This window comes from Nerophis ophidion, linkage group LG22 (genome assembly GCF_033978795.1).
Source record: "Nerophis ophidion isolate RoL-2023_Sa linkage group LG22, RoL_Noph_v1.0, whole genome shotgun sequence".
NCBI classification, from domain to species: Eukaryota; Metazoa; Chordata; class Actinopteri; order Syngnathiformes; family Syngnathidae; genus Nerophis; species Nerophis ophidion.
The window spans coordinates 2,762,960-2,835,048 of NC_084632.1; the positions used below are offsets into that span (position 1 = coordinate 2,762,960).

At 40.9% G+C, this 72,089-nt stretch overlaps 3 protein-coding genes across 6 annotated transcripts in view; 2 read left to right on the top strand and 1 right to left on the bottom strand.

The window, feature by feature from the left end:
- Nucleotides 1-5,238: 5,238 nt before the first annotated feature.
- Nucleotides 5,239-24,267, bottom strand: LOC133540409 (serine/threonine-protein kinase NIM1). The gene is made up of 4 exons (XM_061882988.1): nucleotides 24,185-24,267; nucleotides 15,206-15,520; nucleotides 10,683-10,951; nucleotides 5,239-6,860 (listed from the first exon to the last, which is right to left on the bottom strand). The coding sequence occupies exons 1-4, from the start codon at nucleotides 24,216-24,218 to the stop codon at nucleotides 6,126-6,128; spliced, it is 1,353 nt and encodes a 450-aa protein (XP_061738972.1). The 5' UTR covers nucleotides 24,219-24,267; the 3' UTR covers nucleotides 5,239-6,125.
- Nucleotides 24,268-26,233: 1,966 nt separating this feature from the next.
- On the top strand, nucleotides 26,234-34,960 carry pole4 (polymerase (DNA-directed), epsilon 4, accessory subunit). Of its 2 annotated transcripts, XM_061882989.1 has the most exons (5): nucleotides 26,234-26,606; nucleotides 29,964-30,048; nucleotides 30,297-30,338; nucleotides 33,486-33,563; nucleotides 34,748-34,960. In XM_061882989.1, exons 1-5 carry the CDS (start codon nucleotides 26,370-26,372, stop codon nucleotides 34,759-34,761), a joined length of 456 nt encoding a protein of 151 aa, XP_061738973.1. In that variant the 5' UTR covers nucleotides 26,234-26,369; the 3' UTR covers nucleotides 34,762-34,960. The 2 variants fall into 2 exon arrangements, with proteins under 2 accessions (XP_061738973.1, XP_061738975.1); XM_061882991.1 differs by lacking the exon at nucleotides 33,486-33,563 and having other exon boundaries at nucleotides 26,237-26,606.
- Nucleotides 34,961-42,899: 7,939 nt separating this feature from the next.
- Nucleotides 42,900-72,089, top strand: part of LOC133540923 (C-C motif chemokine 17-like) — a 37,927-nt gene continuing 8,737 nt past the window's right edge. For 2 of the 3 annotated variants that reach the window (XM_061884012.1, XM_061884011.1), the window contains exons 1-3: nucleotides 54,800-54,952; nucleotides 64,133-64,262; nucleotides 67,510-67,657. In XM_061884012.1, coding sequence (XP_061739996.1) covers nucleotides 54,889-54,952; nucleotides 64,133-64,262; nucleotides 67,510-67,657 — 342 coding nt within the window. In that variant the 5' untranslated portion in view covers nucleotides 54,800-54,888. Of the gene's footprint in view, nucleotides 43,136-54,799; nucleotides 54,953-64,132; nucleotides 64,263-67,509; nucleotides 67,658-72,089 lie in introns of those variants that run through there. The other variant, XM_061884013.1, reaches the window with a different exon arrangement.

The following is a 72,089-nucleotide window of genomic DNA, read 5'->3' on the forward strand; positions in this document are numbered from 1 at the left end:
TGGCCCTGTGTACCCCACCTTCCGCCCGATTGTAGCTGAGATAGATTCCAGCGACCCGAAAGGGAATAAGCGGTAGAAAAATGGATGGATATTAATTCTTACAGTACCTACTAAACGCCACTAGGTGACAGTGCCTTGCTGTCGGCGAGGGAGTAGCTGGACTTGATTTAGCACTTGCGGTAAAATGTACACGTTGCTGCTTTTCCGGCTGAGTCCCTCGACACCCACGAAATGTCCAAGCCCGGATAAATGGAGGCTAGGTCAAAAAAGGGCATCCGGCGAATAAAAAACGACGCCCGACAAATCATACCGACTTGACTCGCTGTGGGGACCCCTGACGGGAAAAACCGAAAGACGTCAGAAACAGCCTAAAACATTGCTTAAGTGTTTTTACGGGGGTTAGAGTTTGGCCCTGGAACAGATCAAGTTCTTTTTAGATGACTTCCTGTGTCAAGTTCAGCAACGTCACAGATGAACGTTTGTTGATAAAGTGGACTTTACTGCAGTAAAAACACTAGTGAACATTCCAACAAAAGCCTCAACAATATCAATAGCAATCAATCTATTTAACTATTTCTTTAATGGGGAACTGCACTTTCTTTTAGGGGATCATACATGGACTGGACTCTCACTATTATGTTAGATCCACTATGGACTGGACTCTTACTATTATGTTAGATCCACTATGGACTGGACTCTCACTATTATGTTGGATCCACTATGGACTGGACTCTTACTATTATGTTAGATCCACTATGGACTGGACTCTCACTATTATGTTAGATCCACTATGGACTGGACTCTCACTATTATGTTAGATCCACTATGGACTGGACTCTCACTATGTTGTTAGATCCACTATGGACTGGACTCTCACTATTATGTTAGATCCACTATGGACTGGACTCTCACTACTATGTTAGATCCACTATGGACTGGACTGACTATTATGTTAGATCCACTATGGACTGGACTCTTACTATTATGTTAGATCCACTATGGACTGGACTCTCACTATTATGTTAGATCCACTATGGACTGGACTCTCACTATTATGTTAGATCCACTATGGACTGGACTGACTATTATGTTAGATCCACTATGGACTGGACTCTTACTATTATGTTAGATCCACTATGGACTGGACTCTCACTATTATGTTAGATCCACTATGGACTGGACTCTCACTATTATGTTAGATCCACTATGGACTGGACTCTCACTATTATGTTAGATCCACTATGGACTGGACTCTCACTATGTTGTTAGATCCACTATGGACTGGACTCTCACTATTATGTTAGATCCACTATGGACTGGACTCTCACTATTATGTTAGATCCACTATGGACTGGACTCTCACTATTATGTTAGATCCACTATGGACTGGACTCTCACTATTATGTTAGATCCACTATGGACTGGACTCTCACTATTATGTTAGATCCACTATGGACTGGACTCTCACTATTATGTTAGATCCACTATGGACTGGACTCTCACTATTATGTTAGATCCACTATGGACTGGACTCTCACTATGTTGTTAGATCCACTATGGACTGGACTCTCACTATTATGTTAGATCCACTATGGACTGGACTCTCACTACTATGTTAGATCCACTATGGACTGGACTGACTATTATGTTAGATCCACTATGGACTGGACTCTCACTATTATGTTAGATCCACTATGGACTGGACTCTCACTATTATGTTAGATCCACTATGGACTGGACTCACACTATTATGTTAGATCCACTATGGACTGGACTGACTATTATGTTAGATCCACTATGGACTGGACTCTTACTATTATGTTAGATCCACTATGGACTGGACTCTCACTATTATGTTAGATCCACTATGGACTGGACTGACTATTATGTTAGATCCACTATGGACTGGACTCTTACTATTATGTTAGATCCACTATGGACTGGACTCTTACTATTATGTTAGATCCACTATGGACTGGACTCTCACACTATTATGTTAGATCCACTATGGACTGGACTCTTACTATTATGTTAGATCCACTATGGACTGGACTCTCACTATTATGTTAGATCCACTATGGACTGGACTCTCACTATTATGTTAGATCCACTATGGACTGGACTCTCACTATTATGTTAGATCCACTATGGACTGGACTCTTACTATTATGTTAGATCCACTATGGACTGGACTCTCACACTATTATGTTAGATCCACTATGGACTGGACTCTTACTATTATGTTAGATCCAATATGGACTGGACTCTTACTATTATGTTAGATCCACTATGGACTGGACTCTCACTATTATGTTAGATCCACTATGGACTGGACTCTTACTATTATGTTAGATCCACTATGGACTGGACTCTCACTATTATGTTGGATCCACTATGGACTGGACTCTCACTATTATGTTAGATCCACTATGGACTGGACTCTCACTATTATGTTAGATCCACTATGGACTGGACTCTCACTATTATGTTAGATCCACTATGGACTGGACTCTCACTATTATGTTAGATCCACTATGGACTGGACTCTTACTATTATGTTAGATCCAATATGGACTGGACTCTTACTATTATGTTAGATCCACTATGGACTGGACTCTCACTATTATGTTAGATCCACTATGGACTGGACTCTTACTATTATGTTAGATCCACTATGGACTGGACTCTCACTATTATGTTGGATCCACTATGGACTGGACTCTCACTATTATGTTAGATCCACTATGGACTGGACTCTCACTATTATGTTAGATCCACTATGGACTGGACTCTCACTATTATGTTAGATCCACTATGGACTGGACTCTCACTATTATGTTAGATCCACTATGGACTGGACTCTTACTATTATGTTAGATCCAATATGGACTGGACTCTTACTATTATGTTAGATCCACTATGGACTGGACTCTCACTATTATGTTGGATCCACTATGGACTGGACTCTTACTATTATGTTAGATCCACTATGGACTGGACTCTCACTATTATGTTAGATCCACTATGGACTGGACTCTCACTATTATGTTAGATCCACTATGGACTGGACTCTCACTATTATGTTAGATCCACTATGGACTGGACTCTCACTATTATGTTGGATCCACTATGGACTGGACTCTCACTATTATGTTAGATCCACTATGGACTGGACTCTCACTATTATGTTAGAGCTCTGCCGCCCCAATAAATAAAATAAATAAATGCATTTATTTTTTTACTTTGCTTCTTATAACTTTCAGAAAGATATTTTTAGAGAAAAATACAACCTTAAAAATGATTTTAGGATTTTTAAACACATACACCTTTTTACCTTTTAAATTGCTTCCTCTTCTTTCCTGAGAATTTAAATCAATGTTCAAGTAAAAAAAAATTTTCTATTGTAAAGAATAATAAATACATTTTGATTTAATTCTTCATTTTAGCTTCTGTTTTTTCGACAAAGAATATTTGTGAAATATTTCTTCAAACTTATGATTAAAATTCCAAAAAATTATACTGGCAAATCTAAAAATTCTGTAGAATCAAATTTAAATCTTATTTTAAAGTCTTTTGAATTTCTTTCAAAATTTTTGTTCTGGAAAATCTAGAAGAAATGATTTGTCTGTTAGAAATATAGCTTGGTCCCATTTGTTATATATTCTAACAAAGTGCAGATTGGATTTCAACCTATTTAAAACATGTCATCAAAGTTCTAAAATTAATCTTAATCAGGAAAAATGACTAATGATGTTCCATAAATTTAAATTTTTTATTTTTGAAAAAATATCCGAATTAGCGAGTTTTTCTCTTCTTTTTTTCGGTTGAATTTAGACATTTAAAGAGGCGAAATTGAAGATAAACTATGTTTCAAAATTTAATTTTCATTTTTTTCCTGTTTTCTCCTCTTTTAAACCATTCAATTAAATGTTTTTTTCATCATTTATTCCTTACAGAAAACCTTCTGTAGAAGGAAAAAAAATGTAATGACGGACAGAAATACCCTTTAAAAAAATATATATATTTATCTAGTGTGTGAATGTTGTCTGTCTATCTGTGTTGGCCCTGCGATGAGGTGGCGACTTGTCCAGGGTGTACCCCGCCTTCCGCCCGATTGTAGCTGAGATAGGCGCCAGCACCCCCCGCGACCCCGAAAGGGAATAAGCGGTAGAAAATGGATGGATGGATGGATGTTTCTATATATATTTATTGTGAGAAATCATTAAGATGATCCACAAAGATAAATATCATTAATTATTAATAATAACATAGAGTTAAAGGTAAATTGAGCAGATTGGCTATTTATTTAAGTGTGTATCAAACTGGTAGCCCAGGGGTAGGGAACCTATGGCTTTTGATGACTGCATCTGGCTCTCAGATAAATCTTAGCTGACATTGCTTAACACAAAAAGTAATGAATAATTCCGCTGGTAATCACAGTGTTAAAAATAACATTCAAAATATAAAAAATTCTCATGCATTTTTATCCGTCCATCCATTTTCTACATAACCTGTTCAAGAAGTCAAGAATGGTAAGAAGTATAATGAGTTTCTTATTCTTTTTGATAACATTGCTATTCTGAAACTAACCAATAATAAAAAGATACTTCTTAATGCGACTGCTTGAACTGGTGGGGTAGAAAACGGATGGACGGTGGCAGAGGGGTTAGTGCGTCTGCCTCACAATACGAAGGTCCTGCAGTCCTGGGTTCAAATCTGTGTGGAGTTTGCATGTTCTCCCCGTGACTGCGTGGGTTCCCTCCGGGTACTCCGGCTTCCTCCCACCTCCAAAGACATGCACCTGGGGATAGGCCCCTCCCACCTCCAAAGACATGCACCTGGGGATAGGCCCCTCCCACCTCCAAAGACATGCACCAGGGGATAGGCCCCTCCCACCTCCAAAGACATGCACCTGGGGATAGGCCCCTCCCACTTCCAAAGACATGCACCTGGGGATAGGCCCCTCCCACCTCCAAAGACATGCACCTGGGGATAGGCCCCTCCCACTTCCAAAGACATGCACCTGGGGATAGGCCCCTCCCACCTCCAAAGACATGCACCTGGGGATAGGCCCCTCCCACCTCCAAAGACATGCACCTGGGGATAGGCCCCTCCCACCTCCAAAGACATGCACCTGGGGATAGGCCCCTCCCACCTCCAAAGACATGCACCTGGGGATAGGCCCCTCCCACCTCCAAAGACATGCACCTGGGGATAGGCCCCTCCCACCTTCCAAAGACATGCACCTGGGGATAGGCCCCTCCCACCTCCAAAGACATGCACCTGGGGATAGGTTGATTGGCAACACTAAATGGTCCCTAGTGTGTGAATGTTGTCTGTCTATCTGTGTTGGCCCTGCCATGAGGTGGCGACTTGTCCAGGGTGTACCCCGCCTTCCGCCCGATTGTAGCTGAGATAGGCGCCAGCGCCCCCCGCGACCCCACAAGGGAATAAGCGGTAGAAAATGGATGGATGGATAGTTAGCTTCAGAATAAAAATGTTATTGAAAAGAATAACAGACGTGTTATACCCTAATGTTGGTTTTACTTAAAAATGCACACATTTAGTTGTGTTCAGTGTTAAAAAAAATATTATTTGGCTCTCACGGAAATACATTTTGAAATATTTGGCTTCCATGGCTCTCTCAGCCAAAAAGGTTCCCGACCCCTGTGGTAGCCCTTGGCATTAATCAGTACCTAAAAAGTAGCTCTCTCTTCCAAAAAGGCTGGCGCCCCCTGCTTTAGATTGTGCGTATCACAGTCTGTTGTTGTCTGTACAATTTTTGTGTGGTCCTGCTTGGACTCCGTCGACACTTTCATCTCATTTCCAAGCCAGACGTGTTTTTCCAGTCTCGGCTTTCATTGCTGTCGGAGCGGCCATGTTCTCAGGACCCCCTGCTGGGATTACCTGTGGCCTCGGCTTAGCCGTGCGGATTTACAGGCCGCGTCTGCGAGGGGATTTCAGCGCGGCGACTGATGAATCCGGAGCATTGCTGGCGACGGAGCGAGTCACGGCTCATTAATTGGGAGAAACGTCTTTAAAGCGTGAGATAAAGGACGCCCCTCCCCTTCCTGGCCCGTCTTCTCCACTCGAGTGTTGCGCAACTTGCGAGTGCGCTCGTCTTGTCAGAGTATAAGACAGACGGCGGAAGGGTCGTGTTTGTGCACGGACGCACTCTTACAGCCCTCGGGACGCAGCGCCTGGTAGCCGACGGCCTCTGCCAACCTCCTTTTCTGCACCCGGTGCAGGAGGATCCGGTAGGTGCCGGTCAGAGGGCTCTTAGAGTCCGAACAGGGGTTGTTCTGCAGGAGAAGCGCCGTAATTCCCAGATCGGACAATAGCGTTTTCACCTCTTCCTCTTCCTGGCTTAGAGTCGGCGCGGCCTGAGCGAAGTGGGCCGGCGACAAAGGCAGGGACTCAAAAGGACGAGGAGCCTCGGTCCCCCTGAGCCAAGGACTGTCTGCTATTTGGGTTAGGGAGGAGCGGTCCAGCGGTACCGGACGCAGCATACCTTTGATGAGCGTCTGGCACTGGTCGGGCACGTACGCCGGGATGCTGTAGGCCCCTTGGAGGACGCAACGCTTCAGCCGCCCCAAATTGTCCCCGAAAAAAGGCAAAGTGGCGGTCACGGTGAAGTAGAGGAGAACACCTAAAGCCCAGACGTCCGAGCAGCGTCCCACGTAGCCTTTGTCTCGGAAAAGTTCGGGCGCGGCGTACGGCGGGGAGCCGCAGAAACTGCTGAGCAACTGGTGGGCCGCGATCTCGGTGCTGAAGCCGAAGTCACCCACCTTGATGCAGCAGCTGCTGGTGTAGAAGATGTTCTCCGCTTTCAGGTCTCTGTGGACGATGTTGTTGTCGTGCTGCAACAGAAAAAAACAGAATCAACATCCATCCATCATCTTCCGCTTATCCGAGGTCGGGTCGCGGGGGCAGCAGCCTAAGCAGGGAAGCCCAGACTTCCCTCTCCCCAGCCACTTCGTCCAGTTCCTTCCGGGGGATCCCGAGGCGTTCCCAGGCCAGCCGAGAGACATAGTCTTCCCAACGTGTCCTGGGTCTTCCCCGTGGCCTCCTACCGGTTGGACGTGCCCTAAACACCTCCCTAGGGAGGCGTTCGGGTGGCATCCTGACCAGATGCCCGAACCACCTCATCTGGCTCCTCTCGATGTGGAGGAGCAGCGGCTTTACTTTGAGTTCCTCCCGGATGGCAGAGCTTCTCACCCTATCTCTAAGGGAGAGACCCAACTCATTTGGGCCGCTTGTACCCGTGATCTTGTCCTTTCGGTCATGACCCAAAGCTCATGACCATAGGTGAGGATGGGAACGTAGATCGACCGGTAAATTGAGAGCTTTGCCTTCCGGCTCAGCTCCTTCTTCACCACAACGGATCGATACAACGTTCGCATTACTGAAGACGCCGCACCGATCCACCTGTCGATCTCACCATCCACTCTTCCCTCACTCGTGAACAAGACTCCTAGGTACTTGAACTCCTCCACTTGGGGCAGGGTCTCCAATTAATTGGCAGCAGCCGGCCACAAAACATTTAGATTAGATTAGATAGATTAGACTTTTGACAAGAACAAGAAAGTTTGATCATATTACGCCTGTACTGTATATACCTTTATATACATATATACATACATATATACCTATACTGTATATACCTTTATATACATATATACATACATATATACCTATACTGTATATACCTTTATATACATATATACATACATATATACCTATACTGGCTCACCTGCACTGGCTTCCTGTGCACTTAAGATGTGACTTTAAGGTTTTACTAATTACGTATAAAATACTACACGGTCTAGCTCCATCCTATCTTGCCGATTGTATTGTACCATATGTCCCGGCAAGAAATCTGCCTTCAAAAGACTCCGGCTTATTAGTGATTCCTAGAGCCCAAAAAAAGTCTGCGGGCTATAGAGCGTTTTCCGTTCGGGCTCCAGTACTCTGGAATGCCCTCCCGGTAACAGTTCGAGATGCTACCTCAGTAGAAGCATTTAAGTCTCACCTTAAAACTCATCTGTATACTCTAGCCTTTAAATAGACCTCCTTTTTAGACCAGTTGATCTGCCGCTTCTTTTCTTTCTCCTATATCCCCCCCCTCCCTTGTGGAGGGGGTCCGGTCCGATGACCATGGATGAAGTACTGGCTGTCCAGAGTCGAGACCCAGGATGGACCGCTCGCCTGTGTATCGGTTGGGGACATCTCTACGCTGCTGATCCGCCTCCGCTTGAGATGGTTTCCTGTGGACGGGACTCTCGCTGCTGTCTTGGATCCGCTTTGAACTGAACTCTCGCGGCTGTGTTGGAGCCACTATGGATTGAACTTTCACAGTATCATGTTAGACCCGCTCCACATCCATTGCTTTCGGTCCCCTAGAGGGGGGGGGGGGGTTGCCCACATCTGAGGTCCTCTCCAAGGTTTCTCATAGTCAGCATTGTCACTGGCGTCCCACTGGATGTGAATTCTCCCTGCCCACTGGGTGTGAGTTTTCCTTGCCCTTTTGTGGGTTCTTCTGAGGATGTTGTAGTCGTAATGATTTGTGCAGTCCTTTGAGACATTTGTGATTTGGGGCTATATAAATAAACATTGATTGATTGATTGATAGTACTTTAGTTATTCCGTCAGGAAAATTACAATTTTCAGCACAATCCCATTCAAGATCAGACAAACATTACTTATAAACGCATGCTTACCTTAGCTAACGCTAAATATTACTCAAATCTCATCCACCGTAATAAAAACGATCCTAAATTTTTGTTTAGTACGGTAGCATCGCTAACCCAACAAGGGACCCCTTCCAGTAGCTCCACCCACTCAGCTGATAATAATAATAATAATAATAATAATAATAATAATAATATATTTTATTTGTAAAAAGCACTTTACGTTGAGCAAACAACCTCAAAGTGCCAAAGTGTAAAAAAATAGTAATAATAAAAAATAAATAAAATATAAAACTAGAAACAGCCCAAAGGCTACAACCAGCATGCATGTCTATAGAAAGGCTTTTTTAAAAAGATGGGTTTTTAAGCCTTTTTTAAAAGCATTCACAGTCTGAGGTGCCCTCAGGTTGTCAGGGAGAGCGTTCCACAGACTGGGAGCGGCGGAGCAGAAAGCCCGGTCTCCCATTGTTCGAAGCTTTGTGCGTGGAGGTTGGAGGAGGTTAGCCTGTATGGAGCAGAGGTGTCGTGTGGAGGATTTGGGGGTGAGCAGTTCTTTGAGGTATAGGGGGGCATTTCCATGGAGGCACTGGTGGGTTAGTAGGGAGATTTTGAATTCAATCCTGAATGGATGACTTTATGCAATTCTTTAATAAGAAAATTGAAGTCATCAGAAAGGAGATTAAAGACAATGCGTCCCAGCTACAACGGGGTTCTATTAACACTGATACGATGGTATATACCGCGGATACTGCCCTCCAAAATAGTTTCTCTCGTTTTGAGGAAATAACATTAGAGGAATTGTTACAACGTGTAAATGGAATAAAACAGACAACATGTTTACTTGACCCACTTCCTGGGAAACTGATCAAGGAGCTCTTTGTATTATTAGGTCCATCAGTGCTAAATATTATAAACTTATCACTTTCCTCGGGCACTGTTCCCCTAGCATTCAAAAAAGCGGTTATTCATCCTCTCCTTAAAAGACCTAACCTCGATCCTGACCTCATGGTAAACTACCGACCGGTGTCTCACCTTCCCTTTATTTCGAAAATCCTCGAAAATATTGTTGCAGAGCAGCTAAATGAACACTTAGCGTCTAACATTCTATGTGAAACCTTTCAATCCGGTTTCAGGGCAAATCACTCCACGGAGACAGCCCTCGCAAAAATGACTAATGATCTATTGCTAACGATGGATTCTGACGCGTCATCTATGTTGCTGCTCCTCGATCTTAGCGCTGCTTTCGATACCGTCGATCAGAATATTTTATTAGAACGTATCAAAACACGAATTGGTAAGTCAGACTTAGCCCAGTCTTGGTTTAACTCTTGTCTTACTGATAGGATGCAGTGCGTCTCCCATAACAGTGTGACCTTGGACTATGTTAAGGTAACGTGTGGAGTTCCCCAGGGTTCGGCCCTTGGCCCTGCACTCTTCAGCATCTACATGCTGCCGCTAGGTGACATCATACGCAAATACGGTGTTAGCTTTCACTGTTATGCTGATGACACCCAACTCTACATGCCCCTAAAGCTGACCAACACGCCGGATTGTAGTCAGCTGGAGGCGTGTCTTAATGAAATTAAACAATGGATGTCCGCTAACTTTTTGCAACTCAACGCCAAAAAAACGGAAATGCTGATTATCGGTCCTGCTAGACACCGACCTCTATTTAATAATACAACTTTAACATTTGACAACCAAATAATAAAACAAGGTGACTCGGTAAAGAATCTGGGTATTATCTTCCACCCAACTCTCTCCTTTGAGTCACACATTAAAAGCGTTACTAAAACGGCCTTCTTTCATCTCCGTAATATCGCTAAAATTCGCTCCATTTTGTCCACTAAAGACGCCGAGATCATTATCCATGTCTAATATCGCCCATCACTAATATCGATGAAATACGGAGATGATCATGATCTATCTTTTAGGCGTGGTCTTTTCCAGCACACCACAAGTAAAGAGATGTGTAAAACAAAAGGTGCTCACCATGTGTTTCACGGCAGAGACCACTTGAGCAAAGACCAGTTTGGCCTCCAAGTCGCTCAGCTTGCCCCTGGTGGTGATACGAGAGAACAGGTCGCCGCCGCTGCCGTACTCCATCGCCAGGTACAACTTCCTGCCGGTCTCCACCACCTCGTACAGACGCACCACGTTGGGGTGGCACAGCTTTTCCATGCAGCGGATCTCGGAGGAGGTGACCGGCTGGCCTCCCTTATCCAGACGCTGCTTGTCCACCATCTTCACTGCCACCCTTTCTGCCGGAAAAAACACGAGGGAGGCGATTTTGAAACAAGGGTCGAAACATCAGTCAGGTGTGATTGGTCAGCTAAAGCAGATGTGTCCAAAGTGCGGCCCGGAGGCCCTTTTCTGTCCGCAGCTAATGTTCTAAAGGCCCGTGGTACGTTTTTAAATCACGTACAAACCCCGTTTCCATATGAGTTGGGAAATTGTGTTAGATGTAAATATAAACAGAATACAATGATTTGCAAATCCTTTTCAACCCATATTCAGTTGAATATGCTACAAAGACAACATATTTGATGTTCAAACTCATAAACTTTATTTTTTTTTGCAAATAATAATTAACTTAGAATTTCATGGCTGCAACACGTGCCAAAGTAGTTGGGAAAGGGCATGTTCACCACTGTGTTACATCACCTTTTCTTTTAACAACACTCAATAAACGTTTGAGAACTGAGGAAACTAATTGTTGAAGCTTTGAAAGTGGAATTCTTTCCCATTCTTGTTTTATGTAGAGCTTCAGTCCTTCAACAGTCCGGGGTCTCCGCTGTCTTATTTTAGGCTTCATAATGCACCACACATTTTCCATGGGAGACATTACTGGACTGCAGACGGGCCAGGAAAGTACCCGCACTCTTTTACTACAAAACCACGCCGTTGTAACACGTGGCTTGGTATTGTTTTGCTGAAATAAGCAGGGGCGTCCATGATAACGTTGCTTGGATGAAAACATATGTTGCTCCAAAACCTGTATGGACCATTCAGCATTAATGGTGCCTTCACAGATGTGTAAGTTACCCATGCCTTGGGCACTAATACACCCCCATACCATCACAGATGCTGGCTTTTACACTTTGCACCTATAACAATCCGGATGGTTATTTTCCTCTTTGTTCCGGAGGACACCAGGTCCTCTGTTTCCAAATATAATTTGAAATGTGGACTCGTCAGACCACAGAACACTTTTCCACTTTGCATCAGTCCATCTTAGATGAGCTCGGGCCCAGCCAAGCCAGCGGCATTCCTGGGTGTTGTTGATAAATGGGTTTTGCTTTGCATAGTAGAGTTTTAACTTGCACTTACAGATGTAGCGACCAACTGTAGTTACTGACAGTGGTTTTATGAAGTGTTCCTGAGCCCATGTCGTGATATCCTTTACACACTGATGTCGGTTTTTGACGCAGTACCGTCTGAGGGATCAAAGGTCTGTAATATCATGGCTTACGTGCAGTGATTTCTCCAGATTCTCTGAACATTTTGATGATTTTACGGACCGTAGATGGTAAAATCCCTAAATTCCTTGCAATAGCTCGTTGAGAAATGTTGTTCTAAAACTGTTTGACAATTTGCTTACAAAGTGGTGACCCTCACCCCATCCTTGTTTGTGAATGACTGAGTATTTTTTGGGAAGCTGTTTTTATAGCCAATCATGGCACCCACCTGTTCCCAATTAGCCTGCACACCTGTGGGATGTTCCAAATAAGTATTTGATGAGCATTTCTCAACTTTATCAGTATTTATTGCCACCTTTCCCAACTTCTTTGTCACGTGTTGCTGGCATCAAACTCTAAACTTAATGATTATTTGCACAAAACTAAAATGTTTATGAGTTTGAACATCAAATATGTTGTCTTTGTAGCATATTCAACTGAATATGGCTTGAAAAGGATTTGCAAATCATTGTATTCTGTTTATATTTACATCTAACACAATTTCCCAACTCATATGAAAACGGAGTTTGTATTTTGGGGGGGAAATATTGCATATTTTGTGTATTTGTCACAAAAAGAAACAAAGTTTTCTATGACAAAAAGGGCAGGAAACAATACAAAAAATAATAACATATAATCAACGGATAGATCTAAAGTTGATTTAGACTTCTAGAGGGTTGAAAGTAAAAAAAAAAGAAGACTTTTATTATTTTTTTAACACTTTTATAAAAGGGGCTCTTATGATCCCCAGGAACTATAGTGAGATTTGTTTAAACTCTCATTGTTAAAAAAATAATAATGACTCAAAATGAATGTTGTTATGACCTCCCGCTCCAATTATGTCACATCAAATATTTCACTTTAAACATTTTTGAGGGGAAAATATTGCATATTTTGTGTATTTGTCACAAAAAGAAACAAAGTTTTCTATGACAAAAAGGGCAGGAAACAATACAAAAAATAAAAACATATAATCAACGGATAGATCTAAAGTTGATTTAGACTTCTAGAGGGTTGAAAGTAAAAAAAAAAGAAGACTTTTATTATTTTTTTAACACTTTTATAAAAGGGGCTCTTATGATCCCCAGGAACTATAGTGAGATTTGTTTAAACTCTCATTGTTAAAAAAATAATAATGACTCAAAATGAATGTTGTTATGACCTCCCGCTCCAATTATGTCACATCAAATATTTCACTTTAAACATTTTTGAGGGGAAAATATTGCATATTTTCTGTCTTGAGAGACAGCAGATTGTTCAGATGGACCAACATCAATCTACACTGATGAACATAACCTGTGGAGTTCCTCAGGGCTCGATACTAGGACCCACACTATTTATAATATATATTAATGAAGTATGTAAAGTATCAAAGCTGCTGAAATTCGTCCTTTTTGCTGATGATACAACAATTACATGTGCAGGTGACCACGTGAAGCAACTTCTGACTTCTGTAACTGAGGAGATGATCAAGTTAAAAACTTGGTTTAATGCGAACAAATTGTCTTTGAATTTAAAGAACACCAAAATAATGCTCTTTAGCAATCGCAAAAGTAATATACCGATCAGGATTGTTATTGACGATACACCAATAGAATATGTTCATCAAAATTCTTTCTTAGGAGTAGTAATAGATGAAAATATCTCATGGAAGGCTCATATAAGTTACCTGAGGACAAAAGTTGCTAAATGTGTTGGAATGATGAGGAGATCATGTCATTTATTGAACACCAATGCTCTAATGTTATTATATCATTCATTTATCATGTCATATTTAAACTATTGTGTTGAAGTCTGGGGGAATTGTTATAAATCACATCTACAACCTTTAGTCACTCTGCAGAAAAAGGCCATCAGGATTGTGTCCAATGTTCACTACAGACATCATTCAAATCCACTATTTATGAACTTAAAGCAACTTAAACTGAACGATGTGATCAATTTTAAAACTGCTCAAATGATGTTTAGGGCATCCCAAAACTCTCTACCATCCAATATACAGAACCTATTCCATGACAGAGATGATCACCATAGTTACGGTTTAAGAGGAAACAACAAATTATATTTGCCTAAATTTAGAACCACTTTCAAATCAACGTGCATTTCAGTGCGTGGAGTCAGTCTGTGGAACAACTTAGGCGACGAGTTAAAAACGTGTTCTAGCATGATTCAATTTAAAACACTGTTTCAAAAAGAAGTACTGAAGAAGTACGAGGAGGAAAGAGAGTGATGCCCTCAGCACAGAGCAATGGAAGAGAGGTGTGTGTGTGTGTGTGTGTGTGTTTGTTTTGTCTCGTCTTGTCTCATGGTATTGTTAGTGTACAGTTTTTCTTGTTTTGTTTATAGAGTATTGTTTTTGTATTATATTGTTTATGTTAAATGTGGAATGAGTAAGAGGGGTTGGGTTATTATAAGCAGCTGCTTCATCCAACCCCTTTTCAAGGGGCGGCATAGCTCGGTTGGCAGAGCGGCCGTGCCAGCAACTTGAGGGTTCCAGGTTCGATTCCGCTTCCGCCATCCTAGTCACTGCCGTTGTGTCCTTGGGCAAGACACTTTACCCACCTGCTCCCAGTGCCACCCACACTGCTTTAAATGTAACTTAGATATTGGGTTTCACTATGTAAAGCGCTTTGAGTCACTAGAGAAAAGCGCTATATAAATATAATTCACTTCACTTCAAGCCTTGCATAAATATCTTTGCCAACATGTAAAAAAAAACAAAAACTGTGTTTAGTTGTACTGTGTAGGTTTGAAATAAATATTTCAATTCAATTCTTTGCTATAGAAACCTTTTAAAAAAAAACTTTATATCGACGGATCTGAAGGTGATCTTGTGATTTAAGTGTGCAAAAATATACATATTATATGACACACCTGTCTATTATATGACTGAGAGTCCAAACTTAAGGGGAGCCCTAAAGGTTAAAACAATCTATATATTGTGTTGGTTTTGGAAATGAAAAATATGAAAACGGCCCTAGAATGCTTGGATTTTTCGGTGTGCGGCCCTCAGTTGAAAAAGTTAGGACACCCCCGAGCTAAAGGTTGAGGTGATACCTTTGGTCAAAGCATGGATGCCCAGTCTGACCGAGGAGAAGTTCCCCTGCCCGATCTCCCCGCGCAGCTCGTAGAATCCAACCCTGCGCCCCAGAATGAGCTCGTTGACCATCCTCGGGTTGTGTGCCAGGTCGTAGACCACCTTGTCGAAGGCCGTCTGCCGCACCCGCTCGGCCTCGCTCACCTGCGGGACGGCTCTTCTGGCGGCGGACGCAAAAGTGGACATCGGCGGCTTGGGGGTCTTTTCCGCCTTCTGGGACTCATCTTTGGCTTTTTTATTGACTTTCTGCTTGGGCCACAGCTTTGTCTTGATGGCTTTTCAATAGAGAAGACACAAAGGGAACACAACTTTGACATAATTGTAGCCTTTTTCAGACAACTGAACTTGGAAGTCAATGAAAAAGGTCTTGATAACAAAATTAAAGACCAGGACTGGCTGACGGAAGCGGTTTACTTTGTTCGGAGGTATGAAGAAAATGGCTGATAAAGTATTTTAGTTAATTGACATAGTTTATCTGGTCTTATTGTTGGGCCGCGAACGTCCCAAAAAATAGAATTTTCTCAGCTGTGGCCGTATAGGTTTTAATGGTAATACACTTTTCCACCACTTGTGGCAGTAAACACAAAGTCTACAACTAAAGTCATGCAGAAGTTTCTTAAGCGCAAGAATTATGACTGAAGTGGTGAGACTATTTTTATTTTCACTTACATTTTATTGACTGTTTAAGAAATGTATTACTATTTAGTTTATTCCTTTTGGCAGTAAATAATTGCACATAAATGCATTTTTTTGTGATTCATGCAGTTTATGAGATTAGTATAGTTTTTCTAAGCAGCCTGATTCCAACCTAAGGTTTATTATGTGTTAAATAAATAATCTTTGTGATTAACACAATGTTTCATATCATTTGACAAGGTTGTTAACCTATTAAACTGTATGTAGTTCAGATATAATTAATGAATATCGTTAAAATCAAGATTAGGATCACTGCGTTAGATATTTTTTATTTTGGAGCAGCCTATTGAGCAACACTGTTCGTAAATGAATATTTCCAAATGAAGAATTTGTCTTTGTAGTTTCTATTGTAAGTTAGCACATGCTTAAAGGTATTTCAAAAGCTAAATTTAAAAGCAGATGGCTAAATGAGGGCTACTGAATAATACGATTTGTCGACTAATCGTTTGGATAGTTGATGATTAGTCAAGTAATTTTTAGAATAGTTGATAATTAGTGTACCAATTGTTGAGTTAGTCGAGGATTAGTTGACCAATAGCTGAGATAATTGTTGATTAGACCAAACCTTTAGATCGCCAGTGATTACTCGAGCAATCGGTTGGATTGTCACTGATTAGTGGATCAATTGTTGATATCGCCAATGATTAGTCGACCCTTTGTTAAAATAGTAGATGGTTAGTCGACCAATTGCTGAGATAGTCGAGGATTAGTCGACCAATTGTTGACATGGTCGAGGATTATTCGACCAATGGCTGAGATAGTCGAGGATTAGTCGACCAATTGCTGAGATAGTCGAGGATTAGTCGACCAATTGTTGACATGGTCGAGGATTAGTCGACCAATGGTTGATATGGTCGAGGATTAGTCGACCAATGGTTGAGATGGTCGAGGATTAGTCGACCAATGGTTGATATGGTCGAGGATTTGTCGACCAATGGCTGAGATAGTCGAGGATTAGTCGACCAATTGTTGACATGGTCGAGGATTAGTCGACCAATGGTTGATATGGTCGAGGATTAGTCGACCAATGGTTGAGATGGTCGAGGATTAGTCGACCAATGGTTGATATGGTCGAGGATTTGTCGACCAATGGCTGAGATGGTCGAGGATTTGTCGACCAATGGCTGAGATGGTCGAGGATTTGTCGACCAATGGCTGAGATGGTCGAGGATTTGTCGACCAATGGTTGAGATGGTCGAGGATTAGTCGACCAATCGTTGAGATAGTCGAGGATTAGTCGACCAATCGTTGAGATGACCGAGGATTAATCGACCGATGTTTGAGATGGTCGAAAATTTGTCGACCAATCGTTGAGATAGTCGAGGATTAGTCAACCAATCGTTGAGATGGTCGACGATTAGTTGACCAATCATTGAGCTGGTCGATGATTAGTCGAAAAAACCCTGAGATAGTCGATGATTAGTCGACCAATCGTTGAGATAGTCGAGGATTAGTCGTCCAATCATTGAGATGACCGAGGATTAGTCAACCAATCGCTGAGATAACCGAAGATTAGTCGACCAATTTCTTAGATGGTCGATGATTAGTTGACCAATCGCTGAGGTAGTCAATGATTAGTCGACCAAATTGCTGAGCTAGTCGATGATTAGTTAAATAAATAAATGATAAATGGGTTGTACTTGTATAGCGCTTTTCTACCTTCAAGGTACTCAAAGCGCTTTGATACTACTTCCACATTTACCCATTCACACACACATTCACACACTGATGGAGGGAGCTGCCATGCAAGGCGCCAACCAGCACCCATCAGCAGCAAGGGTGAAGTGTCTTGCTCAGGACACAACGGACGTGACGAGGTTGGTACTAGGTGGGAATTGAACCAGGGACACTCGGGTTGCGCACGGCCACTCTCCCCACTGCGCCACGCCGCCCCAAATTGCTGAGCTAGTCCATGATTAGTTGACCAAATTGCTGAGCTAGTCGATGATTAGTTGACCAAATTGCTGAGCTAGTCGATGATTAGTTGACCAATCGCTGAGATAGTCAATGATTAGTTGACCAAATTGCTGAGCTAGTCGATGATTAGTTGACCAATCGCTGAGGTAGTCAATGATTAGTCGACCAAATTGCTGAGCTAGTCGATGATTAGTTGACCAAATTGCTGAGCTAGTCGATGATTAGTTGACCAACCGCTGAGGTAGTCAATGATTAGTTGACCAAATTGCTGAGCTAGTCGATGATTAGTTGACCAATCGCTGATGTAGTCGATTAGTCGACCAATAGCTGAGATTGTCGATGATTTGTCGACCAATTGCTGAGATAGTCGATGATTAATCGAGCATCAAGATGTTTTATTTATCAAAATAGTTGTTACTGTGTTAAGATAACACAATCTTTCCATCACATTTACATGTCATTTACACTACCATAACATCTCCTTAGAAACCTAGTAATCATCATTGTTTTCATGCATTAACAAATGTTTCAGAACAAAAGCAGAGACCTTTTATAATCACATTTTTAACTTAATTAAAATTAATTACTGTAATTATGAAGTCCTCAGCCACACTACCAGTGTCGTCACATTATTGTCTTTTACAAAAGGTGCCATCATTTTGACATCTGGGTATATTATTTTCATCAAAACATTTGACAAAGAACCACAGCTCTGCAAAGAAGCAAAAATTGCTGCTACAGTACATTTTTGTTCAAAAAATACATCCACAAGGATGACAAGCTTTGGTCTGACACTAAGCTTGAACAGCAGGTTACGAGGACCTCTCTGATACTCGGTGGTTGTGGGACAGATTTAGTCAGAGGCAGCTTTAGTCCTCAAAATGGAAAGGATTAACCTTTTTTTTGTTTGGGTACAGTAGAGTATTACTATGTGGCGTCTAATTGGGGAAGGCTGTTGATGTTAGCGGTTTAAAGTCAGGTCATTATAGAGGACCGCCATGACAAAGCTAAAGACTAACTTCCACATTTGTTCCTTTTATTCTAAGTTGCTACATATTGCATGTTAATACAAATGTGTGGCACATGTACAAAAAATGATGTGCTTGGAATAAACACACAGGCTACGTTTCTAAGAAATGTGTTCCAGAAAGTAAAAGTGGGGAAAATCCGAAAGTGAAAACAAATATTGACATTTTTCTGCACAGTGTTTATATAGCTGCAATAAATGCTATTAGTTAAGTTGAAGCAATTACTTTCACCAATAAAAACAGGAACAAAAACATTAGAGGTGTCCAATGTTACCATTAATGCAAATTACTAGTGCTTTTTAATCCGAATATAAGATCTTTATCATTATACAGCAAAATATAGAGACAACATTTGTGATGATTATTTACACAGATATTTAAATATTATTGCAATGTTGCAGTTATTAGTTTTATTTAAATTAATGTGTTTACTGTGTATCGAGAAAACTACAACAGTATACAAAAAAGACGATTAGGGATGCACCGATTAATCGGTAACCGAATATATTCGGCCGAATATTGCGAAAAAAGCCACGTTCGGCCTTCGGTGGAATGAGTTAAAAACAAGGCCGAATAGTGGCGTGTGACGCAATTTTTTGACGCGGTGACGCAATCAACCAACGTGCAGTGACGTTGGGATATGTTGTGTACCTGTATAAGTGTATGAGGTTACATGCACACACTTATTGAGATTTAGTGGGGCCTCTGTTTACATTATTAGCCTGTTGTGTAGGCTACCTGTATAAGTGTATGAGGTTACAAGCACACACTTATTGAGATTTAGTGGGGCCTCTGTTTACATTATTAGCCTGTTGTGTAGGCTACCTGTATAAGTGTATGAGGTTACAAGCACACACTTATTGAGATTTAGTGGGGCCTCTGTTTACATTATTAGCCTGTTGTGTAGGCTACCTGTATAAGTGTATGAGGTTACAAGCACACACTTATTGAGATTTACTTGAGCCTTCTGTTTACATTATTAGCATATCTACTGTGGCTCAGCAGACTTTTGCCAAAAGGACAATAATTCATTTGTTGTGGGTTTATCCACTTTAATGCACTTTATTTTTTTTGGAATGCATGTTTTGTTTGAAGGCCTAATATGAATGAAAAACTTTGTGCTTTTTTTTGAAAAGCAAAGGCTACTGGAATATTAAAAAAAATGTCAATATTCAATAAAAAAATACTTTATTTGAAAAACTTGTGAAAAACTGCATTCATTATTCGGTATTCGGTATTCGGCCAAGCGTTTAAGTTTTATTCGGCTTCGGCCACAAATTTTCATTTCGGTGCATCCTTAAAGACGATACATTGCAAAATGCGTAAAAATACATTGTGTATGACACAATATTTCATATTTTTAAAAATATTACCTCAAAGAAGGAAAATAAATCATATTTTACATAACACAATGTGCTTTTGAACATATAAAGCAGCCGTCTCCAAAGTGCCATTTGTAGCCTCCAGCTAATTTGTTAATTCTAAAAAATACTATAATAAAAATGTAAAACATAAAAGAGTGTAATAAAAGAGTAAACAGTGACATGTAACAAGAAAAAGTTGCAATGTTGACACTAATAAGACAAAGCTGCCATGCGGACTGTTGGTAGCTCGGTTGGTAGAGTGGCCGTGCCAGCAACTTGAGAGTTGCAGGTTCGATTCCCGCTTGTGCCATCCTAGTCACTGCCGTTGTGTCCTTGGGCAAGACACTTTACCCACCTGCTCCCAGTGCCACCCACACTGCTTTAAATGTAACTTAGATATTGGGTTTCACTATGTAAAGTGCTTTGAGTCACTTGAGATAAGCGCTATATAAATATTTTAAAAAAAAATTAAGAATATATAATTCACACTGTTATTGACCTGATGAAGGCTCCAATTACTTCACTGGAACTATTTCACTTTCAAATATTATGGGGGGATAATATTGCATATCTTGAGCGAAACAAAGTTTTCTTTCACAAAAGGGGCATCAAACAAACAAAAAAGTCTAAAAAAAATTATAAAATCTTATAACCAGGAGATCTTTATTTGTACCATGAACTGATTAACGTGGACCCCGACTTAAAACAAGTTGAAAAACTTATTGGGGTGTTACCATTTAGTGGTCAATTGTACGGAATATGTACTGTACTGTGCAATCTACTAATACAAGTATTAGTCAATCAATCATACAGACTTAAGCGTTAAAAGTAAAAAAATATAAATATACATTTGGCTTATTTTCAACACTTATTTTTTTATTGTTATGAATTATTGACCTATTTAGGGTTCCAATTACTTCATGTCAAATATTCCACTTTGAAATGTTTTGGGGGAAAATGTTGTGTGTTTGCCATATAAATAAGGCTTTTGACATAAAGGCCATAAACATAATGTGAAGTGAAGTGAATTATATTTATATAGCGCTTTTCTCAAGTGACTCAAAGCGCTTTACATAGTGACACCAAATATCTAAGTTACATTTAAACTAGAGATGCACCGAAATGAAAATTTGTGGCCGAAGCCGAATCCAAATAAAATTCAAACGCTTGGCCGAATACCGAATAATGAATGCAGTTTTTCAAAAAAAATTTAATATTGCATAGTGTGCAGGTGAGCCAGTACAGGCGTAATGTGATCAAACTTTCTTGTTCTTGTCAAAAGTCTAGCAGCCGCATTTTGTACCAACTGTAATCTTTTAATGCTAGACATGGGGAGACCCCAAAATAATACGTTACAGTAATCGAGACGAGACGTAACAAACGCAAGGATAATGATCTCAGCGTCTTTAGTGGACAAAATGGAGCGAATTTTAGCGATGTTACGGAGATGAAAGAAGGCCGTTTTAGTAACGCTTTTAATGTGTGCCTCAAAGGAGAGAGTTGGGTGGAAGATAATACCCAGATTCTTTACCGAGTCGCCTTGTTTAATTGTTTGGTTGTCAAATGTTAGAGTTGTATTATTAAATAGAGGTCGGTGTCTAGCAGGACCGATAATCAGCATTTCCGTTTTTTGGGCGTTGAGTTGCAAAAAGTTAGCGGACATCCATTGTTTAATTTCATTAAGACACGCCTCCAACTGACTACAATTCGGCGTGTTGGTCAGCTTTAGGGGCATGTAGAGTTGGGTGTCATCAGCATAACAGTGAAAGCTAACACTGTATTTGCGTATGATGATATCTCTGCGCTGCTGATCCGCCTCCGCTTGGGATGGTTTCCTGCTGGTTCCGCTGTGAACGGGACTCTCGCTTCTGTGTTGGATCCGCTTTGGACTGGACTCTTGCGACTGTGTTGGATCCATTATGGATTGAACTTTCACAGTATCATGTTAGACCCGCTCGACATCCATTGCTTTCCTCCTCTCCAAGGTTCTCATAGTCATCATTGTCACCGACGTCCCACTGGGTGTGAGTTTTCCTTGCCCTTATGTGGGCCTACCGAGGATGTCGTAGTGGTTTGTGCAGCCCTTTGAGACACTAGTGATTTAGGGCTATATAAGTAAACATTGATTGATTGATGAAATAGCCTAGAAAAAATATTTAGACATGTTTTTCAAATAAAGTAATTTTTTATTGAATATTGACATTTTTTTAATATTCCAGTAGTCTTTGCTTTTCAAAAAAAAAGCACAAAGTTTTTCATTTATATTAGGCCTTCAAACAAAACATGCATTCCAAAAAAAATAAAGTGCATTAAAGTGGATAAACCCACAACAAATGAATTATTGTCCTTTTGGCAAAAGTCTGCTTAGCCACAGTAGATATGCTAATAATGTAAACAGAGGCCCCACTAAATCTCAATAAGTGTGTGCTTGTAACCTCATACACTTATACAGGTAGCCTACACAACAGGCTAATAATGTAAACAGAGGCCCCACTAAATCTCAATAAGTGTGTGCTTGTAACCTCATACACTTATACAGGTACACAACATTGTAACCTCATACACTTATACAGGTACACAACATTGTAACCTCATACACTTATACAGGTACACAACATATCCCAACGTCACTGCACGTTGGTTGATTGCGTCACCGCGTCCAAAAATTGCGTCACACGCCACTATTCGGCCTTGTTTTTAACTCATTCCACCGAAGGCCGAATGTGGCTTTTTTTGCCATATTCGGCCGAATATATTCGGTTACCGATTAATCGGTGCATCCCTGGTTTAAACCAGTGTGGGTGGCACTGGGAGCAGGTGGGTAAAGTGTCTTGCCCAAGGACACAACGGCAGTAACTAGGATGGCACAAGCGGGAATCGAACCTGCAACCCTCAAGTTGCTGGCACAGCCACTCTACCAACCGAGCTGCAAAATTTAAAAAAAAAAAAAGGTTATAACGACAGACAGACCTGAAGTTGATCTTGAGATTCAAGCGTTAAATGAAAAAAATAATAATTTATGACTTATTTCTAACATTTTTATGACTGAGACCGGGGACCAAACTTGAGGAAAGCCAACAAGGTAAAAAAAAGCAACTATTGTATTGCTTTTAAAAAAGAAACATATCAAAATGGCCCCTGCATACTTTGATTTTTCAGTAGAAAAAGTTTGGACACCCCTGATATAAAGTCTGTTTTTCCAAACGTACGTAAAGAGCGCCATCCAGTGGATTTATCAAGTATTTCACCAAAACGAAATTCAAGGCATTGGAAATATTTCTGAGGAAAGTCATCAGAAACACTGATTTTTGACTCTCGTTTATTGATAATGTATCTCAAAAATGTTTCATATTGCTTTATTTTTTGTCTTTAATTTAGTTTCACCAGTTAAAAAGCTAAAAAACTGTGAAAACCATGACACTATGTTCCCTAAAAAGCAGAGTTTTGATTGATTGATTGAAACTTTTATTAGTAGATTGCACAGTTCAGTACATATTGGGCGGCATAGCTCGGTTGGTAGAGTGGCCGTGCCAGCAACTTGAGGGTTGCAGGTTCGATTCCCGCTTGTGCCATCCTAGTCACTGCCGTTGTGTCCTTGGGGAAGACACTTTACCCACCTGCTCCCACACTGGTTTAAATGTAACTTAGATATTGGGTGTCACTATGTAAAGCGCTTTGAGTCACTTGAGAAAAGCGCTACATAAATATAATTCACTTCACAATTCACATATTCCGTACAATTGACCACTAAATGCTAACACCCCAATAAGTTTTTCAACTTGTTTAAGTCCACGTCAATCAATACAAATATATACTATCAGCATAATACAGTCATCACACAAGTTAATCATCATAGTATATACATTGAATTATTGACATTATTAACAACCAGAGACATAGGGTATCACCACAAAATAAAAAGTAAGACATGTACCTGCATGCTGGGAGTCCTTCATACTGCCCCTCATCCTGTAACACCTGGCTGTGACTGAACATGTCAGCAGAGCTTCATTGGACAATCCTATTAAAGGCAGAGTATTAGTGGACTTGCTCAATGGCTCCCACGCAAGCTCCAATCATGGAAATGCTGCATAAACAATATGTACAGAGAACACCAATCATGTATTTCAATAAATGTATTGCTTATGGTTAATAACAGGTGTGGGCAGAGGTGTTTTTTCAACTGATTATAAAAGGTTTTAAGTAAAAACTGCTATTTTGTAGCTTTAGTTAGTATTTAAGTCTACTAGATGCTGTTTTTAATTGATGCTGCAGTGTTATTCAGTGTGTGTGAATTTATGTAGCAGATTTTTTTTAATTTAATTTACATCAAATTATGCTTGACAATTTTATTAAACGTTCATTTGATTGAATTATATTCAAATTGTCAGAACTTTATGGAGATTCATTTGTGTTTTTATTACAAACGCCTTTTTGAAACGGAATATATGTAACTGATTGTTTGCATTTCAATTTTGGGGACTGTTTTTTTGTTTGTTTGCTTTTTTTTTACATCAAATCATCCTGTTAATTTCATTAAAGGGGAACATTATCACAATTTCAAAAGGGTTAAAAACAATAAAAAAATCAGTTCCCAGTGGCTTGTTGTATTTTTTGCAGTTTTTTTCAAAATTTTACCGGTCTCGGAATATCCCTAAATAAAGCTTTAAAGTGGCTTATTTTCGGCTCTCTGCGAAGACACTGGCCATTTCCCTGTGACGTCACACAGTGCTGCCAATGTAAACAAACAATGGGAATACCACAGCAAGATATAGCGACATTAGCTCGGATTCAAACTCGGATTTCAGCGACTTAAGCGACTCAACAGATTACGCATGTATTGAAACAGATGGTTGGAGTATGAAAATATTGAAGAAGAAACTGAAGCTATTGACGCTATTCATAGCCATAGCATGGCCGAATAGCTGCGTTAGCATCGCCGGTAAAATGTGCGGACCAAATGATCAGGACTTTCGCATCTTTTGACACTGGAGCAACTTCAATCCGTCGATTGGTAAGTGTTTGTTTCGCAATAAATGTGGGTGGAAGGAAACGTAATATAGTTGCAGGTTATCCATACATCTCTGTACCATGTCTGCTTTAGCACCGCCGGTAAATAGCATGTTAGCATCGATTAGCATAGCATGTTAGCATCGATTAGCTGGCAGTCAACATCAACAAAACTCACCTTTGTGATTTCGTTGACTATCGTAGCAAATGCATCTGCAGGTTATCCATACATCTCTGTGCCATGTCTGTCTTAGCATCGCCGGTGAAATGTGGAGACACTCTGGCACATTCAATGGAGGTCTGGCGGCAGACACTTTGGCATCTTGGGGCCAGTGGTGCAACTTGAATCCCTCCCTGTTAGTGTTGTTACACCCTCCGACAACACACCCACGAGGCATGATGTCTCCAAGGTTCCAAAAAATAGTCAAAAAAACGGAAAATAACAGAGCTGAGACCCGGTGTTTGTAATGTGTTGAAAATGAAAATGGTGGGTGTGTTACCTCGGGAAAAATATAATAAAAAAAAAATAATATTTAAATAAATGAACAATTTTATGAAATTGTCAGCATAATTTGATGTCAAAAATCATTTCACGAAATTCAAACGCAAAAAAATCAGTTTCATTAATTCAGCATCCCGAAAAAAAGATTTTGTAATAGACACAAATTACCCTCTCTATACTGTGACATATTATAATAAAATAGAGAACACAATGAACATCACATTCAGATTCGTATTTTTCACTTTAAAACTAATTAAAATAATTAAACAAAGATGAATAACATTTGTATCAAAAATCAAAAAATATTCAGCATGTATGAAACTATTTTTAGTTTTCAGCCCTCGAAGCGACAAAACTTGCTTTGACGGACATGTGATCCCAGCCAATAGAAAAGTCCTGCTTTCCGACTAAGCCAATCAGCGACGACAATGGAGTTGGCGGGAGAGGAAAAGGCGGGGCATTAGTGAGGCGTTCTAACCAATGAGCGCACTGTAAGCTCAAAGAAAGCGGAAGCACATGCCCCCGGTGTTCATCCCTGATATGTCGCCACAACAAAAGCAGACTTTCGTTTGTTTTTTTGTCGACTTTTAGCCGCAGAGAAGACAAGATGGCGGCGATAGTGTCTTCACCTGTGACCCACACGGAGCTGGAGGCTGACCGCTGTGGGAGCGAGGAGGAGAGCCGAGGGGCCGCCGAGGCTGAGGAGGTCGGCCAGCAGCAGGCCGCCGGGACTCACGGCCGCTTGTCCAAACTCCCGCTGGCCCGCATCAAGGCGTTGATGAAGTCCGACCCAGACGTGTCTCTCGCCAGCCAGGAGTCAGTCTTCATCATCGCTAAAGCTACGGTAATCAAAGTCTCGCTGCGGCCCCGTGGCGCGTAGCAGGCCGTTTAGTCTCGCGATATTTAGCTGCAGCGTGATTTGGCATGCGGAAGTGAGACTTCTCATAAGCGTAACAAGACCTGTTAATGATTTTATTTGTGCAATAATTACAGTTATTGTACGATTAATAATTTAAGAAAAGACTATGATTTGACTTGTTCAATACTTGGCTGTTAGCAAACAAACACGATGTCTCTCATGCCTTTTTACAGCCATGTGGGGGCGCTGTTCTACCTCTGGCCTCTTTAAACAGTGCTGTTACTGTATTTAAACTGTGCTGTTACTGTATTTAAAGGTAAACTTGTATTATAAGATGTTCTGCTACTAATACACGATCTTTGTTAATGTTTTTTTTTTTTTAGGGAGGTTCTTTTTTAATTTTATAATTGAAACATTTACAAACAATTGAGAAATAATAATAATACAAATAAGTACAAAAACAGTACAAAACAGCTCCAGGGGGTTTTAAACTCAATAAAGTAACTAGAGATGCACCAAAATGAAAATTTGTGGCCGAAGCCGAATAAAATTTAAACGCTTGGCCGAAGGCCGAATACCGAATAATGAATGCAGTTTTTCACAATTGTTTTTATATAGCATAAATAGCCTAGAATAAATATTTAGACATGTTTTTCAAATAAAGTAATTTTTTATTGAATATTGACATGTTTTTAATAATCCAGTAGCCTTTGCTTTTCAAAAAAAGCAAAGTTTTTCATTTATATTAGGCCTTCAAACAAAACATCCATCCATCCATCTTCTTCCGCTTATCCGAGGTCGGGTCGCGGGGGCAGCAGCCTAAGCAGGGAAGCCCAGACTTCCCTCTCCCCAGCCACTTCGTCTAGTTCTTCCCGGGGGATCCCGAGGCGTTCCCAGGCCAGCCGAGAGACATAGTCTTCCCAACGTGTCCTGGGTCTTCCCCGTGGCCTCCTACCGGTTGGACGTGCCCTAAACACCTCCCTCGGGAGGCGTTCGGGTGGCATCCTGACCAGATGCCCGAACCACCTCATCTGGCTCCTCTCCATGTGGAGGAGCAGCGGCTTTACTTTGAGTTCCTCCCGGATGACAGAGCTTCTCACCCTATCTCTAAGGGAGAGACCCAAACTCATTTGGGCCGCTTGTACCCGTGATCTTATCCTTTCGGTCATGACCCAAAGCTCATGACCATAGGTGAGGATGGGAACGTAGATCGACCGGTAAATTGAGAGCTTTGCCTTCCGGCTCAGCTCCTTCTTCACCACAACGGATCGGTACAACGTCCGCAATACTGAAGACGCCGCACCGATCCGCCTGTCGATCTCACGATCCACTCTTCCCCCACTCGTGAACAAGACTCCTAGGTACTTGAACTCCTCCACTTGGAGGAGTTCAAGTGGAGGAAACAAAACAAAACATGCATTCCAAAAAAAAATAAAGTGCATTAAAGTGGATAAACCCACAAAAAATGAATTATTGTCCTTTTGGCAAAAGTCTGCTTAGCCACAGTAGATATGCTAATAATGTAAACAGAAGGCTCAAGTAAATCTCAATTAAGTGTGTGCTTGTAACCTCATACACTTATACAGGTAGCCTACACAACAGGCTAATAATGTAAACAGAGGCCCCACTAAATCTCAATAAGTGTGTGCTTGTAACCTCATACACTTATACAGGTAGCCTACACAACAGGCTAATAATGTAAACAGAGGCCCCACTAAATCTCAATAAGTGTGTGCTTGTAACCTCATACACTTATACAGGTACACAAAATATCCCAACGTCACCGCGTCAAAAAATTGCGTCACACGCCACTATTCGGCCTTGTTTTTAACTCATTCCACCGAAGGCCGAATGTGGCTTTTTTTGCCATATTCGGCCGAATATATTCGGTTACCGATTAATCGGTGCATCCCTAAAAGTAACCAAAATTATATATATATATATATATATATATATATATTGACTTAGTTGTGATTTCCCTCTCTGCATGAAAGTTTAAAAGTAGCATATATGAATGCAATATGCAGAATAATGTTTGAATGTAGACACATGGAATCATCATACTGCTGTGATTATATGCATCAAGTCTTCATTCAAGGCCAAGGCAAAATATCGTGATATGGTCTAAAAATATCGCCATATTAAAAAAAGGCAATATCGCCCAGCCTTTATTCAACGCCTTATAAGCCAATGGTACCACTCGTAGTCGGTTGATTCATGTGAATGTTGCGGGCAAACCATTTCACCACCGAGCTAGCTCCCGGTGTCGGCCGACTTTGTCTCACAAGATGTAGTTTCTCTTAAATGTCCTTCTTGAAAATGGCCGTGCAAATATATATCTACCACCTTATCAACATTTTGCTCTCCTTCTTATTGAGTACAGGTGAGTTTTTGGTGGCTTTTTATGGCTCGTAAAGCTCTGATCCGCCTCCGCTTGAGATGGTTTCCTGTGGACGGGACTCTCGCTGCTGTCTTGGATCCGCTTGAACTGAACTCTCGCGGCTGTGTTGGAGCCACTATGGATTGAACTTTCACAGTATCATGTTAGACCCGCTCGACATCCATTGCTTTCGGTCCCCTAGAGGGGGAGGGGGTTGCCCACATCTGAGGTCCTCTCCAAGGTTTCTCATAGTCAGCATTGTCACTGGCGTCCCACTGGATGTGAATTCTCCCTGCCCACTGGGTGTGAGTTTTCCTTGCCCTTTTGTGGGTTCTTCCGAGGATGTTGTAGTCGTAATGATTTGTGCAGTCCTTTGAGACATTTGTGATTTGGGGCTATATAAATAAACATTGATTGATTGATTGATGGTGCCGATTCCTGTTTTTTGCAACTTGTGATTCGATAAGTGAGTATCCAATCACAGCGTAAGGCCTTACTAACAACAGCTCGTGATCTGATTGTCTATCAACCGTATGTGTCCGTTCACTTGTATCCCCGATACAAGCAGACCCTTGCATTGTTGATTCTGAAGGCCTGGGGCAGATTTCGTATAGCATGGCAACATAAGCTAGCTGAATTCTGATTGGATACAAACTCCAACCCTAAAAACAACAGCACTGGAAAGAGCACAAAATGACATGAAGAGAATATGAATATTTTTTGATATTTAGGGAACTTTTATCTTTAATTATGATCATGATTTCTGTTGAAGTTAGGCCAGCAGATAAGGCCTTGCTGGCCGTGACGGCACTCTACTATTATATTCAGTATAGACTCATACTTAAAACTAATATTTTCTGCATGACATGTTTTGTATAGCGTTTTGAGCAAGTGTATGTTTGTGTAAAATGAACTCACCACAGATTCAATAGTGGCCTCAACAATCCTGTTTGTCCCTGCAGGAGTTGTTTGTGGAGATGATTGCCAAAGATGCTTTGGTGTATGCACAGCAAGGGAAGAGGAAAACGCTGCAAAGAAAAGACTTGGGTAAATTCACGGCGACACAGCATGTGAAAGTTGTAATGATAATCTATTTAGTCGATAAGTTCAGGATCAGTATTGTACATAACACTTAACATACAAGAATTCTTCCTCTGGTAAAGTAAACCAACCAAAACATTTAATTATAGTCTTTTTAAAGGCAGAATGATTGCGGAGCAAAGTATCCAATGAGTGTACATTATAAGGTTTGCAAATTATATTTAAAAATCTTTTTTCTTCTTGTGTCTCTGTAGACAACGCAATAGAGGCTGTGGACGAATTTGCATTTCTGGAAGGTGAGGTTTTTTGTTTTTTTTTAAACATTTCACTATTGACAAGTTGAATTGTTTCGGATAATACATTTGCAGTGAAGCGTATACAGTATTTACCTTCTTTCTTCTTTATTTATACAGGTCACTAGGTTTAATAATAGTACAGTGGAACCTCGATTTATGGACTTAATTGTTCCTTGAAAAAGGGTTTGTGTATATAAATGTGCGCACAGTGAAGCACATTTCTCCATAAGAAACATTGTAAATATGAATAATGGGTTCCATCCTTGACATAATATATTTTTGTACACTTTTAACACAATATTAAGTGCTATAAAGTACTGTATATCAAACATAACAAGGTGATGAATTAAGTATATCTTAACAAGCCAAAACAACAATGACAAGCTAAATAGTCCTGTTTGCGATGCTCTGCCAACACATAGAAGTCCCTTTGGTGCCCTCACAAACAATCAGAAATCACAAAAATCTTTGACTTTATCAACTATATTGCTACTATAATAAACATGTAAGAAAAGTAAAATCCACTTTACATTGCCATTGGCTAATGAGCAGCTGAAGAGAGGAGAGAATAAAGCAGACTTGAGGAAAAGGGTCTGTGTGTGACACTGAACTAAAGGGATGTGTCTCCTCTGCAACATAAGTTTGCTTTGGCATTTTTTTTTTTTTACAGAAAGTCAGTTCATTGCAATTTAAAACTTGCTTGATTCCAGCTTCACCAATCTCTATAATACAAGGAAGCACAAGATGAATAAATAAAGTGTTCCTACTGAGACATGGTTCACACTCAGAGGCATACTTGTCTCTGTCTCTTTTGGGAGTTATCCTATCTGGGGATAACTGGTCGGAGATTTTAAGTATGCAAGCTAAGACTTTGTACTTACTATACTAAAGGTTCTACGAGCTAAGATGTATGACAATATCTGAATCGTGTGATCGGTCCCATCAGTCTCGACCTAACTTTATACATATGTTTTGGTTCTGCCCATTCCTTTTCAGTTATTGGACACACTTTTGAAACTTTGTTTTTGGTAATTGGCAAAAGGGTTGAACCAAATCCTCTACGTCAGGGGTGTCAAACTCAAATACAGAGTGGGCCAAAATTTAAAACTGAACAAAGCTGCGGGCCGAGGTTGAACAAATTAACCCTTTAATAGGGACCCAAACAAGTTTTGCATTGAATATTGACCAAGCAAGACTTATATAACTTTATAGTGACATACAAAATCCAGTTTCAAATAAAAATAATTAAGAAATATCAATGGCATATCAAATAAAATAAAAACACAAATTTAATGCCTTTTTTCGGCGGCGGGTTTGAGTTCGGGCGGGGTTTGGTGGTAGCGGGGGTGGATATTGTAGCGTCCTGGAAGAGTTAGTGATGCAAAGGGTTCTGTGTATTTGTCCGGTTGTGTTTATGTTGTGTTACGGTGCTGATGTTCTCCCGAAATGAATAGAATAGAATGAACTTTATTGTCATTATATTTGCATATAACGAGATTAAAGACTCCAACTTAAGGTGCGGTAGTGGGAACAAATATGGGGTGAAATAAATGACATAAGAGGTAATAAAGGAAAAACCAACAATTGAAATAAACAGACTACTATCCAATAAAAATAATAAGCAATTCTGTACAATATACAAAACACTATAGAAGTACAAAATACAAATACTGTACAATATACAGAGCAAGACAGGAGTACCGAAGTAATAAATAATCAGTGACGGACGTATTGCACTCGAAGGGTAGTATTGCACAGTAGGGTATTGGGGCATTATATTGTATAGGGGTGAATTATTATTATTATACAATATAATGCCCCAATACCCTACTGTGCAATAATAAATAAATAATAATAAATGTGTGTGTCATTCTTGTTTGCTGTGGGTTCACAGTGTGGCGCATATTTGTAACAGTGTTAACGTTGTTTATACGGCCACCCTCAGTGTGACCTGTATGGCTGTTGACCAAGTATGCCTTGCATACTCTTGTGTGTGTGTGTGTATGAGCCGCATATATTATGTGAGTGGGCTGCCACGCTATTTTTATGGAAGAAAAGCGAACGTGGCGACATGTAGAGAACGCCAATAGCAGTGCTTTTACGGCCCGCCCCCAATATTATTGTGTGGGTGGAAATCGGCAGAAATCCGGGAGGGTCACTGAACTTCGGGAGTCTCCCGGGAAAATTGGGAGGGTTGACGAGTATGATTTGGCCCGCGGGCCAGAGTTTGACACCCATGCTCTACGTGGACTATTCGGGGTAGCCCCTGTGTCATCTTCTAATAGCAAATCCAAAAAGAATCTGCTGGCATTCTGTACTTTGTTAGCTTGAAGACTTATTGTGCTTAACTGGAAGGCGGCGGCGCCTCCATACCACACACGCTGGATCAGAAATACTCTCTTTAGATTGCAGAAAATTAAACTGACAGTCAATAGTAGTTCTGTAAAATTTTACGAAGTATGTGATGCTTTCTTGAAATCTGTAAAGGAGACTGATCTCCAGTTTGGCCCCGATTGTGACGTGGATTGTTGAGCCTTTTGTTTGCTGCACCATGTTGGGGCCTTTCGGAAGTGGAGTTATAATCAAAATTAGATTAGTTTTTTTTATTGGCATTGTTTGAGAAGAAGTTCACGAAGTAGGCTTTTTTCTTGGTGCAATCGTGCAACATAAAACACAAAAGACAGAATAGGTATTAATTAGGGGTGGGCAAATTAGTGCGTTAATTACGCGTTAACTCATCAATCTATTAACGCCGACAATTATTTTATCGCACATTTGTGTATGTTGTCTACATGCTTTTATTTTGTTAACGCCTTTTCTTAACAAGATGGCGTCGCCCGGCGTGGAGGGGCTCTTGGTAAAGATGGAACATTTGGCAAAAATAGCGGACAATTCTGCAAATGTCATGGCTGGCTTACAGCGTGGTCACTCCGGGATCACTTACGACCGCCAGACAATTCTGGATGTGGATAGATCGGGCCGTTTTGGACTGAATGAGGCGTGCTTGCTAGACCGGCTAGCTAGCATGGGAATACTTTGCCGGCTACATCCAGCGGCCTGTGAAGCAGCGGAGTATATGTGTTGTCTGTCTATTTATGAATAATGCAGACCAGGAGTGTTGGCTGACTTCTTAACGTTTGCTTTCAGAGCGTGCATATCACAACATACAAGATGCCGTCATGGCGACACAACCTATACATGCTCCTCACTCCTGTTGCATGCTGGGTAGGATAGTTCTTTTATTCCCTGGCTCATAACATCACAATATAGTACCATGTATATGATGCCTTCAGTTTATCAAAGCACCAAGCAAACAATGGGAAAATTCCCATCATATCAATTCCTAGATATGGTCATAATTATTTGAAGTGCACTACGCAGAATAAACACAACATTATTAATATTGCTACTACGGATAATTTGATCAAAAATTCCCTAAAACAGCCCACTACCTATAATATAGGTTTTTTAAACATAAGATCCCTGATCAAAAAAATGTTTCTGCTGTTACCTCAGAAATTGCCTGTTCAGATGTTATGATTGTGGCTCAGAGATTTGTATGTAGATTATATTTATTTTCCATAACAAACAGGATAACTTAAATACCCTGGCAGTGGCAATAAGCTTAAATGTTTGTATTTACATTTTTGGAGTTGATTTTCATCAAATATGCTATTTAACTGCTACTGTTTGACAAGGACTGATTTAAATTGTGTTTGCACAACAAATGTTTTGGCGCTTTTGTTCATGTGGGAGAATATTCCAATAAAGGTGCACTACACACTACTTTTGAATTCATTATTGGGCTTTGTGTATACAATGCAGTTAATCGTGATTAATCAGAGAAATAGTGCGATTAACTTCAATTAAAATTTTTAATCGTTGCCCAGCCCTAGTAATAATACAAATAGCTGTAACTGAGCTATCAGATCTTGTTATTGTTCATGTGCCTGATGGAGAGGCCTGAGTTATCTGTGGCTTTATATCAATATTTGCCTCTACTTATTTGACTGATATATAGTTCGGAAATCAAAAAAGTTCACAAAAAAGGGGGTTCATAAATCAAGGTTCCATAATACAATGATTTTATGAGGCGCCTTTCAAGGCACTTTAAAGCATTTGAAATATTGTTTTTAGAATTAATATTGAAATTATAAGAGTTATGTTGATTGTGTGGGATTAAATATTAATTCATTAGTCTAGGAGCAAAAATGGAGCGCATTACTGATCTGCATCCAGCAGAGGCACTGTTAATCCGGTCTCAACCAGTTATCATCTGGACATTATCCAAACAGTATCTCAGCACATTCAGAAAAATATTAGAGTCATTTAGTCAAATTTGCTTCAAATAATTGTTTTTCAATTGTAAGTATCTGATCTGTAATTATTTTCCATTTTATTGTCCTTAGGTACGTTAGATTAAACCGAGCATCGAGACATGAAAACACCACATCTTTTTATTTTATTTCACGGACTATAAAGTGAAAACATCCCTACAACTTTTTAAAAGTCACCATCAGTTTGGATAGTTTCATTTGGTGCCTAAAAGCTGTGTACATTGAATGTAAATACAGTGTTTGTGAAATCTTGCTATTCGTGAAATAAATGTACATTTCAGATCACTTGTTTTTTGGGTTTTGTTTTTTTTAATGAATTTTGAATAGCATTTATGTTAATGTACACATACACACCATCAGTGTTCCATTTAGACCAGGCCTGGGCATTTATTTTCACCCGGGGGACACATTTAGAGAAAAAAAATGTGTCTGGGGGCTGGTATGTTGATATATATATATATATATATATATATATATATATATACGCACCATCTACGCACCTGTCGCTGCTGGTCTGCAGCGACAGGTGCGTAGATGGCCCACCTGGGCCTTGTTATCTAATCACCTGTCGCTCTGTTATAAGCAGCAGCCAGGAGGAGAGACTGGGTTGGGGCTGGAAATAATATTTCTGGAAAGCAACTGAGAGACTTATTGAAAAACAAAACAATATTGTAACCCTGAAACAGGATCTCATCTCGGTGCTTGGGGGTCTGAAGAACCCCCAGGAGGGCAAGCCCCACACTAACCAATGATAAATAAATAACTTCTTACCATTAACGCAACTTCTTGAACTGGTGCGGTAGGAAACGGAGGGATAGATAAAAAATGCATGAGAATGTTTTATAATTTTAACATTATTTTTAACACTGTGATTACAAGTGGAATTATTCATTACTTCTCGTGTTAAGGGTTATCTGAGAGCCAGATGCAGTCATCAAAAGAGCCACATCTGGCTCTAGAGCCATAGGTTCCCTACACCTGAACTACGTGTATTGTTAATCAAGGCAGGTGATCATGTTTGCGCCAAAGTGCTCGCTGTCCAAGGTGCTGATTGTGGGACCGACAGCGGTGCACAGAGGTGGGTAGTAACGTGCTACATTTACTCCGTTACATCTACTTGAGTAACATTTTGGGATAAATTGTACTTCTAAGAGTAGTTTTTATGCTACATACTTTTACTTTTACTTGAGTATATTTATAGAGAAGAAACGCTACTTTTACTCCGCTCCATTTATCTACAATCAGCTCGTTACTCGCTACTTTTTTTTTTACCGATCTGTTAATGCACGCTTTGTTTGTTTTGATTTTGTCAGACACGCATTCAAAGTAGGAACTACGCATGCCTGCATTTCACCAATCAAATGCAGTCACTGGTGACGTTGGACCAATCAAACAGAACCAGGTGGTCACGTGACCGTCACACGTCGAATCCGACCTAAAAAGTTGAAAAACTTATTGGGGTGTTACCATTTAGTGGTCAATTGTGCAGAATATGTACTGTACTGTGCAATCTACTAATAAAAGTTTCAATCAATCAATCAAAAGTGTAAAGGAAAAAAGACACTTTTTATTTCAACCGTACTTCCCGTCAAAAGCCTAAAGACTGATCGCACAGTTCCTGTCTTCACAATAAAAGCGCCGCTCCATCGCGCCTGCGCTAACAAAATAAGAGTCCCCGAAAGCCAGCGCAAACAAGCTAGCAAGCTACGGAGTTTGCCGCCAATGTATTTCTTGTAAAGTGTATAAAAACCAATATGGAAGCTGGACAAATAAGATGCCAAAAACCAACGACTTTCATGTGGTTTTAGACAGAAAAGAGGAACTTTTTTCTCCTCCATTTGAAAATGTGGACATTATCAGCACTATACTGTCTGATTCCAATCAATGCAAGTCATCAGAATCAGGTAATACACCAACTTATATTCTTGTCTTCATGAAAGATAGGAATCTATATGTTAAACATGCATGTATATTCATTAAAACACCTTTAACATTTCAACAAAAACGGCAAAATAAAAAACATATATATATATATATATATATACATATATATGTGTGTGTGTGTATATATATGAGGTAGATCACCTCGACTTGGTCATTTATTAAGTAATTGATTAACGTTGAAAAACTTATTGGGGTGTTACCATTTAGTGGTCAATTGTGCAGAATATGTACTGTACTGTGCAATCTACTAATACAAGTTTCAATCAATCAATCAATCAATGCCTACTGAGGCTATGGTGCTGTTAAGTTATTGTGGCTCAATTTGCCTTAATTTTTTTATTTTAATGTATTATTTAATATATATTATTGTTTTAGTTGCTTAAGAGATATTCCTGACTCTGAATTTGCTCATTGCTATTTTTATGTTTTTGTGCATTACTTGTTGCCGTAATCATTAAACAAACAGGTTACTCATCAGTTACTCAGTACTTGAGTAGTTTTTTCACAACATACTTTTTACTTTTACTCAAGTAAACATTTGGGTGACTACTCCTTACTTTTACTTGAGTAATACATCTCTAAAGTAACAGTACTCTTACTTGAGTACAATGTCTGGCTACTCTACCCACCTCTGGCGGTGCATAAGATGACTACCATGTCGGTACGTGACATGTCTACACTATTATATTTTTAGGTTATTTTTACAACCCCAAATACTGTAAGCAAATGTCCAATCAGTAAGGCCGCACTCCCTCTTTTAAAGCAGTGCTATGACTTCCGTTATAAAACACTGTGCTACTGTAACTTTACATACTTATTTTAAGTCGATTGGTGTGGTTAAATTGTGCAAAGTGGCAGCTATTAACAACTGGCGGGAGGAATGCACATACCGCAATTTTCTTACACACAGACAGCAATAGAAGCCTTTGTTGGAATCTCGAATGTTTTTGCACCACGTAGCGTATTTTGTGTCACTGCAGAAAACCTTCCAGAGTTTGGAGTTTGCGTCTGGAATGTTACACAATCTCCGCAGAGCCGGTGTGTTGTTCTTGCTGACCGCATTCGTCAAACAGTGCTTTGGCTCGCATTGGAGACACGGCCAAACCCACCTCACCCCCGTGTCAGTTGTTGGGACTACAAATTTTCCAAATAAATGCCTGAGTTTATTCAAGATGGTTTTCGGGGTTTAGAGTTTCATGCGGGGATTGAAACACGGCGGTGAGAATCACACGTTTTGCTTCCAGGAGCGCACCAGTCTACTCCCTGAAGAGGAATGTCTTACACGCACACAAAGAGATCACAATAATCCCGTGTTGAAGGATTGGACATTGTTTTTTTTCCACAGTCAATTAAGACATTCTATTAAGGCAGTGTACGGTAAAAATAAAACCAAATGTTCTCCTTAAATGAAGAATGTACAAACCCCGTTTCCATATGAGTTGGGAAATTGTGTTAGATGTAAATATAAACAGAATACAATGATTTGCAAATCCTTTTCAACCCATATTCAGTTGAATATGCTACAAAGACAACATATTTGATGTTCAAACTGATAAACTTTTTTTTTTTTTGCAAATGACCATTAACTTTAGAATTTGATGCCAGCAACACGTGACAAAGAAGTTGGGAAAGGTGGCAATAAATACTGATAAAGTTGAGGAATGCTCATCAAACACTTATTTGGAACATCCCACAGGTGTGCAGGCTAATTGGGAACAGGTGGGTGCCATGATTGGCTATAAAAGCAGCTTCCATGAAATGCTAAGTCATTCACAAACAAGGATGGGGTGAGGGTCACCACTTTGTAAGCAAATTGTCGAACAGTTTTAGAACAACATTTCTCAACGAGCTATTGCAAGGAATTTAGGGATTTTACCATCTACGGTCCGTAAAATCATCGAAAAGTTCAGAGAATCTGGAGAAATCACGGCACGTAAGCGATAATATTACGGACTTTTGATCCCTCAGGCGGTACTGCATCAAAAACCGACAGTGTGTAAAGGATATCACCACATGGGCTCAGGAACACTTCATAAAACCACTGTCAGTACTACAGTTGGTCGCTACATCTGCAAGTGCAAGTTAAAACTCTACTATGCAAAGCCAAGCCCATTTATCAACAACACCCAGAAACGCCGCCGGCTTGGCTGTGCCCGAGCTCACTTAAGATGGACTGATGCAAAGTGGAAAAGTGTTCTGTGGTCTGACGAGTCCACATTTCAAATTATATTTGGAAACAGAGGACATGGTGTCCTCCAGAACAAAGAGGAAAATAACCATTCGGATTGTTATAGACGAAAAGTTGAAAAGCCAGCATGTGTGATGGTATGGGGGTGTATTAGTGCCCAAGGCATGGGTAACTTACACATCTGTGAAGGCACCATTAATGCTGAAAGGTCCATACAGGTTTTGGAGCAACATATGTTGTCATCCAAGCAACGTTATCATGGACGCCCCTGCTTATTTCAGCAAGACAAGTGTTATAACAGCGTGGCTTCGTAAAAATAGAGCGCAGGTACTTTCCTGGCCCGCCTGCAGTCCAGACCTGTCTCTCATGGAAAATGTGTGGCGCATTATGAAGCGTAAAATACGACAGCGGAGACCCCGGACTGTTGAAGGACTGAAGCTCTACATAAAACAAGAATGGGAAAGAATTCCACTTTCAAAGCTTCAACAATTAGTTTCCTCAGTTCCCAAACGTTTATTGAGTGTTGTTAAAAGAAAAGGTGATGTAACACTGTGGTGAACATGCCCTTTCCCAACTACTTTGGCACATGTTGCAGCCATGAAATTCTAAGTTAATGATTTGCAAAAAAAAATAAAACAAAGTTTATGAGTTTGAACATCAAATATGTTGTCTTTGTAGCATATTCAACTGAATATGGCTTGAAAAGGATTTGCAAATCATTGTATTCTGTTTATATTTACATCTAACACAATTTCCCAACTCTTATATACTACACACCCCGTTTCCATAATAGGTCAAGTTTGACTTAAGTATTGTAAAAGTTTAACAATGAAATGTTTTGGCACATTAAAATCAAGTTTACACACACTGAAATATTTCCCCCCCTAAAAGGAACTATATTTGCAAGCTGGCATGAACACACGAATACCATTACTAGAAGGTTGGACGGCATAAAATAACGTTCATCGTGAAGTTAACTCGGTTATAAAAAGCTTCTTTCGTGTGCTAAGTAAACAGTATTCTTTTTATGATAAGCTGAACTAAATGTAGAACGTCTATAAACCCGGAATTGAACCTTGTGGTGTGCCGCTGCCAAAAGGAGCAGATAGAGTTCAGACTCTACCCAGGACAAGTAAAACCACTTTGTGTGCTTCAGGCTACAGAAATCAAAGTTTCAACATCTTTGTTTTAAACAATGCAAGTTTAAAAGCAGTAAAGTGATTAATCGTCATGACAACAACAGACTGGTGTTGACTGTTGGTTGAAAAACAAACAAACCTGACACCTTATTTAATATTTTTGGGGAATTCAACCAAAATATTTTTGGGAAAATGCAGTTTTTAAGTTAGTATTTAGTTTTAACTTTACAATGTTTTGTTTTTATGTTTTTTTTTTCCTGATTGATCACCATATAACTAATGAAGTTAAGTGAATTATAATTATATAGCGCTTTTCTTTAGAGACTCAAAGCACTTTACATAGTGAAAGCCAATATCTAAGTTACATTTAAAGCAATGTGGGCGGGTGGTTAAAGTGTCTTGCCCGACGACAACGGTAGTGACTAGGATGGCGGGAGCGGGAATCGAACCTAGAACGGCCACTCTATTAACCGAGCTATGCTGCACCATACTTATAATAATAAGTGGAAAAGCACAGACTTCTGTCATATCCAATCTCCCAGTAGTAAATAATCTTTTTTAAAACTCTTGAAATCCAACCACCCCCAGAATGTAATCCCTTGCTCATTGAACCATAAACAATTCCTGTAAAAAGTTCCCAAAACATTTTGAGCAATGTCGCCAACAAACCCAGAGTCAAACAAACCCCAGTAATTCAAAGGATCAATTGAATTGGCATGTAAAACAAATTGTATGTAAAGTATAAATACAATTGTGGTTTGATGTAAATAAATTATCTTTAAATTTGGAAAAGACTAAATTTATGGTATTCAGTAATAAAAGAAAGATAGAAGTAATTTTATCTATAAACAATGTGAAAATTGAGGTGTCTGAAGACAGATTTCTTCGGGTCATCTTTGTTTCCATATGAGTTGGGAAATTGTGTTAGATGTAAATATAAACAGAATACAATGATTTGCAAATCCTTTTCAACCCATATTCAGTTGAATATGCTACAAAGACAACATATTTGATGTTCAAACTCAAACATTTTTTTTTTGCAAATTAATTTTAGAATTTGATGCCAGCAACACGTGACAAAGAAGTTGGGAAAGGTGGAAATAAATACTGATAAAGTTGACGAATGCTCATCAAACACTTATATGGAACATCCCACAGGTGTGCAGGCTAATTGGGAACAGGTGGGTGCCATGATTGGCTATAAAAGCAGCTTCCATGAAATGCTAAGTCATTCACAAACAAGGATGGGGTGAGGGTCACCACTTTGTAAGCAAATTGTCGAACAGTTTTAGAACAACATTTCTCAAGCAGCTGTTGCAAGGAATTTAGGGATTTTACCATCTACGGTCCGTAAAATCATCAAAAAGTTCAGAGAATCTGGAGAAATCACTGCACGTAAGCGATGATATTACAAATTTTTGATGCCTCAGGCGGTACTGCATCAAAAACCGACATCAGTGTGTAAAGGATATAACCACATCGGCTCGGGAACACTTCATAAAACCACTGTCAGTAACTACAGTTGGTCGCTACATCTGTAAGTGCAAGTTAAAACTCTACTATGCAAAGAGAAAGCCATTTATTAACAACACCCAGGAATGCCGCCGGCTTCGCTGGGCCCGAGCTCATCTAAGATGGACTGATGCAAAGTGGAAAAGTGTTCTGACGAGTCCACATTTCAAATTATATTTGGTAACTGTGGACGAGGTGTCTTCCACAACAAAGAGGAAAATAACCATCCCGATTGTTATAGACGCAAAGTGTAAAAGCCAGCATGTGTGATGGTATGGGGGTGTATTAGTGCCCAAGGCATGGGTAACTTACACATCTGTGAAGGCACCATTAATGCTGAAAGGTCCATACAGGTTTTGGAGCAACATATGTTGTCATCCAAGCAACGTTATCATGGACGCCCCTAATTATTTCAGCAAGACAAGTGTTACAACAGCGTGGCTTCGTAAAAAAAAAGCGGAATGGTCCCTACAGGTTTTGGAGCAACATACCAAGCAACGTTATCATGGACGCCCCTGCTTATTTCAGCAAGACAATGCCAATTCACTTGTTACAACAGCGTGGCTTCATAGTAAAAGAGTGCGGGTACTTTCCTGGCCCGTCTGCAGTCCAGACCTGTCTCCTATTGAAAATGTGTGGCGCATTATGAAGCGTAAAATACGACAACAGAGAGACTGTTGGACGACTGAAGCTCTACATAAAACAAGAATGGGAAATAATTCCACTTTCAAAGCTTCAACAATTAGTTTCCTCAGTTCCCAAATGTTTGAGTGCTGTTAAAAGAAAAGGTGATGTAACACAGTGGTGAACATGCCCTTTCCCAACTACTTTGGCACGTGTTGCAGCCATGAAATTCTAAGTTAATTATTTGCAAAAAAAAATTATGAGTTTGAACATCAAATATGTTGTCTTTGTAGCATATTCAACTGAATATGGGTTGAAAAGGATTTGCAAATCATTGTATTCTGTTTATATTTACATCAAACACAATTTCCCAACTCATATGGAAACGGGTGTTGTTGATCCTGATACAGTATATACCATTATTGCAATATATATTGTGGTATAGATTCCAGGCCGTATCACCCATTCCTAATACTCGAGCAAACAGACATTACTTGTAATGTGTTGCCAGACATTTTGTATTTGTTCCCAAAAGATATTTACATTCAAAAGATATATTTTTAGTTTCATAGTGAGGCACAAATGTTAGCTACGTCCCAACCACTGCAGAACAATAACATCAAGTTGCCAAAAACAACAACCGTGCTTCTCAGCTGATCCAAGTTATCCCCAGAATGTTGTAATGCGGACTTTTTTCGTGCTCAGATCCCAAATAACTCGCTCCCTGATTCACGCGACACTATATTTGCTTCTAAGATTAGATCAACTATTTGCCCTCGTGCATTTCATCCCTGGGCAAATCCCTTCCAGGTACAGCAAGATCTCTCTCAGGCTTCACCAGAGCTGTGATTTGAGCCCTCCGACATCTGCGGGAGTCCACTCTCTCGCCCCACCTCCCTCCGAGAGAAGCACATTAGCGTTTCGCTCCAACTTTTATTTGTGATTGTCCGCATTTTTGAGAGTCTGCACACCTTGACAGGAGATATTTTAATCGCCGCAGAGCTATGCAGAAAATGTCTCTGGCTCACAAGCAGACCTGTGTTCGTGTGGAAGGTATGTTTTTGCAGCTGAGATTCCAACCTGGTTTCTTGGGTCAAATTCTTCAACCCCGTCCCCAACGCGTGCCCACATACACACACACACTCTCTCTCTCACACACACACACACACACACACACATACTTGTACTCCATTCTCAAGCCTTCACTGATCCGACTGCATAGTTTTACTTCCAGGGCTCAAATAAAAATGCCCCTGAAGGAACATCTTGTTGCCTTGTTCCCTGAATAGTTCCTCAGGTTGGCCATGGAGCAAACATCCACTTTAAATTGTGAATGACAAGTACATGTCGGGCTGCCAATAACCATCTACGGTTTTGTCCAGGTTAATAACAAAATTAAGCATATAGGGCAGATCAGGGGCAATTTAAGGCTCGGGGGTCACTTGCAGCCCATCCGTCCATCCATTTTTCTACCGCTTATTCCCTTTTTTGGGGTTGCTGGCGCCTATCTCAGCTACAATCGGGCAGAAGGCGGGGTACACCCTGGACAAGTTGCCACCTCATCGCAGGGCCACATGCAGCCCGTTAAGCATTTTCTATCTGGCCTGCCGGACATTCCCAAATAATTATTTTAAATGTTTAGGATGGAATGAGGTGGCGGCTTGTCCAGGGTGTACCCCGCCTTCCGCCCGATTGTAGCTGAGATAGGCGCCAGCGCCCCCTCGCGACCCCAAAAGGGAATAAGCGGTAGAAAATGGATGGATGGATGGAAAGTGTAGCTGTCATGATGTGCTTGTTTTATAATAACCGTAAGTCTTCAACTATATTAAATACAAACCCCGTTTCCATATGAGTTGTGAAATTGTGTTAGATGTAAATATAAACAGAATACAATGATTTGCAAATCCTTTTCAAGCCATATTCAGTTGAATATGCTACAGGTTTTGGAGCAACATATTTTGTTATCCAAGCAACGTTATCATGGACGCCCCTGCTTATTTCAGCAAGACAAGTCTTACAACAGCGTGGCTTCGTAAAAAAAAAGAGTGCGGGTACTTTCCTGGCCCGTCTGCAGTCCAGACCTGTCTCCTATTGAAAATGTGTGGCGCATTATGAAGCGTAAAATAAGACAGCAGAGACCCCGGACTGTTGAAGGACTGAAGCTCTACATAAAACAAGAATGGGAAAGAATTCCACTTTCAAAGCTTCAACAATTAGTTTCCCCAGTTCCCAAACGTTTATTGAGTGTTATTAAAAGAAAAGGTGATGTAAGACAACATATTTGATGTTCAAACTGATAAACTTTATTTTTTCTTTGCAAATAATAATTAACTTGGAATTTCATGGCTGCAACACGTGCCAAAGTAGTTGGGAAAGGGCATGTTCACCACCTTTTCTTTTAACAACACTCTATAAACGTTTGGGAACTGAGGAAACTAATTGTTGAAGCTTTGAAAGTGGAATTCTTGCCCACTCTTGTTTTATGAAAGCCAAATATTTCTAAATGTATTTCCGTGAGAGCCATATAATATTTTTTAACATTGAATACAATTAAATGCGTGCATTTTTTAGTAAGACCAACAGCTTTAGAGTGTAATAAATCTCTTATTATTTTTAATAACGTTATTCTAAAGCTATCCATCCATTATCTACCGCTTATTCCCTTTCGGGGTCGCGGGGGGCGCTGGCGCCTATCTCAGCTACAATCGGGCAGAAGGCAGGGTACACCCTGGACAAGTCGCCACCTCATCGCAGGTCCAACACAGATAGACAGACAACATTCACACACTAGGGACCATTTAGTGTTGCCAATCAACCTATCCCCAGGTGCATGTCTTTGGAGGTGGGAGGGGCCTATCCCCAGGTGCATGTCTTTGGAGGTGGGAGGGGCCTATTCCCAGGTGCATGTCTTTGGAGGTGGGAGGGGCCTATCCCCAGGTGCATGTCTTTGGAGGTGGGAGGGGCCTATCCCCAGGTGCATGTCTTTGGAGGTGGGAGGAAGCCGGAGTACCCGGAGTAGAACCCACGCATTCACGGGGAGAACATGCAAACTCCACACAGAAAGATCCCGAGCCTGGATTTGAACCCAGGACTGCAGGAACTTCGTATTGTGAGGCAGACGCACTAACCCCTCTGCCACCGTGAAGCCCTATTCTAAAGCTAACCAATAATAAATATAAAACTTCTTGCCATTAATGTGACATCTTGAACAGGTGCGATAGAAAAAGATTGGTTGGATTAAAATGCATGAGAATGTTTTATAATTTGAACGTTATTTTTAACACTGTGATTACCAGCGGAATTATTCATTACTTATCGTGTTAAGCAATGTCAGCTAAGATTTATCCGAGAGCCAGATGCAGTTATCAAAAGAGCCACATCTGGCTCTAGAGCCATAGGTTCCCTACCCCTGATGTAGAGCTTTAGTCGTTCAACAGTCCGAAGTCTACGTTGTCATATTTTAGGCTTCATAATGCGCCACACATTTTCCATGGGAGACAGGTCTGGACTACAGGCGGGCCAAGAAAGTACCCGCACTCTTTTACTATGAAGCCACGCTGTTGTAACAAGTGAATTGGCATTGTCTTGATTAAATAAGCAGGGGCGTCCATGATAACGTTGCTTGGTATGTTGCTCCAAAACCTGTATGGACCATTCAGCATTAATGGTGCCTTCACAGATGTGTAAGTTACCCATGCCTTGGGCACTAATACACCCCCATACCATCACACATGCTGGCTTTTACACTTTGCGCCTATAACAATCCGAATGGTTATTTTCCTCTTTGTTCCGGAGGACACCACGTCCACAGTTTCCAAATATAATTTGAAATGTGGACTCATCAGACCACAGAACACTTTTCCACTTTGCATCATTCTATCTTAGATGAGCTCAGGCCCAGCGAAGCCGGTGGCGTTTCTGGGTGTTGTTGATTAATGGGTTTTGCTTTTCACAGTAGAGTTTTAACTTTCACTTACAGATGTAGCAACCAACTGTAGTTACTGACAGTGGTTTTAGGAAGTGTTCCTGAGCCCATGTGGTGATATCCTTTACACACTGATGTCGGTTTCTGATGCAGTACCGCCTGAGGGATCAAAGGTCCGTAATATCATCGCTTACGTGCAGTGATTTCTCCAGATTCTCTGAACCTTTTGATGATTTTACGGACCGTAGATGGTAAAATCCCTAAATTCCTTGCAATAGCTCGTTGAGAAATGTTGTTCTAAAACTGTTCGACAATTTGCTTACAAAGTGGTGACCCTCACCCCATCCTTGTTTGTGAATGACTTAGCATTTCATGGAAGCTGTTTTTATAGCCAATCATGGCACCCACCTGTTCCCAATTAGCCTGCACACCTGTGGGATGTTCCAAATAAGTGTTTGATGAGCATTCCTCAACTTTATCAGTATTTATTGCCACCATTCCCAACTTCTTTGTCACGTGTTGCTGGCATCAAATTCTAAAGTTAATGATTATTCGCACACAAAAAAAAAAGTGTATGAGTTTGAACATCAAATATGTTGTCTTTGTAGCATATTCAACTGAATATGGCTTGAAAAGGATTTGCAAATCATTGTATTCTGTTTATATTTACATCTAACACAACTTCCCAACTAATATGGAAACGGGGTTTGTACATTTTAAAGTATATATCGGCCGAAAATATCGGCAGCCTGATATTGTTTGTTCTGGCTCTGACGCACCTGTAGCGCCTAACAGGTGGAAGCCAGGGTGTGTGCTGTCCTTGGTAATGTTTTTTGCACTGTTGAGGCAACGGGAGTTGTGTAAGTCTTTCAGGGAGGGCAGGGGACAGCCGATGATTTTTTGTGCCGACTTTATGACCCTCTGAATCGCCTGTTTGTCTGCTTCAGTGCAGCTGGCGTACCACACTGTTATGCAGTACGTCAGCCGAGCGATAGAAGGTCAACATCAGCTGCCTCTCCAGTCTGTTCTTCCTCAGCACCCTCAGGTGATTACAGTTGATACATGTGATCAGTATTGATATCAGCCAATCTCACTCATGGATGATTGGTATCGGTATCGGCATCATAAAACCCTGATTGGAACATTCCTTGTATAAACCAAGCTCATGGTTGTTTTGGGGGTTTTTTTGCACCAGTGTTGATGCTGCTGTGTTTTGTTGCGTGGAAATACAGTTTTTTATAAAAGGAAAAACAAAGTTTCCAAAAAAGTGAATCGCCCGAGTTGCTAAATATCTGATAATTACACGGTCAGACCAGTGCTGGAGTCAAGCTGTAAAAAGACAAAGAACAAAAGCAAGGAATGCCACTGGACTCACCACCGGACTTTGTTTTCATTTGCCCTTGCCAAAATATATGACTGTATTGAATCATGATATCCTTAAATAGCACCACAGCGGGTTTGAAACGCATCTTGAGCACACAAAATATTCATTTTACAAGATGCTAAAAATGGTCAAAAACCAAGAACTGAATCTTGTGGTCACATAAGAATCACAACAGTTCAGAGTTCAAAACTATTTCCCCCGATGGGAAATCATGTCAAAATAAATGATGCAATCCACAAATAATATATTTAACACTTATATGAGTATAAAAATAAGTTGGGGGGGGGGGGGGTGGTTTGTTAAAGGGCAGAAAGAAGTTAACCTCTGTAATAAAACCCAAATAAAGCAAAACTAGTCCACTTTCAAAGTTGCCTGTGTCAGAACTGGGGGTCCGGGGCAGTAAACCGCATGGATTGTTTCCCCGGGATGCAATAGAACTGGACCGGACATGGCGTGAAGGTAAAGACATGTTTTAATGTATCTGTAAAAAGGTGCAAAAACAAAAGGCGCGCATGGGGCGAAGCACAAACTTGGCTAAGAAACAAAAACTACCACAAAGGCAAAACTATGGACATGAAACAAAAGAGGGCTTCACGGTGGCAGAGGGGTTAGTGCGTCTGCCTCACAATACGAAGTTCCTGCAGTCCTGGGTTCAAATCCAGGCTCGGGATCTTCTTGTGTGGAGTTTGCATGTTCTCCCCGTGACTGCGTGGGTTCCCTCCGGGTACTCCGGCTTCCTCCCACCTCCAAAGACATGCACCTGGGGATAGGCCCCTCCCACCTCCAAAGACATGCACCTGGGGATAGGCCCCTCCCACCTCCAAAGACATGCACCTGGGGATAGGTTGATTGGCAACACTAAATGGTCCCTAGTGTGTGAATGTTGTCTGTCTATCTGTGTTGGCCCTGCGATGAGGTGGCGACTTGTCCAGGGTGTACCCCGCCTTCCGCCAGATTGTAGCTGAGATAGGCGCCAGCGCCCCCCGCGACCCCAAAAGGGAATAAGCGGTAGAAGATGGATGGATGAAACAAAAGACTCGCAAAACGTGACACGAATAAACAAAACTTACTTGGAAAGAAAAGAGCAGAGCAGCATGAACTATGACATGGCACGAAGAAGCAGAGTGATACATAACCGGAGTGAGCGTGATCGGAGTGATGACGCAAGAACGACCGACAGAAAGTGACAGGCTTAAACAGTCTCTGTGATTAAAAACAGCTGCGTGAGTCCAACACCTGAGACTAATGGGTCGCCGCGGTGACAAAACAAGGGAGTGAAGAAACAGGAACTAATGGAGTCTTGAAGTAACAGAACGTAACTAAACGAGACATGATCACAAGACATGACAGCCTGACAGACATAACGGAGGGGAAATAATGCTGTTCCTTTTATTGGTAATACAGTACCTTGGCTTTTGTTAGTAGTCCGTCCTAAATGGCCTGACAAAGACTAAGTCTTTCAGTACAGAAGCAATTCTAAATCCATTTAAGAGACTAGTGATACTTTTACATGCAAAAAAACAATGGAACCTTGAATCCATCCATCCATTTTCTACCGCTTGTCCCGTTTGAGGCCGTGGGGGGTGCTGGAGCCCATATCGGCTGCATTAGGGACTTTATTGGTTCTTGAACATGGTTCGTAAATCGAAAAGTTTGTATGATGAAGCACAGTTAGTTCTCCGTAAGAAACAATGCAAATATCGATAATTGGTTCTAGCCTCAAAAAAAGTCCTCCTTTTAGTGAAAGAATGCAGACTTTGCAGAAATATATCAAACAAACATAAGAAGGAGGTAATGGAGCAATCATCTCTTCAATCTTCATCACCCAAACAACACAAGACCAAAGGCAAGATGGACTTAACGAGCGCACAAACACAAAAGTCCCTTTCTTAAAAACATTAACCACCATGTTGGTACAATCATGAACCTCTCTAAGTCTAAGTCCACAGCAAACCCAGGAAGAAAACAACTGAAATATTCTTGATTGCTAAAACAAAGTAGAATATCGCTCGAAGGAAGACTTGAAACTGCTTCAGGAAAATACCAAAAAAAGAGAAAAAGCCACAAAAATAGGAGCGCAAGACAAGAAGTAAAACACTACACACAGGAAAACAGCAAAAAACTCCAAATAAGTCAGAGTGTGATGTGACAGGTGGTGACAATACACCTACTTTGAGACAAGAGCTATAGTCATGCATGCTTGCTTCTGCTTTAAAGACCTACTGAAATTAGTTTTTTTTTATTCAAACGGGGATAGCAGGTCCATTCTATGTGTCATACTTCATCATTTCGTGATATTGCCATATTTTTGCTGAAAGGATATAGTAGAGAACATCCACGATAAAGTTTGCAACTTTTGGTGGCTAATAAAAAAGCCTTGCCTGTACCGGAAGTAGCAGACGGGTTGTGGAGCTCCTCACATCTGAACATTGTTTATAATCATGGCCACAAGCAGCTAGAGCGATTCGGGTGACTCTGTAGAACCAAATTTTAATCTTATTTCCAAGTCTTTTGAATTTCATAGCATAGCTCGGTTGGTAGAGTGGCCGTGCCAGCAACTTGAGGGTTGCAGGTTCGATTCCCGCTTGTGCCATCCTAGTTACTGCCGTTGTGTCCTTTGGCAAGACACTTTACCCACCTGCTCCCAGTGCCACCCACACTGCTTTAAATGTAACTTAGATATTGGGTTTCACTATGTAAAGCGCTTTGAGTCACTAGAGAAAAGCGCTATATAAATATAATTCACTTCACTTCTTTTAAAAATGTTGTTCTGTAAAATATAGAAGCAATAATGATTTGTCTGTTAGAAATATAGCTTGGTCCAATTTGTTATGTATTCTAACAAAGTGCAGATTGGATTTTAACCTATTTCAAACATGTCATCAAAATTCTAAAAATTATCTTTATCAGGAAAAATTACTCATGATGTTCCATAAATTATTTTAATATTTTCAAAAAGATTAAAATGAGCTAGTTTTTCTTTTCTTTTTTTCGGTTGAATTTTGAATTTTAAAGAGTCGAAATTGAAGCTAAACTATGTTTCGAAATTCCATCCGTCCATCCATTTTCTACCGCTTATTCCCTTTTGGGGTCGCGGGGGGCGCTGGCGCCTATCTCAGCTACAATCGGGCGGAAGGCGGGGTACACCCTGGACGAGTCGCCACCTCATCGCAGGGCCTGTTTCGAAATTTAATTTTCATTTTTTTCCTGTTTTCTCCTCTTTTAAACCATTCAATTAAGTGTTTTTTTCATCATTTATTCCCTACAAAAAAAACCTCCTTAAAAGGGAAAAAAATGTAAGACGGAATGACGGACATAAATACCCTTTTTATATATATATATATATTTACTAACGGTAAATTGAGCAAATTGGCTATTTCTGGCAATTTATTTAAGTGTGTATCAAACTGGTAGCCCTTGGCATTAATCAGTACCCAAGAAGTAGTTCTTGCTTTCAAAAAGGTTGCTGACCCCTGATGTAGACAAACTGTATTATCTGGCGTTTTATTTGGCAACATTATGGAAAATCTACTTTTTTACCAATTACTTCCTGCTGTTGTGTATTTGGGATCTGCAAAAGTCCTGAAAAATTACGGGCCATTGTAGTCCGCCCCGTAGTCAATAACCGATATCAGTCCTGACTTATATCTGTCAGTAGACTCGCTATGGAAGCACTAACTGAAGATGACAGGGAGAAGACGCTGTCAAAGTGGAGGCACGTAATTAAGAGCGCCCACAAAAAGGCACATCCTGAGGAGAAGGTCAGAAAACTGCTTGAAGATGATCTGTACAACCCATCACAGCTAAAAGTAGTCTGTTTTTATCGCATAATTCCATAGTATTCTGGACTTCTGTGTTGCTGAATCTTTTGCAATTTTTTCAATTAATAATGGAGACGTCAAAGAAGAAAGACGTTGGTGGAAAGCGGTGTATTACAGCTGTCTTAAGCAACACAAACACAGCTGGTGTTTCTTTGTTTGTTGTGAAGCTTTAATATGGAACAGAGCGGTCAAGCGGACATGGTTCTCTACCACATGCCAACCGGCAGGTTTCAGTGAGAAAATTGTGGTAATAAGTCGGCTCTTACCGTAAACATGAGCGGAACTTGTGTGGTTCCTCCTACAGCTGTCAAAGAGGCAGCTGCGACTTTCTTGGCTCCTCCGTGGCTTCCCTCAGAGACACCCCTCCGACTTTCAGGTATGACTATATAATCTCACTAAAACACTAGTAACACAATAAGCAGATAAGGGATTTTCCGGAATAGTAATGAAATGAATTATATTTATATAGTGCTTTTTCTCTAGTGACTCAAAGCGCTTTACATAGTGAAACCCAATATCTAAGTTACATTCAAACCAGTGTGGGTGGCACTGGGAGCAGGTGGGTAAAGTGTCTTGCCCAAGGACACAACGGCAGTGACTAGGTTGGCAGAAGCGGGAATCGAACCTGCAAGCCTCAAGTTGCTGGCACGGCCACTCTACCAACCGAGCTAAACCACCCCAACCGAGCTAAACTTTAACGAGATTCAAGACTCCAACTTAAGGTGCGGTAGTGGTAACAAATATGGAGTGAAATATTACCCCTTATGTCATTTATTTCACTCCATATTTGTTCCCACTACCGCACCTTAAGTTGGAGTCTTTAATCTCGTCATATGCAAATATAATGACAAAGTTCATTCTATTCCAAACCGAGGTAAAGTAAATGTGTCTAATAACATCTGAATAACTCCCACTGCCCTCATGTCTTTTTTTTCTTCTAGTCCTTCACTCTCACTTTCCTCATCCACAAATCGTTCATATTCGCTCAAATAAATGAGGAAATCGTCGCTTTCTCGGTCCGAATCGCTCTCGCTGCAGGTGGCCATGATTGTAAACAACGTTCAGATGTGAGGAGCTCCACAACCCGTGATGTCACGCACACATCGTCTGCTACTTCCGGTACAGGCAAGGCTTTTTTATTAGCGACCAAAAGTTGCCAACTTTATCGTGGATGTTCTCTACTAAATCCTTTCAGCAAAAATATGACAATATGGTGAAATGATGAAGTATGACACATAGAATGGAGCTGCTATCCCCCTTTAAATAAGGCCTTTAAGAGTTGGACAATATCGGAATATTAGATATTGGAAAAAAAAAGCCATTATCGGACATCTCTTTATTGTCTGTGGTAGCATCATTAAAAAAAAAGCAAACCACTTTAGACTACAAACATCACACAATTGATCGAAATTCAGACTTTTGTTTGACTTTTGAGGCATACTTTTCCAGAACATTAGTGGTAGAGAACCTATGGCTCTAGAGCCAGATGTGGCTCTTTTGATGACTACATCTGGCTCTTGGATAAATCTGAGCTGACATTGCTTAACACGATAAGTAATGAATAATTCCACTTGTAATCACAGTGTTAAAAATAATGTTCAAATTATAAAACATTCTCATGCATTTTTAATCCATCCATCCATTTTCTACCGCACCTGTTCAAGAAGTTGTGTTAATGGTAAGAAGTTATTTTTTTTATTATTGGTTAGTGTGGGACTTGCCCTCCTGGGGGTTCTTCAGACCCCCAAGCACCGAGATGAGACCCTGTTTCAGGGTTACAATATTGTTTTGTTTTTCAATAAGTCTCTCAGTTGCTTTCCAGCAATAGTATTTCCAGCCCCAACCCAGTCTCTCCTCCTGGCTGCTGCTTATAACAGAGCGACAGGTGATTAGATAAGAAGGCCCAGCTGGGCCATCTACGCAGCTGTCGCTGCAGGCCCGCAGGCCACACCCCCCTCCACAGTTAGCTTCAGAATAACAATGTTATTACAAAGAATAAGAGACCTGTTATACTCTAGAAATGTTGGTCTTACTTAAAAATAGCTCGGTTGGTAGAGTGGCCGTGCCAGCAACTTGAGGGTTGCAGGTTCGATTCCCGCTTCCGCCATCCTAGTCCCTGCCGTTGTGTCCTTGGGCAAGACACTTTACCCACCTGCTCCCAGTGCCACCCACACTGCTTTAAATGTAACTTTGAGTCACTTGAGAAAAAAAAGCGCTATATCAATCAATCAATCAATGTTTGCTTATATAGATAAATATAATTCACTTCACTACATGTTTAGTTTTGTTCAGTGTTAAAAAAAAAAAATGTACATGGCTCTTACGGAAATATATTTTAAAATATTTGGCTTTTTGGCTCTCTCAGCCAAAAAAGGTTCCCGACCCCTGCTCTAAATGGAACCACTTTCCGAGATTGCACTTCAAATAAAAGGTTGTGCTACCTAAATGCCAAATACTTGTCTTAATAAAAATAGAAAAAAAAGCTTAATTCCTTTAGGAGGAAAATGCACTTTGGAGCAGAGAAGTGAAAGAATGTGGAAAGATTTTTAATCTTCTGATAAGACACACACACACACACACACACACACACACACACACACACACACACGAAATTGAAGCTAAACTATGTTTCGAAATGTAATTTTTATTTTTTTCCTGTTTTCTCCTCTTTTAAACTGTTCAATTAAGTGTTTTTTTCATCATGTATTCCCTACAAAAAATGTACATGGCTCTTACGGAAATATATTTTAAAATATTTGGGTTTTTGGCTCTCTCAGCCAAAAAAGGTTCCCGACCCCTGCTCTAAATGGAACCACTTTCCGAGATTGCACTTCAAATAAGAGCTTGTGCTACCTAAATGCCAAATACCTGTCTTAATAAAAATAGAAAAAAAAAACTTCATTCCTATAGGAGGAAAATGCATTTTGGAGCAGAGAAGTGAAAGAATGTGGAAAGATTTTTAATCTTCTGATAAGACACACACACACACACACACACACACACACACACACACACACGAAATTGAAGCTAAACTATGTTTCGAAATGTAATTTTTATTTTTTTCCTGTTTTCTCCTCTTTTAAACTGTTCAATTAAGTGTTTTTTTCATCATGTATTCCCTACAAAAAAATGTACATGGCTCTTACGGAAATATATTTTAAAATATTTGCCTTTTTGGCTCTAAAGGCCAAAAAAGGTTCCCGACCCCTGCTCTAAATGGAACCACTTTCCGAGATTGCACTTCTAATAAAAGCTTGTGCTACCTAAATGCCAAATACCTGTCTTAATAAAAATAGAAAAAAAAGCTTCATTCCTTTAAGAGGAAAATGCACTTTGGAGCAGAGAAGTGAAAGAATGTGGAAAGATTTTTAATCTTCTGATAAGACACACACACACACACACACACACACACACACACACACACACACACACACACAGAGAGAGGAGAAGGCGGGTGAGGAGTGAGGGAGTCGAGTGTGAGCAAGCATGACAATATGGCAAGATGAAATTGGACAAACAGACGGAGGGAGGGAAAGATGGTGAGACAAAAAAAATAAAAAAAAGAGGTGGTGGAAGGGAGTGAGAGATGGGCAGGGAGGTATAAAACGAGGGAGGGAGTCGTGTAAGAGAGGCAGCAGCCATCGAGATCATCATCCTCTCCTCTGCCAGCCTCATCATGTTCGTGCTGCAGATGTTGACTCTTATTTCACTGACTCTTCTCCTCCTGGCATCTGTGCAGGGTAAGTGTGTGCGTGTGTGTGTGTGTGTGTGTGTGTGTGTGTGTGTGTGTGTGTGTGTGTGTGTGTGTGTGTGTGTGTGTGTGTGTGTGTGTGTGTGTGTGGCCACAAGAGCGATGACGAAGCTGGAAATAGGGGAGCAGCAGCACAGCGGGAGGGATGTAAACAAGAGGGGCTCACGTGAGGGAGGACGGGGGTCGGAGAAAACAACACGACCGTCAACGCCAGCGAGGGTGCGATGGTGTCGCCTGGTCTCCATCGCTGGTGGCAGGTGGGACTCGCGCCCCAGCTCTCAATTCCCAAAAGGTGGCGTAGCCAGGCAGTGTTGGCCTATTTTGTGGCTCGCTGTTGTTGGGAGTCACACTTGGATTGTTTTGATGGAACACACACACACACACACACACACACACACACACACACACACACACACACACACACACACACACACACAGTGGGATGGCATTGTACGTCCACAGCAGGGGTCGGGAACCTTTTTGGCCGAGAGAGCCATGAAAGCCAAATATTTCAAAATATATTTCCGTGAGAGCCATGTAATATTTTTTTAACACTGAATACAACTAAAACGTGTGCATTTTTAAGTAAAACCAACATTTTGTAGAGTATAAAAAGTATCTTGTTCGGTATAGCTTGAGGGTTGCAGGTTCGATTCCCGCTTCCGCCATCCTAGTCACTGCCGTTGTGTCCTTCAGCAAGACACTTTACCCACCTGCTCCCAGTGCCACCCACACTGCTTTAAATGTCCATCCATCCATCCATCATCTTCCGCTTATCCGAAGTCGGGTCGCGGGGGCAGCAGCCTAAGCAGGGAAGCCCACTTCCCTCTCTCCAGCCACTTCGTCTAACTCTTGCCGGGGGATCCCGAGGCGTTCCCAACGTCTTCCCAACGTGTCCTGGGTCTTCCCCGTGGCCTCCTACCAGCTGGACTTGCCCTAAACACCTCCCTAGGGAGGCATTCGGGTGGCATCCTGACCAGATGCCCGAACCACCTCATCTGGCTCCTCTCCATGTGGAGGAGCAGCGGCTTTACTTTGAGTTCCTCCCGGATGGCAGAGCTTCTCACCCTATCTCTAAGGGAGAGACCCAAACTCATTTGGGCCGCTTGTACCCGTGATCTTGTCCTTTCGGTCATGACCCAAAGCTCATGACCATAGGTGAGGATGGGAACGTAGATCGACCGGTAAATTGAGAGCTTTGCCTTCCGGCTCAGCTCCTTCTTCACCACAACGGATCGATACAACGTTCGCATTACTGAAGACGCCGCACCGATCCGCCTGTCGATCTCACCATCCACTCTTCCCTCACTCGTGAACAAGACTCCTAGGTACTTGAACTCCTCCACTTGGGGCAGGGTCTCCTCCCCAACCCGGAGATGGCACTCCACCGGAGATGGCACTCCACCCATGGACTCGGACTTGGAGGTGCTGATTCTCATTCCGGTCGCTTCACACTCGGCTGGTTTAAATGTAACTTAGATATTGGGTTTCACTATGTAAAGCGCTTTGAGTCACTAGAGAAAAACGCTATATAAATATAATTCACTTCACTTCTTTTTAATAACATTGTTATTCTGAAGCTAACCAATAATAAATCAAATGTCATGTCTGTTGATCATGTTTTTGTTTGGCCATGTGCTGTTTGTCCTTTGGACTCTTTAAGTTCCTGTTTTTTCCCACTCCCTTGTCTGGTTTCCTTGGTTACTCATTTTGTCCACCTGTCTCTGGTGGACAAAATGCCCGCTCACCTGCTTCCCGAGCACTAATCAGAGGCAGTATTTAAGCTTGTCTTTGCCAGTCAGTCGCCCTGGCGTCAATGTGATCTTTTCTTGCTCCGTGCTGACTTGTTTCATGCCTTGCCATAGTTTCGTGCTTCATGCCATGCCAAGTAAGTTTTGTTTGATATATGTTCATAGTCTGTTTATACGTTAGCTTTGTTCTTAGCCCAAGTTGTGCCTCCGCTGTGAGCGATTTTTGTTTGTATCTTTTTTTAGTTTAAATTAAGTCATGTTTTTACCTAAATGCCATGTCCCGAGTAGTCCGTCTGCCTTCCTGGGAGACCGACTCCGCAGCAAGCTGCAACCCCCCCATCATGACATAAAATACTTCTTACCATTAATGCGACTTTTTGAACAGGTGCGGTAGGAAACGGATGGATGGAGCCATGAAAGCCAAATATTTCAAAATGTATTTCCGTGAGAGCCATATCATATTTTTTAACACTGAATACAACTAAATGTGTGCATTTTTAAGTAAGACCAACATTTTTTGAGTATAATAAGTCTCTTATTCTTTTTAATAACATTGTTATTCTTAAGCTAACCAATAATAAATCAAATGTCATGTCTGTTGATCATGTTTTTGTTTGGCCATGTGCTGTTTGTGCTTTGGACTCTTTAAGTTCCTGTTTTTTTCCACTCCCTTGTCTGGTTTCCTTGGTTACTCATTTTGTCCACCTGTCTCTGGTGGACAAAATGCCCGCTCACCTGCTTCTCGAGCACTAATCAGAGGCAGTATTTAAGCTTGTCTTTGCCAGTCAGTCATATTTCACCTTGCTGGGATTACAACATTGATCATTTACAGAATAATCACAGCTGCTGGGTTCAACTTTTATATGAAGTATAAAATATTTCTGGCAGGGGTCAGCAACCTTCCTGGGTACTGATTAATGCCAAGGGCTACCAGTTTGATACACACTTAAATAAATTGCCAGAAATAGCCAATTTGCTCAATTTACCTTAAATAAATAAATCTATATATATATATATATATATAAAAATGGGTATTTCTTTCTGTCATTCCGTCGTACATTTTTTTTAAGTTTTTTTGTAGAGAAGAAATGATGAAAAAACACTTAATTGAACGGTTTAAAAGAGGAGAAAACACGGAAATAATGAGATTCAAATTTTGAAACATAGTTTATCTTCAATTTCGACTCTATAACATTCTAAATTCAACTGAAAAAAACAAGATAAATACTAGTTAACTCGAATCTTTTTGAAAAAATAGCGGACATGTTCTCCCAGCACCGATCACGGCTAAAAGTAGTCTGTTTTTATCGCATAATTAATCAGTATTCTGGACATCTGTGTTGCTGAATCTTTTGCAATGTGTTCAATTAATAATGGAGACGTCAAAGAAGAAAGATGTTGGTGGAAAGCGGTGTATTGCGGCCGGCTGTAGCAACACAAACACAGCCGGTGTTTGTTTGTTGTGAAGCTTTACTATGGAACAGAGCGGTCAAGCGGACATGGTTCTCTACCACATGTCAACCAGCAGGTTTCGGTGAGAAAATGGTGAAAATTCTAAATTCAACTGAAAAAAACAAGATAAATACTAGTTAACTCGAACATTTTAGAAAAAATAGCGGACATGTTCTCCCAGCACCGATCACGGCTAAAAGTAGTCTGTTTTTATCGCATAATTCTACAGTATTCTGGACATTTGTTGCTGAATCTTTTGAAATGTGTTCAATTAATAATGGAGACGTCAAAGAAGAAAGATGTTGGTGGAAAGCGGTGTATTGCGGCCGGCTGTAGCAACACAAACACAGCCGGTGTTTGTTTGTTGTGAAGCTTTACTATGGAACAGAGCGGTCAAGCGGACATGGTTCTCTACCACATGTCAACCGGCAGGTTTCTGTGAGAAAATGGTGAAAATTCTAAATTCAACTGAAAAAAACAAGATAAATACTAGTTAACTCGAACATTTTTGAAAAAATAGCGGACATGTTCTCCCAGCACCGATCACGGCTAAAAGTAGTCTGTTTTTATCGCATAATTCTACAGTATTCTGGACGTTTGTTGCTGAATCTTTTGCAATGTGTTCAATTAATAATGGAGGCGTCAAAGAAGAAAGATGTTGGTGGAAAGCGGTGTATTGCAGCCGGCTGTGGCAACACAAACACAGCCGGCGTTTGTTTGTTGTGAAGCTTTACTATGGAACAGAGCGGTCAAGCGGACATGGTTCTCTACCACATGTCAACCGGCAGGTTTCGGTGAGAAAATGGTGAAAATTCTAAATTCAACTGAAAAAAACAAGATAAATACTAGTTAACTCGAATCTTTTTGAAAAAAACAGCGGACATGTTCTCCCAGCACCGATCACAGCTAAAAGTAGTCTGTTTTTATCGCATAATTCTACAGTATTCTGGACAACTGTTGCTGAATCTTTTGCAGTGTGTTCAATTAATAATGGAGACGTCAAAGAAGAAAGATGTTGGTGGAAAGCGGTGTATTGCGGCCGGCTGTAGCAACACAAACACAGCCGGTGTTTGTTTGTTGTGAAGCTTTACTATGGAACAGAGCGGTCAAGCGGACATGGTTCTCTACCACATGTCAACCGGCAGGTTTCGGTGAGAAAATGGTGAAAATTCTAAATTCAACTGAAAAAAACAAGATAAATACTAGTTAACTCGAACATTTTTGAAAAAATAGCGGACATGTTCTCCCAGCACCGATCACAGCTAAAAGTAGTCTGTTTTTATCGCATAATTCTACAGTATTCTGGACAACTGTTGCTGAATCTTTTGCAATGTGTTCAATTAATAATGGAGGCGTCAAAGAAGAAAGATGTTGGTGGAAAGCGGTGTATTGCGGCCGGCTGTAGCAACACAAACACAGCCGGTGTTTGTTTGTTGTGAAGCTTTACTATGGAACAGAGCGGTCAAGCGGACATGGTTCTCTACCACATGTCAACCGGCAGGTTTCGGTGAGAAAATGGTGAAAATTCTAAATTCAACTGAAAAAAACAAGATAAATACTAGTTAACTCGAATCTTTTTGAAAAAAACAGCGGACATGTTCTCCCAGCACCGATCACAGCTAAAAGTAGTCTGTTTTTATCGCATAATTCTACAGTATTCTGGACAACTGTTGCTGAATCTTTTGCAGTGTGTTCAATTAATAATGGAGACGTCAAAGAAGAAAGATGTTGGTGGAAAGCGGTGTATTGCGGCCGGCTGTAGCAACACAAACACAGCCGGTGTTTGTTTGTTGTGAAGCTTTACTATGGAACAGAGCGGTCAAGCGGACATGGTTCTCTACCACATGTCAACCGGCAGGTTTCGGTGAGAAAATGGTGAAAATTCTAAATTCAACTGAAAAAAACAAGATAAATACTAGTTAACTCGAATCTTTTTGAAAAAAACAGCGGACATGTTCTCCCAGCACCGATCACAGCTAAAAGTAGTCTGTTTTTATCGCATAATTCTACAGTATTCTGGACAACTGTTGCTGAATCTTTTGCAGTGTGTTCAATTAATAATGGAGACGTCAAAGAAGAAAGATGTTGGTGGAAAGCGGTGTATTGCGGCCGGCTGTAGCAACACAAACACAGCCGGTGTTTGTTTGTTGTGAAGCTTTACTATGGAACAGAGCGGTCAAGCGGACATGGTTCTCTACCACATGTCAACCGGCAGGTTTCGGTGAGAAAATGGTGAAAATTCTAAATTCAACTGAAAAAAACAAGATAAATACTAGTTAACTCGAACATTTTTGAAAAAATAGCGGACATGTTCTCCCAGCACCGATCACAGCTAAAAGTAGTCTGTTTTTATCGCATAATTCTACAGTATTCTGGACAACTGTTGCTGAATCTTTTGCAATGTGTTCAATTAATAATGGAGGCGTCAAAGAAGAAAGATGTTGGTGGAAAGCGGTGTATTGCGGCCGGCTGTAGCAACACAAACACAGCCGGTGTTTGTTTGTTGTGAAGCTTTACTATGGAACAGAGCGGTCAAGCGGACATGGTTCTCTACCACATGTCAACCAGCAGGTTTCAGTGAGAAAATGGTGAAAATTCTAAATTCAACTGAAAAAAACAAGATAAATACTAGTTAACTCGAATTGTTTTGAAAAAATAGCGGACATGTCCTCCCAGCACCGATAACCGCTAAAAGTAGTCTGTTTTTATCGCATAATTCTACAGTATTCTGGACTTCTGTGTTGCTGAATCTTTTGCAATGTGTTCAATTAATAATGGAGACGTCAAAGAAGAATGCTGTTGGTGGAAAGCGGTGTGTTGCAGCTGTCTTAAGCAACACAAACACAGCCGGTGTTTGTTTGTTGTGAAGCTTTGCTATGGAACAGAGCGGTCAAGCGGACATGGTTCTCTACCACATGTCAACTGGCAGGTTTCAGTGAGATAATGGTGGTAATAAGTCGGCTCCTACCGTAAACATGAGCGGAGCTTGTGTGGTGTTTCCTGCAGCTGTCAAAGAGGCAGCTGCGACTTTCTTGAATCCTCTGTGGCTTCCCTCAGAGACACTGGCGGTCACCACACCCCTCTGACTTTCAGGTATGACTTTATAATCTCACTAAAAGACTAGTAACACAATAAGCAGATAAGTGATTTTCTACAATTATCCCAGTAAATGTGTCTAATAACATCTGAATCGCTCCCACTGCCCTCATCTTTTTTTTTCCGAGTTAACTCGAATCTTTTTGAAAAAATAAAAAATAAAAAATTTATGGAACATTAGTATTTTTTCCTGATTAAGATTAATTTTAGAATGTTGATGACATGTTTTAAATAGGTTAAAATCCAATCTGCACTTTGTTAGAATATATAACAAATCGGACCAAGCTATATTTCTAGCAGAACAAACATTTTAAAAGAAATTCAAAAGACTCTGAAATAAGATTTGAATTTGATTCTACAGATTTTCTAGATTTGCCAGAATTTTTTATTTTTTTATTTTAATCATAATAAGTTTGAAGAAATATTCCACAAATATTTTTCGTCGAAAAAACAGAAGCTAAAATGAAGAATTAAATTAAAATGTATTTTTTACATTAAAAAAAAACTAAAAATTGATTTAAATTGTCAGGAAAGAAGAGGAAGGAATTTAAAAGGTAAAAAGGTATATGTGTTTAAAAATCCTAAAACCATTTTTAAGGTTGTATTTTTTCTCTAAAATTGTCTTTCTGAAAGTTATAAGAAGCAAAGTCCAAAAAATAAATGAATTTATTTAAACAAGTGAAGACCAAGTCTTTAAAATATTTTCTTGTATTTTCAAATTCTATTTGAGTTTTGTCTCTCTTAGAATTAAAAATGTCCAGCAAAGCGAGACCAGCTTGCTAGTAAATAAATACTATTTAAAAAATAGAGGCAGCTCACTGGTAAGTGCTGCTATTTGAGCTATTTTTAGAACAAGCCAGCGGGCGACTCATCTGGTCCTTACGGGCGACCTGGTGTTGGGGACCCCTGCTCTATGGTAATATGTAGAAAGTGATGACAAAGTGCTGTATTTTACTTCTTTATCTCTTTTTTTCAACCAAACATGCTTTCATCTGATTAGGTGGTACTTGAATTAAAAACATGTTCACAGACATCACTAAAAAAAAAGGTTGACAACCACTGCTCTGCAGTCCCAGTTTTCAGTACTTTTGTGTGGGTTTATTTGCTAATCAATGTCAATTTGTTTAATAACACAATCTTACTTGTTTTTAATCAAAATTTAATACACGTATTATTTACTATGATTATCTTTTACTATTATAACAATTATTATTTGTATTTATTTATTTACTACACTGTATTTAACCTTTAAAGGGGTCATATCATGATTTGTTTCTACATTTAAAACATGTCCTTGTGGTCTACATAACTTGTAATGCTGGTTCTTTTGCCAAAAATGTGCATGGACTATGTTTTACAGGCCGTTTTCACAGTCTTTGTGTCAGGTTTGCCACTGACAGTTTGTTTGTGTTTTAGTTTTTCCTGTGTGTAGTATTTCCTGTCTTTAGTTCCTATCAGTGCTCTTATTTTGGCTCTTTCCTGTGTTTCTCCCTGAACGCTGTTTCCCCTCAGCTGTGGCTGATTGGTACCTGGCCACACCTGGTGTCAATCAGCCCACTCTTATTTTAAGCTGTCTTCCCATCCAGTCAGTGCTGGATTATATATATATATATATATATATATATATATATATATATATATATATATATATATATATATATATATATATATATGAAATACTTGACTTGGTGAATTGTAGCTATGTAAATATACTCCTCCCCTCTTAACCATGCCCCCCAACTCCCGAAATCGGAGGTCTCAAGGTTGGCAAGTATGTTTGAAGTATGAAGGAAGGCAAGAAAATTACAACCATGGCTTTATGAACATCTTTGCAGTGACACACAAGTGAATGCAACGCATACTTGGTCAACACTGAGGGTGGCCGTATAAACAACTTTAACACTGTTACAAATATGCGCCACACTGTGAACCCACACCAAACAAGAAGGGCGGTATAGCTCGGTTGGTAGAGCGACTGTGCCAGCAACTTGAGGGTTGCAGGTTTGATTCCCGCTTCCGCCATCCTAGTCACTGCCGTTGTGTCCTTGGGCAAGACACTTTACCCACCTGCTCCCTGTGCCACCCACACTGGTTTAAATGTAACTTAGATATTGGGTTTCACTATGTAAAGCGCTTTGAGTCACTTGAGAAAAGCGCTATATAAATATAATTCACGTCACTTCACTTCACTAACATAGTGCAGATTGGATTTTAACTTATTTAAAACATGTCATCAAAATTCTCAAATTAATCGTAATCAGGAAAAATTAATAATGATGTTCCATAAATTATGTTTTTAATTTTTCCAAAAATATTCAAATTAGCTAGTTTTTACTCTTCTTTTTTTCGGTTGAATTTGGAATTTTGAAGAGTCGAAATATATTTATTAAAATATTTATCTGTTTCTATATATATTTATTGTGAGAAATCATTAAGATGATCAGTGTTTCCACAAAGATAAATATCATTAATTATTAATAATAACAGAGTTAAAGGTAAATTGAGCAAATTGGCTATTTCTGGCAATTTATTTAAGTGTGTATCAAACTGGTAGCCCTTGGCATTAATCAGTACCCAAGAAGTAGCTCTTGCTTTCAAAGAGGTTGCTGACCCCTGCTGTAGACTATGTGTACTGCTACTGGCCTAATTTTTTTTTAGCCTAATGCCTAAAAAGTTCGGACCCCCTTGATTTCGAGTAAAATATATATTCTGTTTAGTTTTATAGAAGGTTGCCTCGTACTCTCTGCAGTTGAGGAGAACTACAGTCCACTGTGTGAGGAAATATCATTTTTAGGTGGAAAAATGACTTTTGCATTGTCGCTGAACTGTCTTCCCCTGACGCCGCCATCTCTCCCACTCGTGGTGTGCAGGTAAAGGTGTGCAGATGCAGCGGGACGTGCAGTGCTGCATGCTGTACTCCCAGGGCAAGGTGCGCACCAAGGACGTGCTGCGCTTCGAGGTGCAGACGGAAGGACCAGACTGCAGCATACAAGCCATCATGCAAGTATTCCAACTGTCCACTCTTGGAGATGAACAGACACAAGCGGCCCTGGAAAATAGAACTCTAGTGGCACAGAGGCGAGGGGCCGACCGCCATTGTTATGTTTCCAGGTCATGTTGTTCCGGCGTAATCAGGCAGGAAGGAAATAGACTGGAATGACACTATTTGATGTGTAAATAACTAAAGAGCCAGCTAGAGTAAAACCAGTGGGTAACAATAGTTTACTTTTACGTTACATTTTAGGAAATTTTAAATGTAATGGAGAAAGTTTTCAGTTGTTTAAATAGAATTATTAGAGTTGTAAGAATCTTCATCATTTATAATAATAGTGCACTTAAAGGCCTACTGAAAGCCACTACTAGCAACCACGCAGTCTGCTAGTTTATATCCATCCATTTTCTACCGCTTATTCCCTTTGGGGTCGCGGGGGGCGCTGGCGCCTATCTCAGCTACAATCGGGCGGAGGGCAGAGTACACCCTGGACAAGTCGCTGATAGTTTATATATCAATGATGAAATATTAACATTGCAACACATGCCAATACGGCCTTTTTAGTTTACTAAATTGCAATTTTAAATTTCCCGCAAAGTATCCTGTTGACGCGTGCTCGTCACGTCTCAAATTGTACCGGACATTTTTTTTCCAGCCCGATCCAAGATGTAAGTAGTCTGCTTCAATCGCATAATTCCACAGTATTCTGAACATCTGTGTTGCTGAATCTTTTGCAATTTGTTCAATTAATAATGGAGACGTCAAAGAAGAAAGATGTAGGTGGGAAACGGTGTATAACGGGGCGGTATAGCTCGGTTGGTAGAGTGGACATGCCTGCAACTTGGGGGTTGCAGGTTCGATTCCCACTTCCGCCATCCTAGTCAATGACGTTGTGTCCTTGGGCAAGACACTTTACCCACCTGCTCCCAGTGCCACCCACACTGGTTCAAATGTAACTTAGATATTGGGTTTCACTATGTAAAGCACTTTAAGTCACTAGAGAAAAGCGCTATATAAATATAATTCACTTCACTTCACACTATTGCGGCCGCCTTTTGCAACACAAACACAGCCGGTGTTTAAATGAATAAATAAATAAATGGGTTGTACTTGTATAGCTTTTCTACCTTCAAGGTACTCAAAGCGCTTTGACACTACTTCCACATTCACACACACATTCACACACTGATGGAGGGAGCTGCCATGCAAGGCGCTAACCAGCACCCATCAGGAGCAAGGGTGAAGTGTCTTGCTCAGGACACAACGAACGTGACGAGGTTGGTACTAGGTGGGGATTGAACCAGGGACCCTCAGGTTGCGCACGGCCACTCTTCCACTGCGCCACGCTGTTTACTTGTTTACATTCCCGAAGGTGAAGCTTTGCTACGGAACAGAGCGGTCGAGCGAACCGGCAGGTTTCGGTGAGAAAATTGTGGTAATAAGTCGGATCTTACCGTAGACATGAGCGGAGCTTACGTCCTCCTGCAACTGCCGACTCTCTTACCTCCTCCCACCGGAGACACTGGCGGTCACCACACCCGTGGCCACACCCCTCCGACTTTCATGTACCATATAATCTCACTACTACACTAGTAACACAATAAACAGAGAAGGGATTTTCCAGAATTATCCTAGTATCACGGTGGCAGAGGGGTTAGTGCGTCTGCCTCACAATACGAAGGTCCTGCAGTCCTGGGTTCAAATCCAGGCTGGGGATCTTTCTGTGTGGAGTTTGCATGTTCTCCCCGTGAATGCGTGGGTTCCCTCCGGGTACTCCGGCTTCCTCCCACCTCCAAAGACATGCACCTGGGGATAGGCCCCTCCCACCTCCAAAGACATGCACCTGGGGATAGGCCCTTCCCACCTCCAAAGACATGCACCTGGGGATAGGCCCCTCCCACCTCCAAAGACATGCACCTGGGGATAGGCCCTTCCCACCTCCAAAGACATGCACCTGGGGATAGGCCCCTCCCACCTCCAAAGACATGCACCTGGGGATAGGCCCCTCCCACCTCCAAAGACATGCACCTGGGGATAGGCTCTTCCCACCTCCAAAGACATGCACCTGGGGATAGGCCCCTCCCACCTCCAAAGACATGCATCTGGGGATAGGCCCTTCCCACCTCCAAAGACATGCACCTGGGGATAGGCCCCTCCCACCTCCAAAGACATGCACCTGGGGATAGGCCCCTCCCACCTCCAAAGACATGCACCTGGGGATAGGCCCATCCCACCTCCAAAGACATGCACCTGGGGATAGGCCCCTCCCACCTCCAAAGACATGCACCTGGGGATAGGCCCCTCCCACCTCCAAAGACATGCACCTGGGGATAGGCCCCTCCCACCTCCAAAGACATGCACCTGGGGATAGGTTGATTGGGGCGGCATAGCTCGGTTGGTAGAGTAGCCGTGCCAGCAACTTGAGGGTTGCAGGTTCGATTCCCGCTTCCGCCATCCCAGTCACTGCCGTTGTGTCCTTGGGCAAGACACTTTACCCACCTGCTCCCAGTGCCACCCACACTGCTTTAAATGTAACTTAGATATTGGGTTTCACTATGTAAAGCGCTTTGAGTCACTAGAGAAAAGCGCTATATAAATATATTTCACATATTTCACAACACTAAATTGTCCCTAGTGTGTGAATGTGAGTGTGAATGTTGTCTGTGTTGGCCCTGCAATGAGGTGGCGACTTGTCCAGGGTGTACCCCGCCTTCCGCCCGATTGTAGCTGGGATAGGCGCCAGCGCCCCCCGCAACCCCAAAAAGGGAATAAGCGGTAGAAAATGGATGGATCCTAGTAAATTTGTCTAATAACATCTGAATCGCTCTGCCGTCTAGTTTTTTTTTTCCAAGTCCTTCACTCTCACTTTCCTCATCCACGAATCTTTCATTTTTGCTCAAATTAATGGGGAAATCGTCGCTTTCTCGGTCCGAATCACCCTCGCTGCTGGTGGCCATGATTGTAAACAATGTTCAGACGTGAGGAGCTCCACAACCCGTGACGTCACGCGCACATCGTCTGCTACTTCCGGTACAGGCAAGGCTTTTTTATTAGCGACCGAAAGTTGCCAACTTTATCATGGATGTTCTCTACTAAATCCTTTCAGCAAAAATATCGGGAAATGATGAAGTATGACACATAGAATGGACCTGCTATCCCCGTTTGAATAAGAACATCTCCTTTCAGTCGGCCTTTAAAGCAGAGGTGCCAGACTGTGCCGCACAGCAGGAATAATTGCTCTTTGTCCCCCGCCAGCCTTTACACCAAAAAGGCGGTGAAGTGTGCCGACCCCCGGGACCGTAAAGTGAAGAGGTTGCTGAGAAAGCTGTTGCAGAGACAGAGAACCAAGGCCCATCGAACAATGTGGCTTCTTCCTCACGACAACCTGCCCGTCATGACTGAGGTACGCACTAAACAAATACAAACATATTTAGCAACACAATTAGACAGGAAGTAAACAGTTTGTTAGTTTATGCAAACTTTTTCTACCAAGGACATTGAAAAGTCATGTCTGTGGGGGCCATTTCCACTTGTTTCCCACACAATCATTTACAAAACACAAAACCAGATTTTTTTGCAAATAATCATTAACTTAGAATTTAATGGCAGCAAAAATCAATCAATCAATCAATCAATGTTTATTTATATAGCCCCAATCACAAATGTCTCAAAGGACTGCACAAATCATTACGACTACAACATCCTCGGAAGAACCCACAAAAGGGCAAGGAAAACTCACACCCAGTGGGCAGGGAGAATTCACATCCAGTGGGACGCCAGTGACAATGCTGACTATGAGAAACCTTGGAGAGGACCTCAGATGTGGGCAACCCCCCTCTCTAGGGGACCGAAAGCAATGGATGTCAAGCGGGTCTAACATGATACTGTGAAAGTTCAATCCATAGTGGCTCCAAGACAGCAGTGAGAGTCCCGTCCACAGGAAACCATCTCAAGCGGATCAGCAGCGTAGAGATGTCCCCAACCGATACACAGGCGAGCGGTCCATCCTGGGTCTCGACTCTGGACAGCCAGTACTTCATCCATGGTCATCGGACCGGACCCCCTCCACAAGGGAGGGGGGGGGGACATAGGAGAAAGAAAAGAAGCGGCAGATCAACTGGTCTAAAAAGGAGGTCTATTTAAAGGCTAGAGTATACAGAAGAGTTTTAAGGTGAGACTTAAATGCTTCTACTGAGGTGTCACAGGGGCAGTTTTACCACTCTGTCACATGGCCTTTCCTTTTAACAACACTTAGTAAGTGTCTTGGGTCTATGTTGTTGTATTTTACGCTTCATAATGCGTATCACATTTTGCAATGGGAGACAGGTCAGAACTACAGGCAGGCAATTCTAGTACCTGCACTGGGTTGGTAGAGTGCCTGTGCCAGCAACTTGAGGGTTGCAGGTTCGATTCCCGCGTCCGGCATCCTAGTCACTGCCGTTGTGTCCTTGGCCACCTGCTCCCAGTGCCACCCACTCCAGTTTAAATGTAACTTAGATATTGGGTTTCACTATGTAAAGCGCTTTGAGTCACTAGAGAAACGCGCTATATAAATATAATTCACTTCACTTCACTATATAAATATAATTCACTTCACTACTAGGAAATAAGCAGGGGCGTCCATGATAACGTTGCTTGGATGACAACATATGTTGCTCCAAAAGCTGTATGTACCTTTCAGCATTAATGGTGCCTTCACAGATGTGTAAGTTACCCATGCCTTGGGCACTAATACACCCCCATACCATCACAGATGCTGGCTTTTACACTTTCAACTTTTCCTCTTTGTTCCTGAGGACACAACATCCACAGTTTCCAACAAGTATTTGAATTGTAAACTCGTCAGCTCACAGAACACTTTTCCACTTTGCATCAGTCCATCTTAGTTGAGCTCGGGCCCAGCGAGGCCGGCGGCGTTTCTGGGTGTTGTGGATAAATGGCTTTGGCTTTGCATAGTTACAGTTTTAACTTGCACTTACAGATTGCTCCAAAACCTGTATGGACCTTTCAGCATTAATGGTGCCTTCACAGATGTGTAAGTTACCCATGCCTTGGGCACTAATACACCCCCATACCATCACACATGCTGGCTTTTCAACTTTGTTCCTATAACAATCCGGATGGTTCTTTTCCTCTTTGTTCCAGACGACTCCAAGTCCACAGTTTCCAAACACAATTTAAAACATGGATTCCTCAGATCACGGAACACTTTTCTACTTTGCATCAGTCTATCTTAGATGAGCTCGGTTCCGGCATTTCTGGGTGTTGTTGATAAATGGCTTCGGATTTGCATAGTAAAGTTTTAACTTGCATTTACAGATGTAGCGACCGATTGTATTTACTGACAGTGGTTTTCTGAAGTGTTCCTGAGCCCATGTGGTGATATCCTTTACCCACTGATGTCGCTTTTTCATGCAGTACCGCCTGAGGGATCGAAAGTCTCGGGCTTAGCCACTTACGTGCAGAGATCTCTCCAGATTCTCTGAACCTTTTGATGATATTACAGAGCGTAGATGGTGAAATCCCTAAATTCCTTGTTGAGAAATTCTGTTCCAAAACAATTTGTTTAGGCATTTGTTGACAAAGTGGTGACCCTCGCCCCGTCCTTTGTTTCTGAATGACTGAGCATTTCATTGAAGCTGCTTTTATACCCAATCATGGCACCCACCTGTTCCCAATTAGCCTGCACACCTGTGGGATGTTCCATATAAGTGTTTCATGAGCATTCCTCAACTTTCTCAGTCTTTTTTGCCACTTGTGCCAGCTTTTTTTTAAACATGTTGCAAGCATCCAATTCCAAATGAGCTAAAGTTTGCAATAAATAAAGTTCTCCAGTTCGTTAAGTATCTTGTCTCTGCAGACTATGCAATTTAATTATAGGTTAAGGATTTACAAATCTTTGTATTCTGTTTTTATTTACCATTTACACAACATGACAACTTCACTGCTTTTAGGTTTTGTATTTGTGGCGACCCGCCACAAGTACATTTGGACCACCACAAGTAGATTCAGCATTTCAACATATCACAAACGGACATTGTGACTGTAGCGTGTTGTTCCAAGTCCGTCCAGTAGATGGCAGCGTAACTCAGCTTCTTCAAGTTAGTTGGATGAAATACATCTTTATGTATACAGTATTAATATATCATATATTCGACAGGTTTTCTTTACAACATGTCCAAAAGGTACCAGCATAATGGAAAAAGAAGTCCAATATCGATGCTATAATTGGGCCTCATTTTATCCGTTAAACTATATCCAATTATATTTCCAATCCGCAAATTATGTGTAAATATCGTCTGAACCCGTGTTTTTTTTTTTGAGTCAAGGCAAATTTTTTTCATTGAAACAATCTCAACTCACACCACCAGCAGAAAATGTAATAAAAAAAGACTATATTCCCAATATGAAGTCATTTTCATCAAATACCCGACGCAATTATGCGATGTGAATTCAAACCATAAACCACTCATGACTAGAACATATTTGAATAAAGCCAAATATGTTCTAGACCAAAAATGACTTTATATTCTCTACTGCTCACTAGTGTTACATATCTGAGTTACTGTGTAGAAATATGGGGAAATAATTACAAAAGAACACTTCATTCACTAACAGTGTTACAAAAAAGATCAGTTAGAATTAGGGCTGGGCAACGATTAAACATTTTAATCGAAGTTAATCGCACTATTTCTCTGATTAATCGTGATTAACTGCATTGTATACGCAAAGCCCAATAATGAATTCAAAAGTAGTGTGTAGTGCACCCTTATTGGAATATTCTCCCACATGAACAAAAGCGCCAAAACATTTGTTGTGCAAACACAATTTAAATCAGTCCTTGTTAAACAGTAGCAGTTAAATAGCATATTTGATGAAAATCAACTCCAAAAAACGTAAATACAAACATTTAAGCTTATTGCCACTGCCAGGGTATTTAAGTTATCCTGTTTGTTATGGAAAATAAATATAATCTACATACAAATCTCTGAGCCACAATCATAACATCTGAACAGGCAATTTCTGAGGTAACAGCAGAAACATTTTTTTGATCAGGGATCTTATGTTTAAAAAACCTATATTATAGGTAGTGGGCTGTTTTAGGGAATTTTTGATCAAATTATCCGTAGTAGCAATATTAATAATGTTGTGTTTATTCTGCGTAGTGCACTTAAAATAATTATGACCATATCTAGGAATTGATATGATGGGAATTTTCCCATTGTTTGCTTGGTGCTTTGATAAACTGAAGGCATCATATACATGGTACTATATTGTGATGTTATGAGCCAGGGAAATAAAGAACTACCCTACCCAGCATGCAACAGGAGTGAGGAGCATGTATAGGTTGTGTCGCCATGACGGCATCTTGTATGTTGTGATATGCACGCTCTGAAAGCAAACGTTAAGAAGTCAGCCAACACTCCTGGTCTGCATTATTCATAAATAGACAGACAACACACATACTCCGCTGCTTCACAGGCCGCTGGATGTAGCCGGCAAAGTATTCCCATGCTAGCTAGCCGCTCTAGCAAGCACGCCTCATTCAGTCCAAAACGGCCCGATCTATCCACATCCAGAATTGTCTGGGGGTCGTAAGTGATCCCGGAGTGACCACGCTGTAAGCCAGCCATGACATTTGCAGAATTGTCCGCTATTTTTGCCAAATGTTCCATCTTTACCAAGAGCCCCTCCACGCCATCTTGTTAAGAAAAGGCGTTAACAAAATAAAAGCATGTAAACAACATACGCAAATGTGCGATAAAATAATTGTCGGCGTTCATAGATTGATGAGTTAACTCGTAATTAACGCATTAATTTGCCCACCCCTAGTT

Excerpts from the sequence above, each read along its gene's own strand:
- LOC133540409 (XM_061882988.1), bottom strand. The coding sequence starts at position 24,218 with ATGAGGGGCAGTATGAAGGACTCCCAGCATGCAG. Across the intron at positions 15,521-24,184 it reads GAAGGACTCCCAGCATGCAG|CCATCAAGACAAAGCTGTGG; the intron begins GTACATGTCTTA and ends TCTATTGAAAAG. Across the intron at positions 6,861-10,682 it reads TCTCTGCCGTGAAACACATG|CACGACAACAACATCGTCCA; the intron begins GTGAGCACCTTT and ends TTTCTGTTGCAG.
- pole4 (XM_061882989.1), top strand. The coding sequence starts at position 26,370 with ATGGCGGCGATAGTGTCTTCACCTGTGACCCACACGGAGCTGGAGGCT. Across the intron at positions 26,607-29,963 it reads TCATCATCGCTAAAGCTACG|GAGTTGTTTGTGGAGATGAT; the intron begins GTAATCAAAGTC and ends TTGTCCCTGCAG. Across the intron at positions 30,339-33,485 it reads CGAATTTGCATTTCTGGAAG|AGCGTGCATATCACAACATA; the intron begins GTGAGGTTTTTT and ends GTTTGCTTTCAG.